The sequence below is a fragment of the Panthera onca genome, chromosome F1, assembly GCF_046562875.1.
Source record: "Panthera onca isolate mPanOnc1 chromosome F1, mPanOnc1 haplotype 2, whole genome shotgun sequence".
In the NCBI taxonomy this organism is placed as follows: Eukaryota; Metazoa; Chordata; class Mammalia; order Carnivora; family Felidae; genus Panthera; species Panthera onca.
This window is the reverse complement of record NC_138355.1, coordinates 67363045-67431935: the sequence shown is the minus strand read 5'-3', so window position 1 is coordinate 67431935 and position 68891 is coordinate 67363045. Positions and strand designations below refer to the sequence as shown.

At 57.7% G+C, this 68891-nt stretch overlaps 2 protein-coding genes across 2 annotated transcripts; both read right to left on the bottom strand.

Moving 5' to 3' along the window:
• Positions 1-14363: 14363 nt before the first annotated feature.
• VSIG8 (V-set and immunoglobulin domain containing 8) lies at positions 14364-18463 on the bottom strand. The gene is made up of 7 exons (XM_060643235.3): positions 18364-18463; positions 17955-18130; positions 17323-17524; positions 17005-17226; positions 16290-16415; positions 15820-16015; positions 14364-14946 (listed from the first exon to the last, which is right to left on the bottom strand). The coding sequence occupies exons 1-7, from the start codon at positions 18461-18463 to the stop codon at positions 14664-14666; spliced, it is 1305 nt and encodes a 434-aa protein (XP_060499218.3). The 3' UTR covers positions 14364-14663.
• Positions 18464-30862: 12399 nt separating this feature from the next.
• On the bottom strand, positions 30863-58990 carry CFAP45 (cilia and flagella associated protein 45). The gene is made up of 12 exons (XM_060644561.3): positions 58914-58990; positions 53160-53285; positions 50632-50768; positions 48063-48207; positions 47603-47773; positions 46053-46231; positions 43898-44027; positions 39636-39782; positions 36053-36166; positions 35274-35467; positions 31377-31601; positions 30863-31066 (listed from the first exon to the last, which is right to left on the bottom strand). The coding sequence occupies exons 1-12, from the start codon at positions 58914-58916 to the stop codon at positions 30988-30990; spliced, it is 1650 nt and encodes a 549-aa protein (XP_060500544.3). The 5' UTR covers positions 58917-58990; the 3' UTR covers positions 30863-30987.
• Between the last annotated feature and the right edge of the window lie 9901 nt (positions 58991-68891).

The window sequence follows — 68891 nt, the reverse complement described above, 5'->3', positions numbered from 1 at the left end:
GTGCCAGATTCCTCCCACGACAACCTTTATACCATTATTTCCGGTAGGCTCTGTTTTTTGCTCTTTGTTTTCATCCAACTTTCCTTGAGCAAGAGGCTTTGTACCTGTCCTTCCATGCAAAGCACAAAAGCAAGAGCTGCTAGGGTGGAGGGGTCCTGTGACACGATGCCAGAGAGAGTGGAGAGGGGGGCACGGCAGAAGAGAAGTGTGAGAGATACATGGTTTTTTGGCATCAGTGGGGATAGGAACGCCCAGTTCCTCATTTAAAAAAAGTTTCGCAGGGGCGCCTGGGTAGCCCAGTGGGTTTAGCGTCTGACTCTCGACTTTGGCTCAGGTCGTGATCTCACGGTTTGTGAGTTCGAGCCCTGCCTCTGGCTCTGCACTGACGCTGTGGAGCCTGCTTGGGATTCTCTCTCTCCCTTTCTCTCTGCCCTTCCCCTGCCTGTGCTCTGTCTGTCTCTCTCTCTCAAAAATAGATAGACATTAAACAAACTAAATAAAAACAAAAAAAAGGACGGCACAGAGCAACCATCTCAACCACCCCCAGATCCGGGAAAGTTTCGGTGGGTGCCTCCCCTCGGGCTGTGCCCTGGTCAGCGTCGGCCCCGTCTGCCGGGGGTGTGGGGGGGATGGCAGGCTGAGCACACAGGTAAGTAATAGAGATACTCCCTCTGCACAACTAGCCAGTTCTGGGAGCCACACTTCCAGGGAACCACTGGAAAACTTGGGTGTCAAGAAGAGAATGACCCAAATCGCGAAAAGTCTAGAAGCCTTATCATCCGAGAAATGACGAAAGAAACTGGTCATACTGAGCCTAGAACAGAAGACTCAGGGGGTCCCCAAGTGTTCGAAGGGCTCTCCCGTAGGCAGGTTGTACAGCCGAGGCCACAGGAACACGTCCCTGAGAGGCAGATGGTGACTCATACCAGTAATAGGACCTTCAAGCTGGAAGGAAACGTTGTGGTTTCTCAGTTCAGGTTTCTCATTTCTCAGGGGGAAAGCCAAGGCCCAAAGAGATGGTTACTCCTTGGAACAACATAATTGGTCAGTGACAGAGTCAGAGTTAGCTTCAGGTTATCGAATCGGCCCAGCCCCTCCCCTGCACCGCACTGCCAGGGAAAAGCTCCCTGCCAGATGGAGAGCCCAATATGAAGTGAGCTGTTTCGGTGACAGCAATGGCACAGAACCCATCGCAGAGCGATATTACAGATTAGAGCCTTTTCGTGTCAGGTGGGAAGTCGCGGCACATCAGGAATGACAAATATGCGCTCCCTCCACGCCGCCCTCCAGCACCGTGCCGGGTGTAATTACTTATGACACACTGGTCCCACTGAGTCCCCAGGCAGCCCAACGCTCAAGTGACTCGGGCCAATTAACAGAAGTTGGGAGCCAAGATGAAACCTATTAGCCATCCCTGCCCTACACAACCCATAAGAGCCTTCCCACATCACACGAGAATTGTAAGGTAAGGGAAGAATGAGGGGACAGCGAAATGAAGGAGGCCGATGAGACGATTCAGCTTGTGTGTCAGAAACACGCCAGCTTCCTGCAAACAAGATTTCTCCCAGCTTCCTTTCCTCCGCCCTTCTCTCGGCCTGTTGCCCAGGAATGTACCAGAAATGAACAGGGGGAGGCATCAGTGGGAAAGCCAGGAAAGCACAAAACGACACGAAATCAGCCAAATAAGTCAATAGGATACATTTGGCCGTTTAATAAATCATGCTCTTGGGGCGCCTGGGTGGCTCAGTCGGTTACGCATCCGACTTCAGCTCAGGTCACGATCTCAGGGTTTGTGGGTTCGAGGCCCGCGTCGGGCTCTGTGCTGACAGCACAGAGCCTGGAACCTGCTTCGGATTCTGTGTGTCCCTCTCTTTCTGCCCCTCCCCTGCTCATTCTCTCTCTCTCTCTCTCTCTCAGATAAATAAACATTAAAAAAATTTAATAAATAAGTAAATAGCCATGTTCTTTAGGATATCTAACAATATTGTGAAAACCTGGCATCAGAGTTCTTTGGAGGCAAAGAACAGAAACCAACTCTGGTTTTAACTAATGCAAAAGGAGGAATTTTCTAGAAAGCTGTAGGTAGCTCAGTGTCTTAGTTCAGGCTGCTCTAGAAGAATACCAGAGTCTAGGTGGCTTAGAAACAACAGAAATTTATTTCTCGTGGTTCTGGAGGCTGGGAAGTCCAAGATCAAGGTGCTGGCTGATTCAGTGTCCGGGGAGAGCCCGCCTCCTGGCTCACGGATGGATGGCCATCTCCCCACCATGTCCTCACATGGCAGAAGGGGAGAGAGAGCTCTCTGGGGTCCCTTCTATAAAGGCACTAATTCCATTCCCAGGGGCCCTGTCCTCAGGACCTGGTCTCTTCTGAAGGCCCTACCTCCAAATACTTTTACACTGGGAACTGGATTTCAGCATATGAATTTGGGGAGAGGGAACACAAATGTTCGGTCTACAGCACTGGGAGAGCCAAAGAAAACACTGAGGAACGGGGCCTCAGAAAGGACAAAGCCAGGTGGCCTCGGGGATACAGGCATTGGCACAGCGTCCTCGGGGCCGCCGTCGAATAAATCTGCTCTCTTTCTGTTCAGTATGAAGATTGAAATTCCCGGCAAACAAACTGGGCGCAGTCGGCCTAGCTGGGATCAGGGGTCCTCCCTGTGGGGAACAGAGAAGAGTCGCGGGACATCTTGTCCGAGGGGGTGTCGGTTTAACAAAATCAAGGGCAAGAAGAAGACTGAACTGGGATCAGTAGGAAAGGCAATGCGTCTATCGGTCCATCTGTAACACACCGACTGCTCACCTGCCGGTCTCCTCTTGCCCCAGCACCAGCCGGGAGGCAGAGGAGGCCGGATAGAGGCGTCGCAGTCCGATGCCAGCGAGTAAACCGTCATGCAGCCCCCAGCGTGTGCGCCAAGGCATCTCCTGGCTCCTGAGACGTCGGTCCCCAAGGAGGGCAGTCAGGTCCCCGAAGAAAGTGACGAAAGGGACAGAGACTCCGGCTGGGAGTGGAGCTTCCATCAGGAGGAACTACGGCACAGAGGTTTCCAGGGGCCGGTCTTCCCAGGGCAGCATCCCCGGTGGGTCGGCGGGTTGCCCTTAGGGTCCCCTCCAGGGGACAACAGCCAGGAGGAAATGGAGAGCTCTCTCGTATGACTCACCCGAGAGGGACCAGCTAGAGCCTCGGCCAACTCCGGGCAGCGGACCCTGCAGAGTTTGTTCTTCCGAGGGTTGTGTCCAGCAAGGACAGGTACAACAGGGTGTCTGCCTCTCCACTCCCTGTCCAGTTATTCCCGGAGGCCGCGAGCATAGATAGTGTCACCCTTCTGCCAAGGTGAGAGGGCCGCGGCCCCGGGTCTGTACCGCAGAGCCTGCTGTGAGTCTCCTGCACAGGCAAGGGTCCGTCCACCTGGAGCTCCCTCTTACCCTTCTAGAACAATCCAGAATCCTGGAATCCCTTGTCCACATGGGAACCTGGGCCTTGTACAAGCCCTTTCCTGCACTTGCCCTCCCAAAGATGGAACAAAGTGCCTGTATGGGCACCCCTACGCCTGAGGGCAGCTAAGAGGCAGCTTTGGGGGTCAGCTCGAAGCTCAGACACGGAGCCAGGGTGCCACGCAGGTGGGCAAGCCCTTCACAGTGTGGGACAGAGTTGTGGGCAAGAAGGGGAGGGGGGAGTCTTCTTTGGAGACTGAGCCCTGCTACAAAACCCCCAAAAGCCAAGATTTCGGAATCTGGATCTGGCCTTCCGGGTCATTTTGAAGGTGTACTTGTCAAAGTAGGAGGGCAGGACGTGTTTTACGTAACAAACTGTTAGCTTGGTTTAGCACTGCAACTGTTAAGGGCAATATGGACACTTCTCCCCCTGGATTTCTTTCTATCATGATTCCCACCCACCTCTTGAACCTGAGACCTCCCCCCATGGCGTCCCCCACCAGCTGTCACTGCAGCTCCAAAGGAACACGGGGAGTGGGTCTTGATCAGACCGGGACAACGGCCCCTGGTTTCCCGGAGGACTGAGCAGTCTGTCCCCAGCAGTCACCACGCAGCACATCTTGTAATGAGCGGGTAGCACCCTGGGAACACAGCCGTGAGCCAGACAGATGGGGCCCTGCACCCAGGAAGCTTGCAGTCTAGTCTAGAGACAGACAGACACTAAACAGATACACACAACCTCCAATTAAAACTGTGTTAAGCTCTTTGCAACTACGGGGATGGAACTGGAGGGTATCGTGCTAAGCGAAATTAGCCACTCAGAGAAAGACAAATATCCGAAGACTTCACTCATGTGTGGAATTTAAGAGACGAAACAGATGAACACAAGGGAAGGGAAGCAAAAATAATATAAAAACAGGGAGGGGGACAGAACAGAAGAGACTCTTAAATACGGAGAACAAACTGAGGGCTGATGGGGGGGTTGTAGGTGGAGGGATGAGCTAAATGGGTGGGTGGGGGGATGGGCTAAATGGGGGAGGGTCATCAAGGAGGACACGTGTTGGGATGAGCCTGGGGGTTATACTTGGGGATGAATCGCTGGAATCTACTCCTGAAATGAGTATCGCACTATATGCTGACTTGGATGCAAATTTAAAAATAAATAAAATTTTTTTAAAAAATGCGTTAAGCTCTATGGAGAAGAGCCAAAAATTGTGAGCAGGAGTAACGAGGGAGCCAAGTAGGGCCGGGGCAGGTTGACACAAAGGGTGACTCCGGGGACCAGCCCACGCTGAGACCCGCAGGGACGGCCAAGGGGGAAGGCCTGCCGTGCTGGGGAATGAGCCACCCGAAAGCCCTTCTGGAAAGATCCAGAAGGGTCTGCAGGAAGGTCCCTGTGGCCAGGCAGTGATGAGCAAGCTGCACTCTGGGAGGCAGGAATGGCAGAGGTCAGTTCACGCAGGGTCTGGTAGGACACGGGAAGATTTAATATTTAATTCTAATGCGAAAGGAGGCCACTGGAAAGTTTTACGAAGGGAAGGAAGGCAACCAGACTTGCATGTTTAAAAGCTCGCTCTGGGGCCTGGGGGGAACGGACGGAGCAGGAGAGCAGCAGGTGAGCTGTGGCAGTGACAGCAGCAAGATCGAGACCACGGGGACAGCGTGGCTGCGGGGAGGGGTCAGGGAAGACACCGGGGCGTCTGACCTTAGTAACCAGGAGGAAGGAGGTGCCATGTACCCAAACTGGACATGCAGACAGAATTTTCGGGGAAGGGGGCTTTAAAAGAAACAAAACAGGGGCGCCTGGGTGGCTCAGGTAGTTGAGCGTCTGACTTCAGCTCAGGCCAGGATCTCACACTCCGTGAGTTCGAGCCCCACGTCTGGCTCTGTGCTGACAGCTTGGAGCCTGGAGCCTGCTTGGGATTCTGGGTCTCCCTCTCTCTCTGCCCCTCCCCTGCTCATGTTGTCTCTCTCTCTCTGTCAAAAATAAAGAAACATTAAAAACAATTTTTTAAAGAAAATATTTGGGGGGCGCCTGGGTGGCGCAGTCGGTTAAGCGTCCGACTTCAGCCAGGTCACGATCTCACGGTCCATGAGTTCGAGCCCCGCGTCAGGCTCTGGGCTGATGGCTCAGAGCCTGGAGCCTGTTTCTGATTCTGTGTCTCCCTCTCTCTCTGCCCCTCCCCCGTTCATGCTATGTCTCTCTCTGTCCCAAAAATAAATAAAAAACGTTGAAAAAAAAAAAATTTAAAAAAATAAAAATAAAAAAAAAAGAAAATATTTGGAGGATGAACAGCGTGTTGAAATGAATCATATGAAAATGGCCATTTGTAGAAGTTAAAAAGAAAAAGGTCCCATATGGGTAATTTCATACAGTGCAAGCTAATGGTTTACATGCAGATGATTTGAGGAAGAAAAGCCACCACTTCTGCTCCGCTCCACTCCCCGCCCACCCCGCCCCGGGACAATGGTTCATGCCCGGAGCCGGGTAGGTGTTTCCATTCCAGATCCTTCTACGCGAACTTGAGGCTGGAGGGGCTGCAAGAGCCTCAGGCCAGAGGGCCCCCCCACCGCACCCTCACCGCACCACGGCGCTGCCCTTCCTGCCCTGGTCAGCTTCCCTGCCCGGCCTGAATCCCGCCAACCCAGCCCCGGAAAGCCTGGAACACTCGGCATCTGAGGCTAACAAGGGTGGGAGGTGCTGGAGCTGCATGGGTGGCCATGAAGGGCTGTCCTTGACCCCAGCACCCTCCGGACGCAACCCACCTCATGCCCACTGCTGCAGCATCCTGCGTCCCACCTGGGTTGTCCAGGTGGAGCCCCCGATGCCACTCAGGAGCGCGTTTCCAAGCAAAGGGACAATGTCATGGAGTGACGGTCAGACAGCACACTGTCCCACACAGGTAAGTCGCGCTAGCCAGGTCAAGGCCACGGGGTAGTGAGGACATCGAGAGGAGTGGCCTCAGGGTCAGGCCGGCTGGTGGAAGGAGAGTCTGGCGAGCCTTGGTGGACGGTAGGGAGGGGAGGGTCCAGCCTTCCAAAATGGAGGCCAGCGCCTGCCTGCATGGGGCTCTCAGCCGCAGAGCTGGAGCAGGGTTGAAGCAGAGAATATCTAGCTACCGAGTCACTCTGGGCTGGAAATGTCCCAGATTCTCCTGAAGGGGCAATGAGTTACCTAGGGGAGCGGAGGGCAGGGCAGGGCAGAGAGCCAGGGGCAGCATGAGTCAGGGCCTAGGGGTGGGGGTGTTCTCAGGCCAACAGAGGGGGGCACTGGCGGTCTGCTGTGGCCCATCCCTTGGAGCTGAGGCCATCTGGCCACCACGGACCGTGGTGAACATCCTACCCCTTCACACACGGCCTCCTGTGAGGTTGTCCAACCACCCAGTTTGAAGGACACACAAACATCCCATCACCAACCGGCATAGCCTCAATGCTGCCGTGAGATCGGGGCCTCCTTCCTGGTCCCTTACACCACCGAGAAGAGGAGTGCTCCTGTCCTGCCTGGGGCAGCGGGCAGGGGAGACAGAGAACAAGCTGGAGTCCCGGAAGGATGAGGCCTCATTGGACATTTTCAGCAGAAGAAGTGAGGGCCCTCAGCCTACAGGATGGAGGAGGGAACAGCACATTCCCATACACCCTATCCCTGTCTGGCGAGCATCTCAGGCAACACACACACACACACACACACACACACAATGTGGCCGCTCTGCCCTGCAAGGCCTTATGTTAGAAATGACGGCATGGGGCACCCGGGGGCTCAGTCGGTTGAGTGTCCGACTTCGGTTCAGGTCATGATCTTGTGGTCTGTGAGTTCGAGCCCCGCATCAGGCTCTGGGCTGGCAGCTCAGAGCCTGGAGCCTGCTTCGGATTCAGTGTCTCCCTCTCTCTCTGCCCCTCCCCTGCTCATGCTCTGTCTCTCTCTCTGTCCAAAATAAATTAACATTAAAAAAAAATTAAAAAAAAAAAAAAGAAATGACTGGGCAGTCAGCCACCTTCCATCACAGGGCCTGACACACTCACCCACTTTGTCCCTTTTTCCAGGCTCTTCCTGCACCTCCCAGGGAGAATACAGCCCTTTGTCCATCTTGTTCTCTGATCAAAGCTCTGAAACCAGCCCCGGCCACCCGGGGTCCCAGGACCCTTTCCTCCGGTGACCTCAGAGCGCCAAGTGTCCCAGCGTGGCAGGAAGCCGAATCAACCATCATGAGCATTATTCTTTCATTTTTCCGGATGAGGCTAAGGGTCTCCCTAGGGAGCCCGGGAGCGCCCAGAAGGTTTAGTAGCCCCTCCCACCACCGACACACAGGAAGTGCATGGCCAAAACGCACTCGTGAACAGCGCGGTCAGTGCAGGGTGTGGGGGGCGTGCAGGTGCAAAACAAGGCACTCTTCTTCAGACCGCCCCTCGCTGAGGAAGCCAGGAGTCTCAGGGTGGGAGATTCGATACCTGGCTGTCCCCCTTCCAGGCAGCGTAGTCCTGTGGTTGGGCTCAGACCACCTTTGGGGCCTCCAAGGGAGCTCACGGGCACCCGGGAGGAGACGGGCTGCTTCCCATGAACTTCCCACCCCCTCAGGGGCCCTGGGCCGGGGGTGAACTCTCCCTGCTGAAGCTTGCCTGTCTTCCCGCATCCTCGCCAACCCTTTGAAACGACATGTATTGAGCGCCTACTGCGTGCCTGGCGTTTTTGCGTCTTAGGTACGCGAGCGAATAAGACAAAGATCTCTGTCCCCGTCACGGGGTCGAGTGTCAATCAGCAATCACCACGACAAATACACTCCTGTCCTAGCATGTTTAGAAGGGGCTGCATTCTATGGGTTAAAGAAAAACGTAGAGGGGGTAGGACCATCAGAAGTGTGGGCAGAAGGGCACCATAACCTTAAATAAGACTCAGTGAGATACTTGAGCAGACTTGAAAGAGGTGAGGATTTAGCTGTTGGGAAGGCTGGAGGAAAGCCATTCTGGACAGAGAGACAGCCAGGGCTGATACTCTGTGGTGTTCAAGAAGCAAGAGTCAGCGTGGGTGGAGAGGAGAGGGCCAAAGGGAGAAGGGCCCTAGGGTATGTCCCTGTGGCACCATGACAGGTCTGGAGGATTAGTGTGAGGACCTTGACCTTGGTTCCAAGCAAAAGGGGAAGCCGTTTCGGTATTGGGAGCAGAAGAATGGTCTACGTATCACTCTGGCTTCTCCGCTGAGAATGACGTGTAGGTGGGCAAGGGGCGGGGGGAGCAGGAAGCAGGGACCCCAGCCAGGACGCTGTCGCTGTAACTCAGGCTGGGAGCCTTCTGGAAGGAGGAGAGGAGGCTCAGACTCTGGAGCTCCTCTGAAGGTAGAGCCAACTGGACTTCTGACAGGTTGGATGTGTTGCGGGGAGGGCAAAGTGGGGGACAGAGCTGCTATCGACAGTTGGGGAAGACGGTACCAGAAGAGACTCAGCAAAGGTCAGGGGCGTGCTGAGTCTGAGATGCCCATTCGACATCTGAGCAGGTAGGGAGCATGGGGTGTCGGAGTGAGGTCCGGCCCTGGTGCATAAGTCCGGGTGCTATCGGTGTATCGACTTTAATTTTTTTTTTTAAGTTTTTTTAATTTATGAGCTGGGGAGGGGCAGAGAGAGAGGGAGACACAGAATCCGAAGCAGGCTCCAGGCTCTGAGCTGTCAGCACAGAGCCCGACGTGGGGCTCAAACTCACGGACTGTGAGATCATGACCTGGGCCGGAGTCGGACGCTCAACCGACTGAGCCACCCAGGCGCCCCATCGGTATATTGACTTTAGAGGGCTAGGTGGAGAGCTTGGAAGGAAGTCATTGCCATCCCCACTCCTCTCCTTCTCCAACTGTGCGTTACATTCTTGGAAAGGCTTATGGGCACTGAAAGGAGGGAATCCAGCTTCCCCGCAGGAACCCCGTTACAAGAACAGCTTAGGCTCCTGACCAAGCAATTTTCTGATGGCGATAATCACGAACATGCATTTCCTCAAGTCCTTAATAAGCTACGAATGAGAAGCCCCCTCCCAGGGCCCCAGGGTGGTTCAGTCGGTTAAGCGTCAGATTCTAGATCTTGGCTCAGGTCCTGATCTCACGGTTTGTGGGTGTGAGCCCCACATCAGGCTTTGCGCTGACAGCGTGGAGCCTGCTTGGGATTCTCTCTCTCTCTGCCTCTCTCTCTGTCCCTACCCTGCACACTCATGCTCTCGCTCTCTCTCTCAAAGTAAAGAAATAAACTTTAAAAGAAGAAGCAGAGGAGGAAAGAAGGAGAAGGAGGAGAAGGAGAAGCCACTTGCCGCCACCCCATGCCATACAGGGAAGAGCTTCCTACCGAGCCTGGAAGTCAAAGGCATGGGGCACAGTGGCCTGTCCAGGAGAGTGCTGCCTGGTGGCCGTCCCCCTGTTCTGGAAGGTCTGGAACGCCAGTAGACTCTCCCCAGGTCCTACCTGACTTGCTCATCAGCGGATGAGCAATGTTCACCTTGAGGAGGGTCTGGGGGGATTTGTGGGGCTTTTTCCCTCACGTACCCCCAAGGGAATCACAGCCATTGGCTGTTGGTGGTACCCAAGCTGGGGGAGAAGCGTCCAGCGCTGTCTTTATCCGTCACACTAATCTTAGGGAAGATCAGCCCAGGGAGAGAGTCTGAGCTCTCAGAGGGAGTAGATACTGGGAAAGGACGTGATCCAGCCCTGCCCTCAGTGGAAGTGTGATGGAGATAGGAGGGTGGCAGGACACTCCAGGACAGCTCAAAGATAGCAGAGTAAACATCCTCTCCCCTCCTCTGGGAGCATGTAGAGCCTGGGGTAATAGAACCAGATATGGTCAGTCTGCCTCTGAAGACCTGACACAGGTTGAGAGAGACAGAGAGAGAGTTTGGGGGGAAGTAGGGAGAGAAGTGGGGGAAGGAGGGAAGGAGGGAGAGAGGGAGAGAAAGAGAGGAAAAGGGAAAGAGAGAGGGGGAGGGGAGAGGGCGAGGAGGGGGAGGGGAAGGGAGGGGGAAGGAGAGGGGGAGGGGAGGATGGGGGGAGGGGAGGGGAGGAAGTAAGAAGTGTGGCAGGCAGTGGGGCTCAGGCCAGGTGGGGGCTGGGGCTGGAGGCGGGATTACGACTTGGCTGAGCCGAGAGGCGCGTTCAGGCAGGTCGGACAGGGAGGGGCCTTGGGCTTCAAGTGGCGTCCAAGTGGGAGAGGGGGAGGGGCACAGACCAGAGGGTGTCCGCAGGGACCGACAGGCAGAGACAGGCAGGAAGTGGAACCTGTCCTGAGCCGAAGGAACTCAGCCCCAAGACTGAAGTGATTCTCCCAAAAATGTGTGAGAAACTCCTCTGCTGGGAGGGTGGCCCCTCAGCTTCGGGACAGCTGGGTGGGGACCCCTCAGCAGGGACTGCGCACCTGGGAGGGGCTGTCGAGGTCCCCGCTCCAGGGGTTGCCCCAGTGGGCACCGTGCCCAGAGGGCAGCAGACGCGGGCCTGAGTGCTAGTGGGTGGACAAGACAGGGCACAGGAGGGCACGCCCCGCCCGGTCCAGGGAGGTGGCCCTGAGGATCCTGGCAGCCGGTCCCCAGGCCTGACTCTGGGACCCTGCTGAGCTTGTGTTTCTGGTGCTTCCTGTTATTATTATTAGTAACCCTATTACTAATGAGGATTATTGTCAATATTAATACCCGCATGTGGATTCCGGAGCTCAGAGGCAAGGCCTGGCTCTCCTCCCACTTCCCTATTGGCTGCTTTCTGGGCTCCCTACCTCCTCCCCCACAGGGTAAGTCGCCTCCAGGTTCAATCCCAAGGCTTCATTCATTCCGTCCCCCTCCCCGCGTTGGGCCCGCCACTGACCCAGCCCCCACGCCCTCTGGCCCAGCAGAAGTCACATACCAAGGGCAGGCGGGGAGGCTGCAAAGCCCCAGCGGTGTGCCAGGCTCCGTAATAAGCACTCACACAAAACAGCCCTATGACTAGTCCATTTTACAGATGAAGAAGCTGAGGGCTGGGGGCTTATTAAATACCAGGAGTAAATGGGAGATCGCTGATCGCTCCAGAGGGGCCGGATGGGTGCAGAGCAGGGCTTTCCTGGGGGGGAGGGGGTTCCGGGGAGGGGGGGTTCCGGGGAGCGGGGGGTTCCCGGGGAAGCACAGGGACAAGGCCAAAGTTCGAACCAGTCCCCGGCCTCCAGACAGTGATTGTGTAACCCTCAAAACCCCTTGGCTTCCGGGGAGGCAGGAGAAACAAGGAACCCCTCCCCAGAGTCACCCGGGGTCTGCGTGTCTGGACCAATGGAAATGTCATCGGGCAGCAGGATGTGGCTAGTTGAACGGCAGCCCAGAGAAGAAGATTCACTGGGATTCCATGCCTCTGGGGTCTTGAGAATGGGGGCTTAAGAGAGGGTGACTGCAGCACGACTTCCTAAAACCTGCGGAGAGACTCAGGAGGAACTGGGTCAGGAGGGACTCGGCGTCTCGTGAAGAGACGTCATATTCATGGAAATTCCGTGGATGCCAAGCTAGGGATCTGGTGGTGACCAGGGACGCACAAGTTATCTAATGTTCCGGTGAGCAGAGGATCCGACCCCGGCAAGGCTGGGGAGGGACACCGAAGGCAGCGCTAGGAAGCAGAGCGGAGACAGCCGGCTTCGTGCTGCTGGTGTCTCCACGGAAAAGCACAGAACACCTGGGACCAGACTTGAGATTCCCTCTCCCGCGTTTGGGTGGCCCCCCTACAATGTACAAGCCCCCCACCCCCCCCCGCCCCGTTCAATGCGGCCATTGTTAAAAATTAACTTCCATAAATTTACAAATAAATTGCATCCAGACAACAGAGGTAGGTACTCAGAAAACGCCTCACTTCCGAATTATTTCACTGAAGTTCACTACTGCCTCCGTGGTGGGGGTCATTTACCTCCACGGCACCTGTCTCGTGGAACGAGCGTCCTGCATGCTGCTCCCACTTGACGCGGGGACAGCTGGAAATCAGCCGCACCGGGGACGCGCGCATCTCAGAAAGGCCAGATGTTACCAGTCAGGGCGTCCCTGCCCCCGTCCCTCCCTCCACTCCCAAAGCCACTGTTAAACATTCACCGCAAGTGTTTCCCCCCCACCCTCGGCACCCCAGCGGTGAGCCCACAGGTACCCACTGAGAGCCCGCCTCTAGGCACTTCCCGGCATGCACTGAGTCACCCTCTTGGAAGTTGTTTCCAGAACCTCTCTAAAATCTCTTACTGCTTTTTAATAAGCTTTCCTTGCCAGGGCCTCTCACTGTTCTCACCCTCCAATGAAGGCTGTCTGAGCACAGCTCCCTGGTTCCTGGAATGAAGAAGATGATGTCACTCAACACAACCCCCGCAGCCAGCTGTCCATCCCTCGCCACCTTGCAGGAGGCTGAGCTGGAGGCTCCTCGGACTGGGAGGGCCCTCACCAGTCATCCCGTTCAGTCCCCTGCCTTCGGGCCAGAGTGTGCCAGGCCCCGTCCCTGCCAAGGACCTAACTCTCTAGCTGCTACAGATGCTCGTGAATGTGTCCAAGCAAACAAGGGGATGAATTCGGTTCCTGCGGTTCTCTGTTCCCCTCACCATTCAATGCCCTTCTCCCCTGTAACCCTGCCCCCACCCCAAAGCATTTGTCCCTGGTTCCTTCGGTCCCACTGTCTCTCCTTTCTCTTCCCAAGCTCTAGCAAGGCAGAGCCTCCAACGCCAGCACCCTTTTGTGCATATCCCAGACAACCGGAAGGGCTTCCTAAGCGGCGTGTGACCACGCAGGGTTGCAGGGCTTCCTCGGTTCAGAGACTTGAAACCCAGGTGCTTTGAGGTGCACCCATACCCCACACTTCATGCGGTGGGTCGCAGGGTAGGAGCGGGGAGGGTTAGGAAGCCTCCAGGGGAAAAGAGGCAAACAGATGGAAATGCCTGGGGACAGGCAGGTGGTTAGGCAGAGGCAGGCAGAACTATGCTCTTCAGAAGACCCTCCAACCCCCTAGGCCAGACACACTTCTGCTTGTGACTGCTGCAGCCATTGTGGGGGTGGGGGGGAGGGGACAACCACCTGGTCCCCTAGAGGCAGCTGAGAACTGAACATGTGATGCTTAGGGCTCCCTGAGGGCAGAACTGGGACCCAGGGATAAAAGCTCTGGGAATAAAAATTGGGCCCCCGCAGTAGCAATATCTCTCGGACAGAGGTCAAATGGACCGCTTTGGGAGGTAGTAAGATGCCATTGGAGGTATTCAAGGGGCTGGGACATCCTTGGTCAGAAATGCCGGGGAAGGAATTCAGGTATCAGAGAACCGGCCTGAGGTCCTAGAGTCCAACATGCCTGGATCGACACCTTCGTTATTACCTTTGTGGCCTTGGTCAAGATAGCTACTTCCTCAAGCCTCTGTTTCTTCATCTGCCCAATGGGATAGTGCACGACTTCATGGGACTAAAGGGAGGATTGAAGAAGACAAAAAAAAGCGGGCAAGCGCCTGGCACCTAATGGGCACGCAATACACGCCCACCCCCTTTCCTTTAAAGCAGGCGTGGGGGGGTGGGGTGGGGGGAATCGCTACACGAGACGCCCTGCAAGGTCTACTAGCCCCAAAGTATGGCTCTGAAATCCTTCCTGGTGGGTGGCACGGAAGGAAGGCATACAGCCTGGAGAGAGAAGGAAGTCCGCAGGAGGTAGATGAGGGAGGAGGAAGAAGGCGCTGAGGGTGGCCGGGAACCTTTCAGGAGGTCAGCCCTGCCAGTCCCCCCGGTCTCCCCTCGCCTGCCTCAGGAATGAGAGGGGAAAGCAGGACTCCGGGCCTACCAGGAGGTTCCCCATCCGCAGGGTGACGGAGGGGGGTGGGCAGCCCCTCCCAGCCCAGCCCAGCCCGACCGTCGGAGGTGGGAGGGAGGGACCGGGGAGGAGGGGCAGCAGCCTCCCGCCCGCGCCCCCGGCCGCGCGCCAGCCCCTCCGTGGAACCACAGCCACCACAATCTCGGGTCTTAACAGTCGCTTTATTGTGCTAACACCGCCGCTCGGGAGCTCAGACCTGACACGCAACCATCCAGTCCGGCCCCGGGGCCCTCCGCCTCGCCTGGGGACGCCGGGCCCCCGGCCTCGACCGCGCTCGGCGCTGCCCCCTACCCACCCCCCCGCCGTCCCCCCCACCCCCCGCCACCGCGCGCGGGCCCCGGGGGAGGCGCCGTGGGTCCCGGAGGCCCGGAGGCCCGGGCGGGCGCGGCGGGCGCGGGGCGGAGCGCGTCCCCAGCTGCGGGCGGGGAGCCCCGCGGCGCGCTCACACCAGGAGCCCGTCGGTGCGCTCCCGCCGCCCCTCGGCGCAGTCGGCGGGCTCCGCGCTCTTGACCTTGACGTAGACCGGGGAGGGGCCCGCTTCGCAGGCGGCGGCGGCGGCGGAGGCGGCGCAGGGCGCCAGGGCCACGTCCTCGGGGCCGCCGCAGGGCGGGGGCGCGTACTTGCGGCGCAGGGAGCGGCTGACGGTCTGCGTCGGGTACCCCAGCAGGTGGGTGACGCTGCGGCCGCGCCCGCCGGCCTTGCACCCGGGCGCCTCGGCGTCCTCTCTGTGGAAACAACAGGCGGGCGGGTGAGCGGGCTCCTCCGGGCGCGGCGTGGGCACGGCCTGGCCGGAGCGGGGGGCCGCCGGCAGCCTCTCGGCCCCGCGCCGCCCTCCGCCGACGCCTCGCCTCTCCCTCGGCCTCCGCCTGCTCTCCTCTGCCTCCTCCTGGCCGGCGACCCCACGCCGCACACGGGGCCCGTCCGCGAGCGTCCGCCAGCCCCCGGCGGGCAGCCCCACGGGCGCCCCCCGGCCCCTTCCGACGTGCGCACCCGTCCCCGAGACGGGGAGGGAGGCTCGGAGGCCCGGGAGGAGCCGCCTTCCCTGTCCTTCGCTCTCCTTAGCTAACACCAGCCTCGCCCTCGCCTTCTCCTCTCCTCGCCTCTGCCCCTCGACCTCCTTCTCCACCTTTGCCTCCTTCCCCGGGGCTTTGCGGTCATTAGCACTCCTAGGCTTGTTCTATGTTTATTTCTAGTCGGTTTCGAATATACCTTATTAGCACTATCCTTACTATTGACTCTTCTTAAATAAGCATGTCCAGAGTTGTCACCGGCGTGAAACAGGGCAAACGGGGGGGGGGGGGGGGGGGGAATACGGTCCCTGCCCTCCAGGAGCTTACAGTCTAGACAAGGTGCACAGAGAGGTGCATAGACAGGAGGGAAACGGAGGGCAGGGGAGCAGAGGTGAAGACTGGCGCGGGACGGGGAGAGAGGAGCCACGGCGGGTGGCAGGTCGACATGCTGCGGTCCCCGGCACTCCTGGCGATGGCCGGCAGGGTGGGGGTGGGGGTCCCGGCCGGCCCGGTGGCAGGCAGGGGTGAGGAGGGGCAGGGCGCCGGTCCCCTGCCGCTCGGCAGCATGCAGCATGCATCAGGTTTTACCTGATCTCACTAGCCAAGTCGCCGCAGGCCCCTCCGCCGACCCCGCCGCCGTTGCTGTAGCCGAAGGCACCGCGGGAGCCGCCGGCCCCGCCCCCGCAGCAGCAGCAGACGAGCCCCCAGATGCCCACCAGCAGACAGCCCAGCATGAGCAGGGAGCCCAGCACTGCGCCTATGATCATGCCTATGCGCCGGGAGTCTGTGGAGACAAGTGAAGACAGTCAGGCTTCCTGCAGCCCGGCAGGTGCCCCCTAACCGGGAAGTGTGGGGCCGGCCCTCTGTGGGGAAGAGAGCGAGGGTCCCAGCGGGTGTCGGGGCCCCGGGACACCCAGTGAGGAAGGATGAGGAGATGCCTGTGTCCCCCGCGGCTTCCCAGCCCTGATGGAAATGGGAAGGCAGAGCAGACAGCCCAGGCTCCTCCAGTCCCGCCCTCCCCGCCCCAGGGCCCCCAGGGCCGCTGCCACTGCACCCACCTGAGACCTTCACCTCCACCACGCACACACTGTAGCCCACGTGGTTGGCCACCGTGCACTGATAGAGCCCGTCATCCTCCCGGGAGATGTCCTTCAGCACCAGGTCGCCGTTGTTCAGGCCTGAAACTGAAAAAGCACCACAGGGCTGTGGCAAGGGCCCGGGGGCCACCCCAGCCTAGACCACTGCCGGTGGGGAGGGAAGGAGAGAAGGCGGATGCACCCATGCACACGCGCACACACACACACACACACACACACACCGGCCCACCCCACTCTCCCGATGACTCACTCCCCCGGTGGTGCTGAAACGGAGAGACGAGGCAGCCCCTCTCCCAGCAACGGGACGGAGACACCATTAATTCACTCTGCCACCTTGGGCAAATCTCTCCCCTCTCTGGACCTTGGTGTCCTTCTTTGTACAGTGAGGACAAGGTGAGACCAGAGGAATTCTCCAGGTCCCTCCAGCTCTGAGAGTCTCTGTTTGGCAGTGAGTACTGTCCAGCCTCCCGGTGGGCCTCAGCCCTCTGAGTCCCCCCCCCTCCCATGGCCCCGGGAAGGCAGGTGCTATCGCTCCCTCTCCCTCTGTGAGGCGCCCAAGGCACAGAGGGGTGCAGCCAGCCGCCTGAGGCTCACAGCGGGTCAGTGCAGCAGCCAGGACCCAGGCCTGGCTCTGTCGGCGTGTCCCCCCAAGGTCCCGCTGTTCGCTCAGACCCACCTTGGTTCAGGGAGCTGTGGAAGGACTCCTGGTAGGAGAGCTCCGAGTGGAAGCTGTGCTGAGAGTGGTAGGAACCGGCGCGGTAGGGGTGGGTGTGCCCGCTGATCTTGGCCCACTTGTAGGAGAGAGGCGGGGTGCCTCCGTTGGCAAAGCACTTGAGCACCACGTCGTTGCCGTGGGTCATGTGGCCCTCAGACCAGCACAGGGGCACCGCGGGCCGCGCTGCGGGGAACCGGGCAGGTGTGAGCCGGGGCCCGGCCGAGGGGCTCTGGAGCCTGGGTGGGGGAGTGGGGGGCGCCCGGAGGAGTCCGGCCATACCTTGGACAGTGACGATGACCTTCCGGCTGGCCATGGTGGTCTTCTTCACCCGACACTCGTAGGTGGCCGTGTCAGACACCTGCAGGTTCATGAGGTTGATGGAGGCGTCATACTGGCTGGGGTCTGAGGCTGCAAAGCGGACCCTCTGCTGCAGGTGGGGAAGGTTGCCATGATTGATCCTCTTGTCCTGGTAACTAAGGAACTGGGAAGAAAGAGAGGACACGGAAGCGGTGAGCCAGGCACGGCCAAGGAGGGCCACGTGGCTCGGTGGCCTCGGGCATTTCACCGAACTTCTCCGCGACTCCGCTTTCTCTGCTGAAAGATGCTGACGATGATACCTGACCCATTAACCTCCCAGTGAATGTGTGAGAGCACATGAGATCAGGCGCTTTGCAAAGCGTCGGAAAGTGTCGGGTCAGGCTGGGACCGTCCCGAGGCCTCCCCTGCCCTCCGGAGCAGGTGGGAGAAGGCCAACTAATGGTGATTTGTGATTACAGAGCCCGCGGGCCTGTCGCCTCATCCCTGGAGAGGCCACTGGGGACGTTCAAGGTCTTCATTTCCTTCTCTGCCCTCCTTTTCCCCTCAGGCTGGCCTACAGGTAGGGCAAGGGGAACCCTAAGCCCAGCACTCACCACATTCTCCCGGTGTGAGGGGTCTGAATTGACCTGCATCCACTCGATGTCCAGCCCATTGGGACCATAGTCCTCAGGGTCCAGGATGTAGGGGCAGCCCAGCCTCACATTGTCACCTTCTGCCAGGTACAGGATCTCCTGGCCATCCCCGTTGATCCGCACAGCAGACAGCAGTGCTAAGGGAGAGGCAGGGCAGGTGGGGGGAGGGGGGGAGAGAAGACCAGGGGGCGGGGGCAGTCAGCTTCTGCCCCTCTCTCTGCCATCCTGCATGGAACTGCCTGGGGAGGAGTGGCTGCTGTGTGTGTGTGCGCGCCTGTGCGTGTGTGTGTGTGTGTGTGTGTGCGTGTAAGCACGCGAAACGACCAGAGTTGAACGCTCCGATGGAAAATCCTGGCTCATTAAAAGATGCCTTTTTCTGGGCCAAGAGAGTGTTCCCGCGTGGAGACCGGAGGGTGGAAGCCATGGCCGCTGGGGTCCCTTTCCAGCCCCAGGAGTCGAAGACGTGACATGATTGCGGGTGTCTCTGCGTATGACACCTGCGTGTCTGTGGCTGTACCCTTGGGTGTGACCACGTGTGACTGGCTGTGTCAGGGCGCTGAGTGATCGCTCGTGCCTGTGCGCGATGGCAGGCAGCTGGGACCGGGAGCCTGGCTGCGTGGGTCTGGCGCTGCTCGTGGCCTGGGCCTGGGAATACGGCCACATGCATCCGTAGGACAGTCTGAGCCTTGTGTGATGACACATGGCATTCTGGATTTTGTGTCCGTCCCCCTGTGCCATCGAATGGCTCAGGCACAGCCGCCCACACATGCTGGCTCCAGTTGGGGCCCCTCCCACTGCTCACAGCCCTGGTTCCACTGAGTCAGCCCCACTAAGAAGCCAAGATCTGGAAGCTCAGGACCCAGCTCCTTGCCCTCCCTCCCCTGGAGCCCCAGGCAAACACTAGCCCCAACCGGTTGGACCCAGAGAGGAATACAGAGTGTGGGGAGTGGGGGGGGGGGCGCCCCGACCTTGGCAGGCAGGACAGGCAGGCTCCACCCCCCAGGCTCCTGCAGCCCTCCCTGCCCAGGCCCCTGGCCCGGCCTGGCTCACGCTCCGGCCCACCAGACAGCCAGCAAATCCCAGGAGTCCCAGCCCTGGTCTCGGCAACTCCGCTCTGCCCTTCTCCGGATCTCATCTCTCGGGGCCCGCGTCTCTGTTAGAGTGTCTCACACCTACGGTTTCACACGGTCACCGCCCCACATCGCCACACTTAACAGACCTTCAAAACGCAGACACATCTCTATGCGGGTCCCACTTTGCTACCCACACAGACACGCGTCTGCACGCACAGTGCGCCTTCATCCGGAAGGCACGCATCCCTGCCCACGGCGCCCTCCCCGTGCGCATCCGCTCAACACTACACGTCCCCGCAGAAGCTTGGTTCACTTCCAGAGGGCCAGCAGGGGCCTTTTTAACACCCCCAGACACCTCAGGCATCCCCCGCCCCCAACCCTGGCGGGGCCAGCAGCCCTAACCCCGCGGGCTCCAGGGTGACCCAGAGCAGGCGGGCCGGCCACGGGGCACTAGCGGATCGTGGGGACACCTCCTCCAGCCCCGGGCCAAGGGAGATGTGATCGGCTCTCCCGAGATAAGGATCCTGGCACTGACTGCCAGCTCCTGGGGCGCCAGGAGGCACACCAGGGATGAGCCAGAGCCCAGAGAGCTGAGGCTCCACCCTGGGAAGGGCTGCCGGGAGGGCTGTCCCCATACCCAGGGGGCTGGCCCAGCAGCCCAGCAGGAGGGTAGATCTGTAGGGGAGGGGGCTGGGGAAGGAGGGGACAGGCTGAATGAGAGCGCCTCCACCCTGCACTAGGCAGTGTCTTCCCTTGTCCCGGGCCAGGGAGCCTCACCCTAGCCTTTCAGTCTCTCCAGAAGCCTCTCGACCTCCACCCTGTCCGCGGGGCTCCAGCCTTTCCACACCCCTCACTCCTCGCTGTCTCACCTTGGTCCCTCTTGCTCCTGCACTGAGGAAGTCTTGCAGGGAGCATGAGACAAGAGAGGGAAGAGAGCCAAGGAGAGAGAGCTGGACAGGAGTCCCTGGAGAGAAGGAGGGAGGAAGGGGGCCAAGGCGACGCAGTGAGCCCCCTCCCGTCCCCCAGCCAAAGCACCAGGGACTGTGCGCCCCCTGTGGGCGTCCTTGGTGCGTTTCCCAGCTGCCTGCACAGCTCCTAACCCTCCCTCTGGAGGTGACAGAGCAGAGAGAGGGTGTTGGAGCATAGACACACGGAGTGCCGGTCTGTCCTGCCACACCCACGCCCCACACCACACACATGGACGTGTCCCGGCTCCCCAGACCACAGGTGGAGCTTCGTGAGGGGACCCTGCTGTCACCCTGCCAGTAATGCAGTCTCTCTCTCTCTCTCTGTCTCTCTCTCTCTCTCTGTCTCTCTCTCACACACACACACACACATGTGTGTGTGCATGAAGGCTGAAAATGCTCCCCGAGTTCCTCCCACAAACGCGCTCCTGCGAACCCAGACCCCAGGAGGGTCTCAGCCATTTCCAGCCATGCCCACACACAGGGGCTCCTGCTGGGACTTGCCCCAACAGGGGCAGGGGGCCACAGCGTCAACCTCTGAGCCCTGCCCTCGAGGTGTGCCCCCTCGGGGTGAGGGGGCTCTGGGAGGCGCCATCCCCACCGCCCCCCCCATCTCATCCTGGGGGGTGGCGCTACCCTGGAGCTCTCAGAGCACAGTCCGTCTCCTAGGGGGCGCTGTCTCCTCTCAAAGCAACTCCCTGCCCTTGGCTCTAGCCTGGGGGTGGGAGCGGGTCCTCCCAGGGGGAACAGCACACAGAGAGGAAAAGGGGCCTTTCCGGGGAGAGCCTCCCCGGCGACACCAGCCTCGCCGTGCGCCTGACACCCTGCCCCACCCCCAGATCCCCAGGCAAGCTCTCCAGGCAAGCCCTGCTCTCCGTGCACAGCGTGTGCGTGCACGTCCGAGCCCCACACGGCTCACAGGCACCGCGAAGATCCATCAAGGCCTGTGCCCCAAACCCTCGGGCACAGGGCCGTCTTGGCCATATCCACAGCCAGCTGGCAGCGGGGCCTCGGACCACCTCTGAGGCGCCGCTGCGGGCCCATTGTGGTCCCTTTCCCTGCCCTCCTGGCATCGCGTGGGTGTCCTTGCCGGATGCCCAGCCCCATACCTGGGCTCAGGCACACGAGCAGAAGGTGGAACGCTCCTCGGACTGCCATGTCTCTAGGCTTGGTGTTTCCTCCGCTTGGGCTGGGTGTCCCTGGGGCCAGCGGTGGTGGGTATGTGGGGACAGGTGGAGGGAGGGGGAGCGGAGGGCCCAGACACTGCCCGGGGTGGCAGTAAGGTGCAGTGAGTGCCGGGGCCACAGCCGGAGTTATTTCTATAGGAGGGAGGGGGCCTGGTCCCCGCCTTGGGGAGGAGCCCCGGGAGCCTTAATTATCGGGGTGACAGAGCGGCCTACCCAGGTATTACCCAGCCCTCACCCAAGCTCTTCCCTCTCCCGAGAGTGGCAAAGGGAGGCCGGCGGGACTTGTAATTAGGCACCTGTTAAGCTTCCACTTCCTCCTGGCCCCATGCTCGGGGTAACAACAGTCGCCTGGTTCTACAGCGTCCACAGAGCTCCCCTCACCACTCATTTGCTGCCTCCTTCCCCCGGGGAGACAGGGAAGCGGAAGGAGAGCCAGGCCTGGGGAGGAAAGGTGGCCAGGCTGGGAAGGGTTAACCCGGGGCCCAGGGACACAGGGGTCTGACCCAGCCTTTCCTGCAAGCTCATCTGTGACCCTGGGGGAACCCCCCCCCACCCCGGCCCTGGTTGAGGTCTGTGGGAAGGGGCAGCAGGAAAGGGGACTCGGGCTGGAAGGAAGGCCCAGGCAGATGAAAGAGCCCAGGAACGTCCAGCCGGCCTTCCCCTGAGGCCTCTGACCCTTCAAAGGGAGTCGGGTCTCCCCAGGGCTGAAAGAGGGAGGCGTGCATGGGCACAGGGGCTTCCCCTGGCTGCCCCTAGGGAGCTGTGGCGCCCACCCCTACCTGAGGTGAGGCCAGCCCCGAGCGCAGGGGGTTCCTGGGCGCGGGGGTGTTGGGGGCCACCGGAAAGACCAGGAAGGGGGCGTGCGTGCATCACGTCTCCGCCTGTGCACACCTTTCAGGGGTCACTTGGTGGCCTTGCTTCCAGGCACAGGAGGGGAGACTAGGCCCCTCGAGACCTGGACTGCTCACTGGGGTGACCTGGGAAGGTTGGAGCTGGGTGGGTAGGGGAGGAGGCAGAGCGAGAAGGCGGAAGACCAGCCCCCGGCTCGTTGGCCTAGGGGGTCCCAGGACCGCCCACCCGCGATGGTGGGGGTCAGGTCCTGCGCGGTCCCATTCAGCAGCTCAGCTCCCTCAGCGGGGCCGTCGCTGACAGGGGCCACAGGGAGGGCAGGGGTGAAGAGCCTTGGGGAGAGTTACGGGCCGCGGCCAGCTCAACGAGGAAGCGCGAGGAGTCCACGCGCCTCTGTGTTCCAAATGCCTCCACCACCCCCCTCAGCAATGACAGGGTGCTCTAGGGCCCGCCAGAGGTACCAACGAATATCTGTATTTCCTTGTTTATTTTGAGGTTTATGAGATTGCCCTGCACCCTCGGGAGAGCAAGGATCATTATCCCCCCTTTACAGATGGGGGGGAGGGATTCAGCCCACCTGCTGCTGCTGAGCCTGGCAAAGTGGGGGGACGCCCAGGCATCCTGACCCTCAACCCAGAGCGGTCCAAGGAAAGGGCTCGGTGGTCGTGTGGGTTAGTAAATGTACCCACGGGGTAGAAGCTTGGAAGGCCAGTGATGGGGGATGGGGGGGCGGAGAACCGGGGGGGCCAGGAAGAAGGGGGACTGCACGGCAAAGAGGAAAGCTGTGGCTCCATCAGGGTCAAGTGTAGGGCTGGTGGATTGGGTCCTGGCTGTTGGTTCATATCAGAGCCGGGGCGAAGGCTGGGTCGGGCGGTTGGGATCACCAATGAGCTCGAGGTCACCCTTGAGGAACTAGGGCTAGATTAGGCTAGAGTGACAGCGAGAGCTGAGGCTAGGCTGTGTGACCGGGGTCCGTGTCAGGATAAGGCGCGAGCGAGGGGTTCATTCACAGCCACGTGTGGTAATGCGGCTACGGCCAAACTGGAGGCTGGGCCGAGGCCGACTTAGGGTTGGGGTTCCAGTAGGTTGAGGCTGGGGTTTGTGGTTTCTGCGTTCGGGATTTGAGCTAGGGTGGGCTGTGGTTAGGGTCGGGACGTGCGTTAAGCGGGCCGCACGATTCATGGGGATGAGAAATGAAGTTTGACTTGAGACGCGGGAAGACTTCAGTCCCCATCTGCTAAAGGGCAGAGTGGCCAGCCTATCTATCCCTTGGCTCTGGGACAACACCAGCAGCGTCGTACCAACACGGATCAGTGTGTGAATTGAGGGTTCGGGAGGGGGTTCCAAATAGGCGTGAGCCCACCAGAAGCAACCTAGCCCCCTAACAAACGATCCCCCCCCCCCCGAGTCCTGCTCCACAGCCTAAGCCCGCCAGCAGTCAAGCTCCCCCAGCGACAGCTGGGGACCTGGTGCAGGAAGCTACCAGCAGGGAGTAGGGCTTGGGCTCCAAAGTGATCCAGAAGACAGGGCCCACCAGAGGCACTTTTACTGGGTCGGAGTGGGGGGTCCCAGGGGACGCGTGCTGGGGGAAACTGAGGACCTAGATACTCCTAGAAGAACAGCCACTTTTGAGGGCTCCACACCGGGGGCCCTCAGAGCCTCAAAAGGCAAGTCACATTGTTGTTCTCCTTTGACCCACTAAGGGCTAATTGCCACCTCCTTGCAGTTTGGGGCCCATAAATGAAGCTGACGGCCTTCCTGCCTTGTGCCCTGAGCCCTGCAGGGTTTGGAGGCTGGTGACGAGTGAGTGCACTGAGTGTCAGCTTGGTTTTCACAGCAGAGGCCCAGCCCCCTGGCTCTGAGACCAGCCCCAGCCCGTGTCTCTCTCTGGGCTCATCCTCAACAGAAGAAGAGAGGCCACTCCCAGGAGCCCCCCCACCCCCACCCCAACTCCTCCTCTCCCTTTCCCTCACCCAGTCTCCACCCCAAACATCCATCTTCCCACCCACTTTCTTTTCAGGTCTCAGAGAGGCCTGGACAGATCCAGGGGACTGTTGGGGTCTGTCTGTGCCCCGGGGAGAAAGAAGACGGTCGAGAGAGTCCGTGCTCAGCAAAGGGGCACAGAAACACATGTGGCATCCAAATGGCCCGTCAGAGGCTCCGAGGGGGAGAGAGGAGGCAGAGGGCCCAGGCTGCCATTTGTGGTCCAGCGAACCCTAGACGGGCCCCCCTTGCTTTTCCCTAAGAAATGCACAGTTCATTCAGCACAGGAGACGGGGCCTCCTTTGCGCACACCCGCCAGTTGGGGCTGTATTTGCTTCTCTCTTTTTTTTAATTTATTTGTTCCATCTTTTTTAATGTTTATTTATTTTCGAGAGAGAAAGAGAGGCAGAGCGTGAGCAGGGGAGGGGCAGAGAGAGGAGGAGATACAGAATCCCAAGCGGGCTCCAGGCTCCGAGCTGTCAGCACAGAGCTCAACGCAGGGCTCGAACTCACAAACTGCGAGATGGTGACCTGAGCCAAAGTCAGACGCTTAACCGACTGAGCCACCCAGGTGCCCCTTCTTCTCTTTTTTTTAATGTTTATTTATTTTGAGAGAAAGAGAGACAGTGAGCATGAGTGGGGGAGGGGAAGCGAGAGAGGGAGAGAGAGAATCCCAAGCAGGCTCTGCAACCATCAGCACAGAGTCGGATGCGGGGCTTGATCCCACGAACCGTGAGATCAGGACCTGAGCCAAAACCAAGAGTCAGATGCTTCACCAACTGAGCCCCCCAGGCGCCCTGATTATATTTGCTTCTGTCCTAAGACAGAAACAGAATCTCAAGACACAGGCTTAGAAAGGAGTGAACAGAGACACGGAGGAGGGAAGAGGCAGATCCAGGACCCAGAGAGGCCCAGAGGCTGCTTCTGAGATGAGGCGCAGCCCAGCCCCACGACGTCTTGGGGAAGGACAGGCAGAGGCCCCGGCCGGCCTCCCCTTCCTCCAAAGCCTTGCACAGCAATTTCACACAACCGCTGTGGGCCCGGACCTCCTGCCCTGCCCCCAGGTCCCCAGGCTCAAGCTGGAGCTCCCATCTCCCCAGGTCTGCAACCTGCCCCCTGCTAAGCTACACACACACACACACACACACATGCACAATCAGCAGGCCCTGACCCCTCTCCCAGGCCCCCGTGTAGACCCAGGCTCACCCCTACAACACCCAGGAAGTGGACAGCAGACCCCAAGAGTGAGCGTGCCAAGAAAACCCCCAGAGGAGACGGCCTGGACGACCATGGACGGACTGAGAGAGGGCATGACACGAGTCTGAGAGAGGGCAGACAGGTGCCCACGGGTGGTCACACAGAGGCAGGAAGCCCCTGCGGCTGATCCCTTTCGACAGCTCTCAGCAAGGGCTCGCGGTGGGAAGGCAGCCGGACCAGGCCACGGTGGGACCAGAAGAGTGGGGGGACGGGGTGGGGAGGCCCAGGTGACATGGGGAGACACTGCCGAGCTCAGACTAGGAACGGTTGGTCGGTGACAGAGAGAAGGCTGAGATCCATGGGTGGGCTCAGTTTCGGGAACTGGGCCAGGGCTCGGGGACCGAGGTCAGTGCTGCAGGGTCAGGGGTGGTGGGCAAGAGCTCCTGACCCCTGCGCCTCCCCGAGCCCCTGCTCAGGCCTCCCGAGGCTCCACGATTCCTGCCGGTCCTCCCAGGAGGAGGGGGGCTCCTGGGGGGGCCCAGATGTACCCAAATCCCTCCCATCAAGCGATGGCCCAGACTCACGGGAGCAAGCAGCACAGAGGGGTCCCCAGCCCCTAGCGGAGTGGCCTGCCCACTACTGTGTCAGCACGGCAAGGCAGGGGGTGGGAGTGGGGGGTTGAAGGTTAGGACCCGACATGCTGTCAACGGAACCGCCTGGAAAGAGTCTTTGAATTCCCGATGACAAACCGAAGAATTAAGAGACTCTGATGATAAGATGGGGCGCCTGGGTGGCTCCGTCGGTTGGGCGTCCGACTTCGGCTCAGGTCGTGATCTCACCGTCTGTGAGTTCGAGCCCCGCGTCGGGCTCTGTGCTGGCAGCTCGGAGCCTGGATCCTGCTGCGGATTCGGTGTCTCCCCCTCTCTCTGCCCCTCCCCCGCTCACGCTCTGTCCCTCTCTGTCTCTCAAAAATAAATAAAATGTTTTAAAAAAAATTTTTTTAAAAGAGACTCTGACGGTAAGAACTATGTCCACCTCAAGGAGGTCAACCGTATCCACCGGGCCTCTCATCCACTGGCAAGCGGGCTGGGCCCTGAGGAGGCCGCGATTAGCACAACTGGGTCTGGTGGGGACGGCAGCGAGGAAGGGGGTGCCAGCTTGCTCCCAGGGTCACGAGCTGTGGTGATGTGCGGCAAGCCCCCTCACCTGCTGGAAGTGACCTCTGAACAGCTCTGGGGGTGACCCGTGACGGGCCCGGGGCACCTCAAGCGGCCGGGGGAGCATTTCAGTCCCTGGGAAAGAAACCAGGGGTCGGTCCAGCAGGACGCAACTCAGAAGAGCAGAGCCAGGAGAGTCCGCTGATGGTTACTTTTGCCCCGAAGGGAAGAGCCTTGATGGCCAGATCTCTGGGGACCTTCTCCCCATTCCCGCAGAACATTCACCGGGGTTGGAGCCAGGCCTTCAGGATGGCCACAGAACTCAGACCGGTCGTCCGGGACCGCGTGCACATCTGTGTGCAGAGAGACCTTGGGATGGGTTCATTCATGCGTCCGGTGGGACTTCGGACTTTGAACTTATAGAAATAAAATTGCCTTTTGATTCTGCCGTGTGGATTCCCCCCAACACACACGGCGGACGGGTACTGTGGTCCCCCTGGGTGCCGGGGGGCCGCCCCTGGCCCGCCTGGCCTGCCTGGCACTTTCCAGGGAGGTTGTGGGGAAGCTGGCAGGGGCCGAGCAGGGCCGGGTGCCTGTCTGCCTCAGCCTTCCCCGCTAAGCCCGCCTGGCCCGCCCTCACTCTCCTCTCCCTGTTTGTTTCCGTTGCTGGGAGAGGGGAAGGCGGTGCCCGAGGGGTGGGGTTCAGGGGCAGCCGGGCCAGGGCTGGCTGGGACCATGGAAGTATTAACCGTCAGGAGAGCTAACTGCCCGGCCCAAGGGATAAAGGTTCCCTGCTCTCCCCCGCCCTCTCCTTCCAACAGCCCACCCCACCCCACAAAATGCTCCGAAGAGTCCTGTGTTTCCAGAATTTCGAATGCTTGCCCACATGGCTGCATGAGGTACCTGAAGGGGTGTGGTGTAAAAAGAGCCCGGACTTGTTTCGTGTGGTCCCGGCAGCCAGGCGGATGCAGAAAATGACACTCGGACCATCGGGGCTGACCTGAGACCGTTTGGGTTGCCTTTTGAGGTAATGAGCATCCTGTCTCTCAAGGTGTGCAAGCCCGAACTGTCCAATCGTTTGGTGAGAGGTTGCAAAAGGGATTCAAGCGCGAGAGGGTCTCTGCGGCCCCTTCCAGATTTGAGACTCTGATTTGGTGCTCACCCCACTAGCCCCGGAACCGTCTCTCCCCAGGGGCCATGCAGAAAAGCTCCTTAGCTCTGGGCACTTTCTCCCGCTCTCCGCTCCCACCCCCTGCCTTGACTCCTCTTTCCAGGAGTCTCCTGAGAAAGCCACCGAAAATCTCAACCCTATTCCTGTCCCAGCCTCAAAGTCGTCAAAAGGGCATTGGGGTGATGGGCACGCCTTGCCAAAGAGTGCATGCAGAGCACAAGGAAAATGCAGAACCGGCACCAGGACCGAGAGTGTCCCAGCAGGGAGGAAGCTTAGAGGGAAGGTCTGGCTGTGTAAAGCCAGGCAGATCAAGAACGACCTAGCCTCTCCTGGGACTCGACCTAGCCTCTCCTGGGACTCGAGATTTCTGTGATGTTGGAAATGAGCTTCTTCCGAGTAACCTTGGGTGATTTGCTGGAATACGTCCCAGAGTATGGGAGGGGGAGGAGAGGGGGAGAGGTCACCCTCTGGTCTGGAGTATTACCTGCCAGGCTCCCCCTCTGCAGGGGGAGCGGGCAGGATGGATAAGAGGGGGAAACAGTGAGGAACTTTGTGGCCTCCACACCTCGACTCCTTGTCTGAGACTCCAGCGTCTCCCCTCCACTGTCACCGAGGCGGCTGTCACCCTTTCTCACCCCAAAAGCCCTGTCTGGCTTTGAACTCTCTGAGCCCCTTTCATCCGAGCCGAATCAAAGTGCTTTTACTGAGACCAATTAATGTCTGGCGGTGACCCGAGTCACAGACGGGAATGCTGAGGCTTTGGGGGTGCCGAGGACATCCCAGCACCCCACTGAGTCAGGGACAGCCGGGCTTGGCCACCAGGGAAGGCTGCTGAGTCATGCAGCCGCCTCTCCGGCAGGTGCGGGGGGCTTGAGCCCGCCTCCCAGCCCCAGCAGAGGGTGACACAGAGGGCAGGTAGGGGTGCGGGGCCAGCCCAGAGCCGGGGGACATGTGCCCGCGCGACGGCCGCCTGCAGAGCTGATCCAGGGCTCTAAGGTGGAGCCCCACCCCTGGATTTGCCAGACTACACCCGCCCGGCCTGACCCTGCAAGGACCCGAAGACCCAAGGGGCAGAGGACAGGCAGTTGGGAAGATGCTCGGGAACCCAGACGATAGAGTCAGGAGCTGGAGCTTTGCTTTTCTCTTCTTTCTTTTTTGTTTTGTTTTGTTTTTTTGCATTTACGTCAACGAAGACGCACCAAACAACACTTCCCGATCTCCCAGCCCTGCTTCCGCACACGCTTCTGCCTCAGAGCAGAGGGCGGAATGCTAGAGCCTTCCCTGGGAGAAAGCACGCCCCCCCCCCCAAAGGCCCGATGTCTAGCTGGTTGTTCCTGAGCTGTGGGCCCCCCGCCCCCAAGTCCGAGGCAAGCCGTCAGGAATGCCCCACTTCTAGGAGCCGACTCGGGCCAGCCCTGACGCCTGCGGGAGCCTGTGCAGGGTGTCGAGGAATCCCAAGAGTAGCAACCAAGCCCGTCTTCCACATCACGGGCCGATTCCTGGATTCCTGGAGGGGAACGACTCCCAGACCGTCTGCACCCGCCCAGAGGTGGCCGTGTGCCCCCATCCCCGAAGCCAGGCCTTCATTCAGACCTGCCACCACCCCCCCACCCCCCCCCCCCCCCCCGCCGCGGGTCTAGGCCACGGCAAGATGGTCTCATTCTTAGGCCGCGGGAGCTGCCAGGCCCCGCACACCCGCGGTTTCACGAGCAGCAGTTGTGGTGAAATGCAGGCCATGCTTTAAGCCTGTGAACTCTGCCCGCTTCTCCGCACGGGGCCTCACAGGTCAGCAACGGGCCTGGAACACCCTTTCTTCCCGATCCGCACTCCGACAGGGCCCTTGCCTCCTTGGCCCTCAGATGGGTGACTCAGGAAGGGATCTGGGCAAACTCCAGGCACCCGAGGCCCTTTCTGGCTTTCCTGGCAAGAGGTTGCCCCGGCACGGGTAAGGGCTCACTGCCTGGTCCCCGCAGGTAGTAACCGCAGTTGAGGAGCCTGAGGAGCTAAACCACCACAGAAGGCGCCAGAATCCTCAGCGGCGTGCCCGTGAGGTCAGGGGGTGTCTCCCGTCCTGGGAGAGTACCACATCTTTCCAAGATGGGGGGGGTGCACTCAGGGCCACTGAGCAGGAAGGAGGGAGCCCCCCGCCCCAGCAGCTAGCCTGGGCAGGGTGGGGCAGGCAGAGACGGTGCCTGGGGAGGCTTCCCTGACGAAGACGAGGCACAGGGAGAAGCTTGCCTGCCCACTCTCCCTGGGCCCTATGAAAAGAGCACTCTTGCCCGAGGCCCTTATAACCTGGCGTTGCAAACACCCAGGACGCGCCCGGCACTGCCCTCTGCGTCCTCTCGTGCAGGGCCCATGGAGGGAAGCAAGCCTGGGCTGTGGATTCGAGGCCTAGAGCACCGAGGGGGCGGGCTGGAGCCTTCCCCACCCCCCTGGCATACAGAACGGGAAACGGCTCCACCCCTGGGCCACAGTTCTGCAGCCCACAAGGAGCCTGGTGAGCGGGGTCCTTCCAGAAAAGGCTGAGACTATTCTAGAGGCACAAGACATTTGGCGTGGAGCAGCCGAGGGAGGAGCAGGAGCAGACTGGCCAAGCGAGAAGCTTCCGGGAGGGTGGACCCAGGTCCGCTGCACCGGGTGCCTGGGGGGTACCCAGCCGAGGCAGGCGCTCAAGAAGCCTTTGAATGCGTGAATGAATCAGAGTGTTTGGGGGAAACGGAAGGCAAGCTGACTAACAGAGGCGACAGTGGCCTTGGGGAGCCCCAGCTGCCAGAGTTAGGAGAGAGCAGGTGATGGGGCAGCCGGGTCTGGGCAAGGCGCAGGACTCTGGGTGGGCCTGGGGGTCGACGGGTGTCCGTGTTGAGGCACTGCCTGGAGTGGAGAGGGCAGAGCAGGAGGGTGCAAACGCCACCCCCACCCCCCACCCCCCACCCCCGCCACAGGAGGTGGGGTCTGAGTCACAGGTGGGGGCCCAGCCTGGGTCCCTCCTGCCCCAGCCCCTCCCTGAGAGACAGCTCCAACCGCTGGCACTGAAATACCTCTAAACCAGATGTGGGACAGGGGCAGAGCAAGGCTGTGCTGAAGGAGGACACGAAGGCCACATCCCGGGGCCCCAAAAAGGCCAGAGGACACAGGGCGAAGGGCCCGAGAGGCTGGGAGGGACCACCTGCAGAGGGCACCTTCCGGTCCCCTGCCCCAGGCCCTCGCGCCGCCCTCGCCCTGGCTCCCGTTCAGTACCCTGCAGCAGACACAGCCCCCCGCCCCCAAGAAAGCTGAGCCGTTCCTTAAAGAAGTGGGATAAATTTAATCTGTACCTCTAAAATGTCTAGGCTAGTGGCAGTCATGGACGCCCAGAGACTGGGCAGAGCCTGTCCCCTTGCAGGCGTCCCCGGGGACACAGAGGCCCCCCTCAGTTCACAGAGGCTGCTGGCAGGATGTTGGCTCTGCGCTCGGCTTCCACACAGTATTTCTCAGGGAGGCCCGTGGCTCTGCAGGGGGCAGGGGGCGGGACAGGCGTGCGTGGGCCGTGGGACCAGACAGAAGCAGCAGGAAGCAGGCCCCGGTGGGGGTTCCAGGACCTGGGGGTCCGCGCCCCCCATCCCGGCTCCTACAATCCGTCCCCCAGACACGTTCCCGTCAGGGCTCCGGCCCCTGCCACGGATCCAGGAGGCCCCGGGCCCGGAACCTTCTGCGGCAGCCCCCCCCCCCCCCCTCCGGAGTCAGGACTCGCCCCGACTCCCGCACACCCCGTCCTTGGGAGAGGGGGGCACGGGGCGGGGCGCAGGGATCCGGGCGCACCTCAGCTCCTGGATCTTCTTCTTCTTGAGGTCATCGATGCGCTCGCGCCGCTTCTGGGCCTCCTCCTGGAGACGCCGGCCCTCCTCAAAGGTGGCGACGCGGTCCTGCACCTGCTTCTGCTGGTTCTCGCGCACTTGGCGCCGGAGCTCGTCCGCGTGCCGCAGGCGCCCCGCGGCCTTTTGCTCCGCCTCCAGCCGCTCCTTCTCGATCTGCTCTCTCTGAGCCCTGGAGGAGGGACACCGGTGCACCCCGGGAGCCTTCGGGAAGGGCTCCTCCGGTGGACATGCTTCAGAGACCGCAGCCCCGAACACTGCGGCCCTTTTCCGGGGCTCAGAGACCAGAGCTGCCCCCAGGCATGCGGCCCCCTCCTCAGCCAGGCCCGGCACCGCGGGCGGGCTCCGAAGGGCCCCGTGCGCGCTCTGGTTCTCCTCCATCACTGTTTTGAATTTTTTTTAATTTTTTTTAATGTTTATTTATTTTCGAGAGAGAGGGAGACAGACAAAGTGTGAGCAGGGGAGAAGCAGAGAGAGGGAGACACAGAATCCGAAGCAGGCTCCGGGCTCTGAGCTGTCGGCACAGAGCCCGACGCCGGGCGGAACCCACAAACCATGAGACCTGAGCCGAAATCGGACGCTTAACCGACTGAGCCACCCAGGCGCCCACTGTTTTGAAATTCTTAATACTTTTTGAACGAGAGATCCCGCATTCTTATATTTCACCAGGAGCTGACCTGTGCTCAGGGTTTCACCCACTGGAAGCTACTGTTCCAGCTCTTTCTGTCGTACAATGCAGAACTCGTCTCTGGCTTGTTCTAAGATAGTCTCTGTCTCTCTCCCTCCCTCCCTCCCTCCCTCCCTTCCTTCCCACAAACAATAACAATGACATTAACAAAACTGCAACGGGGATGCTTAGAAGTGACAAGGTCTGACACCTGTCGTGCAGGCTCTCGTATTTGCGGGAAGAAGGCGGGAGCTGGCCAAATTCCCCACAGGGGCCTCTTCACGAGGGGACTTTTACGGGCCCTGATTTCCCTGGCCAAGCAGCCAAGCAGCCTGTGTGGGCCAGACAGGCTCCGGAAAACTCAAAGGCACTGTGTTCACATCCCAGGGGGAGCGCGGTGCTAGGCCACCCTGAGCTATCATCTTAGTTCTTTCTTCTTTATTTTTATTAAATTGTTTTTTTAATGTTTATTTATTGAGAGACAGACAGACAGAGCATGAGCAGGGGAAGGGCAGAGAGAGAGAGAGAGAGAGAGAGAGAGAGGGAGACACAGAATCCGAAGCAGACTCCAGGCTCTGAGCCGTCAGCACAGAGCCCGACGTGGGGCTCGAACTCACGAACCTCGAGATCATGACCTGAGCTGAAGTCAGACACTTAACCAACGGAGCCACCCAGATGCCTCTTGACAGAATCAAAAACCAAAACAACATGTAAAATCATCTCAGGCAGGGATTCCTTACCTGCCCCCCTGCCCTGAGGGTACTCGTGTCCCCGACAAAGCTTCCAAAAGCACAAGTCACCTACTCATCTCCCCAGACCCACAACACACAGCATCGTCCCAACTCTGGGCACGTCCCTTACACCGGCGGGCACCTCCCAAACCCTGCACCTGCCACGGAGCCTCCCAGGCTGTCAGGAGACACGCGCTGGCTTCCTCACCCCTCTGTGTTTAGACTCCAAACCTCCACTGCTCAGACACATCTGTGACAGCAGGAAGCCTTGCCTCTTTGCCTCGCCCTTATTTTCCTAGACGGAGAATGGTTTTCTGTTGTTTTACATCCTGCGAGACAGGGTGGAAATGGGAAGCTGCATGTGTCACTGGAGATCCCCTGGGCTGGCAGGCAGTGGGAAATCTGAGTGGGGAAGAGCCTGGTCACTTCACGGGGTTAGGGCAGTGACCTTGGAGCCTGGGCCTCACCCCCGACCAGTTACATCAGAATCTGTGGAGGTGGAGCCCGGGGCCACAGTACTTGGTGAAAGCTCCAAGGCAATTCTCAGCACCACGGGGGAGGGTAGGTCAGCTCTCCCTGCCTAGTCGGTGAGCTGAGAGTCAAAGGCATCCCTCTGTCCGGAAGCAGGAAGCCCATGTAGAGGCCATCCACAAGGTCATGCTTTGAAGTAGGAAAAGTTGGATTGCTGGCTCCGGGCAGGGACATTCCTAGCACTGGAAGACACCTGGCCTGGTGGTCACGTGGCCCTGGAGACACCAGGTCTAGATGCTAACCCAGAACAGCAGGTGAGACCGAACATCTCCGAGAGGTTGGTCTCGCTTTAATAACTGGCTGGTGCATATGCTTCAGGCAAACAAAGCAAAGAAGGGACAAATGGGTCAGGGGCAGAAGGAGGACCTTAATTTCTTTCCATTAATATTTATTAGTGCCTGCTAAAGGCATGTGGCAGTGAGGGCAGGCATCTGAAAGGTAGTTTGGAGCCCAGGGGCAGAATCTTCGGGGCCATTAAGGAAGCTGCCTTCCTCGGCAGGCTTCGGAGACCACGGCATGACCCTTGAGGGCAGGCAAAGGCCACCGCGGCTGGGGGAGCAGGCGGGGGGGCCCCAGGGTCCAATAAAAGACCAGGACCCTGGCCCTGGCAAGGACAGAGATTCCTACAGATCTGCGCTGCCTCTGGCGGGGGGCCCTGGGGTCTGGCATGCAACTAATGGGGTCAATACCAAGGAGGACCTCTGGCACATAGACCAGGTAGACCAGAAGGCCGGGCCGCACCTCTCAGTCTCTACTCACCGGAGCACGATTTCTGTAATCTCGTATCCACACCCCCATCGCAATTCGGTTTGTTTCTTTGAAAGCTGCTGCTATCACAGAGTCCGAACCAGAGCAAGAAAGGAGTCACTCCTGGTGAGCCCAGAACACTTAGCCCAGGGGGTGGGGTCTGGTGGCGGCAGGTGACCCCGACTGATGCCAGAGCAGCCGTGACGGCTGGCGGCTCTGGGGGTGAACGACGGGCAGGGAGAGCGACAGTTGTGAACACTTCACTTCCACTTACAGGTGGGAATTATCGCGGAGACAAAAGACAACGAAAATAAAAGGATGACGAGCTGGCAGGAAAGACAGATGGATACAGGGGAGGTCAACCCAAGTAGGAGTTGCTCACATCCTTCCCACAGCGATGGCCAACGACAGTGTTTTGTTCACCTCCAATATGTCCCACGGCGGAGCCTTGAGTTTACGTGTTTGATACTGTTTATCAAATGAGTGGCAAAGACACCCCCGCCCCCCAGAGCTCTTCTCCAGTGACTCACAAGCTTGGTGTCCGAAGCTCTCTCTGTTCCTCGTAATCTCCTCCACCACCTGCTGCATCCTGACCCCTAGCCAGCGGGGGTACGTCGAGGCAGGGGAGGGCAGAGGGACCAGATGTATACTTTTACCTACGCCTTTAATCCTCCGGGATAAACAATCCAAACAACACCCAATTCTTTAGACACCTCCGGGTGCTGGTTTCCAAATCCCTAATCAGAAAATTCTTGGCTCCTGGGGCTCCTGGGTGGCTCAGCCGGTGGAGTGTCCAACTCTGGCTCAGGTCATGATCTTCACGGCTCGTGAGTTCGAGCCCCACGTCGGGCTCTATGCTGACGGCTCGGAGCCTGCTTCGGATTCTGGGTCTCCCTCTCTCTCTGCCCCTCCCCCTCTCAAGCTCTGTCTCTCTCTCAAAAATAAATAAACATTAAAAGTTCAAAAAAAAACAAAAACAAAAACCTCTTGGCTCCCCATTCTTGTCTTTGAAACATTTCAACTACCCATCCATTCAGAATGGCTCCACCGTCCCGGGCAAGAGGAGAGCACCTCTGTCTGTGCACCTGCCAGCAGGGTCCTCCCCCCAGTGCGGGCCATCCCTGCCACAGGCCAAGGAAAGGAAGCCGGGGTGCCCAGCCCCACCTACCGAAGAATCCTCTCGAAATCGTCCCGGTCCCGTTGCACCTGAACGGCCAGAGCGTGCTCCTTGAAAGCCACCTGTTCTAGCCGGCTCTGGCGCAGTTTGGCCTCTGTCTCCATCTTCTTCTGGGCGTTTTCCTTTTCCTTCCTGCGCCACTCCCTGTCCGCAGCCTCCTGGTTGCGCTTGGCCCGCAAGGCGTCCTGGGAAAGGAGAGGGTGGGGAGACCAGCGAGGGTGCAAACCGACCCCGAGACCCAGCGGGCACCTCAGGAAGACACCGGCTGCAGACTCCGACACGGCCTGCTTTGAGGCGTGGCGTGGATTTCTCTGGCAACAAGGTCATTGCAGGGAAGAGTACATGGAATCTCGTAGAACTTTCTGGTCCGCAGATACCCCGAGGGGTCACCTTGCCCTCCCTCGCCGCCACCCATCCCAATTCTTTCCTCCCCAGACCTCGAACACCTCCAGGCGGTCCTGCGATTGCCTCTCGTTTTAAAAACTGCTAATAATCGGGGCGGGCCTGGGTGGCTCTGTCGGTTAAGCGTCTGACTTCGGCTCCAGTCATGCTCTTGCGGTTCGCGGGTTCAAGCCCCGCATCGGGCTCCTGCTTCAGATTCTGTGTCTCCCTCTCTCTCTGCTCCTCCCCGCCCTCATCAGACCGTTCAAGTCTAGGTAACCTGCATCCCCTCTTCCGCACCTCTGCCCTCCAGGGTGGTTTCGCAGGCTGTCAAAGGGGGTAGTTAAGGGAGTGGCGGAGGCACAGGGGAGCCGAGACTGAGCGGGTACCTGCTGTGCCTGGTGATCCTGCGCCCTCTCCTGCATGGCCCTCAGCCGGGTGATCTCCTTCTCCTTCTCCCTCCGGATTCTCTCCTGCTCAGCCTCAAACTCTGCTTCTCGCGCCTGCCAGGAAGAAAAGGTCTCGTAGAGCAGCCCCCACCGCTGCAGCCTTGCAGAGACACGAAGCCCCCGCAACGGTCTGTCCGGGGTCTCCACTCCCTGACTGCTTTTCGGGTTGGACAAAACAAAGCTAGCAACGCACGCAGGCATCCCAAGCCCAGCCTTCACGCTCCATCCGCTGCGTCGCAGACCGTGTCCGAGGAGCAAGGCCAGTGGGCCGTCTCTCCAAGTACCAACTGCGACATCCTGTGTGTCGTGTAAAACGCAGCAGGTGGGGGTCCTTAGTCCCTGGGCACACGGCCAGCCACACTTCGGGCAGTCCTGCGGTGGCCAGCAGATACCCAAGGAGCGAACCATCAGAGTTGGCGCCCTTTGCCACTTCTCGGAAAGAACAGACATATCCCTACAATCTTCCCAAGCCCGGCTTCCCGACTAGCATTCTTGGGTAGTCATAAGACTAATGGCTTGGGTCGGGCGGAAACGTGATCCTCCCATAAAGAATGTTCCGTAGCCATCATTCTACCTGCCCAGGCTTCTGTGAAGCCCGGTGAGTTGCCCGCTTGTGAGTTGTGCACGGGGGGCTGTGTGTCAAGCTGGCCTCGGTTTCACCTCGCCCCAGATGGCAGGGCAGGGAACTCTGGAGACTTCCACAACCAGTCTCTGCCTTTAGCCCTAGAGGGGCAGCCCCGGCTGCAAGAACAGAGGCCCCTGTGAGGTGAGTCTTGTGACATGGGCTGTGGGCGTGCCCAAGCGCCCGACCGCTATGCCGGTCGCCAGCCTATCCCAGCTCTGCCCCCCTGTGTCCCTTCCACGTGTGAAGACCAGCCCTACTCTTCTCCTGCTCAGAAATCTCTGGTGACTTCCCCACCAGCCCAGGCCTCCAGCTCTGCTCAAGGTCCAAGGGGTCCCCAACAACCGCTCTCAGCTCCCCGTCACCTCACCACCTCATCTCTTGTCATGACGGCCACGGGCTCTGCAAACTGTCCACCAGCTCCCACACATGACCGGCTTATTACCACTACATCCACCCATTCGGGGAACCGGTGGCTGAGCTCCGCACAAAGTGCACGGCATTCCAGGTACGTTCGACCCGGTCTGCTGTTGGACACACAGCAAAGCATTCGGGGTATTTTGCATCAGTCAGTGACAAGGCTTACAAGGTGCTGTAATGGTTCAGTGAGACAACACCTGTAAAGCACTTCGCACAGAGCCCGTGCACAGACTGAGCTCCCGACGTACGGCAGCTCCGTGATCACTGTGATGCCCCAACCATCCCTGCCCCCAACCATCCCCGTCCACAACCATCCCCGTCCCCAACCATCCCTGCCCCAACCATCCCTGCCCCAACCATCCCCGTCCCCAACCATCCCTCACCCCAATCATCCCTATCCCCAACCATCCCTCACCCCAACCATCCCTGACCCCAACCATCCCTGCCCCCAATCATCCCTGCCCCCAATCATCCCTTGCCCCAACCATCCCTTGCCCCAACCATCCCTTGCCCCAACCATCCCTTGCCCCAACCATCCCTTGCCCCAACCATCCCTTGCCCCAACCATCCCTTACCCCAACCATCCCCGTCCCAACCATCCCCGACCCCAACCATCCCCGTCCCCAACCATCCCCGTCCCCAACCATCCCCGCCCCCAACCATCCCCGCCCCCAGCCATCCCCGCCCCCAGCCATCCCCGCCCCCAGCCATCCCCGTCCCCAGCCATCCCCGCCCCCAGCCATCCCCGTCCCCAGCCATCCCCGCCCCCAGCCATCCCCGTCCCCAACCATCCCCGTCCCCAACCATCCCCGACCCCAATCATCCCCGACCCCAACCATCCCTCACCCCAATCATCCCTGCCCCCAGCCATCCCTGCCCCCAGCCATCCCTTCCCCAAGCATCCCCGACCCCAACCATCCCCGCCCCCAACCATCCCCGCCCCCAACCATCCCCGCCCCCAACCATCCCCGCCCCCAACCATCCCCGACCCCAACCATCCCCGACCCCAACCATCCCCGACCCCAACCATCCCCGACCCCAACCATCCCTGCCCCCAACCATCCCTGCCCCCAACCACCCCTGTCCCCAACCATCCCTGTCCCCAACAATCCCTCACCCCAACCATCCCTGACCCCAATCATCCCTGCCCCAACCATCCCTGTCCCCAACCATCCCTGTCCCCAACCATCCCTGCCCCAACCATCCCTGTCCCCAACCATCCCTGTCCCCAACCATCCCTGTCCCCAACCATCCCTGCCCCCAACCATCCCTGTCCCCAACTATCCCTGACCCCAACCATCTCTGTCCCCAACCATCCCTCACCCCAACCATCCCCGTCCCCAACCATCTCTGCCCCCAACCTCTGTTCCTGCTGTTGCCTGCATCTCCTGGCATCTGATAAGCAAGCCAAAGCCAAACAATAAATAAATTAAAAAGCTTTGTTGAGCTTCATTTTCTGTGGCTTGCATTTGGAGCATACAGGTATATCCGATCCGCCATTTTCAGAACACGCCCGCGATGTCCCCCTGCCTGCCATCCCTGCTACAGGGAAGTAGGGCACGTTCTCTGTCACCACAGAGCCTCGGAACTAGCAGGAGGGGCACACACATGCAGCACTGAATGCCTTTCCTGCCACCTTCAGTCCTTCCTTCTCGTTTTACCTAACTCCACATTCGCTCCGTCTAAGCCAGGCTTAGAAGCTGTTTTCCACTCTCCACTCCTCACTGACCCTGGTCCCTCCGGTTCTCAGCCCGGCTCCTGAGTGAGCGCACATGGCGTGAGCGGCCTCTCCTGGATCCCCTGCTCTGCGCCACACCTGTGCTCGCGGCTTCCACAGCCACTGCGGGAGAGGGCTCTATTTTCTAACACCCAGGACGGGATGCCCAATGTAGGAATTTTCACAAGAAAGTTATGGGGCAGGTGACCCATGATTACTGGGGATATAATTATGCAGAGGCCACCAGGAATCCACAAAAACTTCACTTTCCCCGAGAGTTTTCATTTTGTTCCCTGCTTGTACCTGACCCTCATCCAACTTCTAATCAAAGGTGTTAACAAGGATATAACACCCTAAATTGGGTGTCCCTCGAGCCTACTCTCCGTTAATGAATAAGTGAACCGGCCAACATGAAGAGGAAAAGGAGCCAGGTCCTTGAATGAAGGACATCCATTTTGAAAGGGAGGCATGGCTGCCTGCGGTGAGTCCCCTTAGATCTCAGGCCGGCCTCTCCGTGTCGTAGATGTTTTGTTCGTGGCCACGAGCCCCGGGCCTCGGAAACCTACTATCTTCAGGGGCGCCTGGGTGGCTCAGTCCGTGGAGCGTCCAGCTTCGGCTCAGGTCACGATCTCGCGGTTCATGAGTTCGAGCCCCACGTCGGGCTCTGTGCTGACAGCACGGAGCCTGCTTCGGATGCTCTGCCCACCCCACCCCGCCCCACCCCTTCCCTGCTTGCGCCCAGAGGAAGAAAGAAAGAAACCTACCATCTTCTTCTTGGTGAACTCCATCACCATCTGGTCCGCCAGCTTCTCCTGAGCGAGCAGCTCTGCTTTCTGTTTCTGGTTTTCGTCGTTAATGCGCTTAATCTCGGCTTGCATCTTCAATTTTTCCTGGTGCCTTCGTTCCATGTCCTGAAGGAAGGAAGCCTCCAAGTGGAAGGGGGCAAGACCAGGAGACACTGGCACGTGGGGGCAGAGAGAGGCAGGGGGACGCGCGCCGTCTGTGGTCTAGCCAGACCCCTGGTCAAGGGGCCCTCCAGCGTCGCTGGTGACCCCTCGCAGCCCCTCTTTGCCGTCTGTACCCTCTTGGCTTGGTGGCGGTCCTGACACTCTTGATTTCTATACACTCTCAGGGAAGCAGAGGCTCTTAAAACTCTACCCGGCGGCTCCCATGTGTCCTGCGAAGTCCTACCCGCTGTTCCCGGGCTTTTCCCCTGCCTTCAATTTCCTTCTCTTAGGCAACCCCTAGCTTTTGGTCTCGACTCAATGGCGATGACCGAAATAATAAAGCGTTGCCCTCATTGAGTATGTTCTACCCGTTGGGCACTTTATGCAGCCTAGCTCTGAAACCTAAATGCACCCCAAGACCCCGAAGGGTAAAGCTTGTTATGTCTCTCCTGCAGATGAAGACACTGAGGCCCTGAATTTAAGTGACTTGTCCGGGGCCATCCAGCTAACAAACGCCAGTTCCAGAATTTTGGAACCTGGTCTTTCTAAATTAAAGTTCCAGTCTTCCCTGGAAGATTCTCTGTCAGTTCTCTCTGCACCTCTGAATCCCCTCTGCACTCAAGACGGTGCCACAGCTCAGGCACTGCCTTGTGGGTCCCCATTCATTCTTGTGGGTTTATTCTGTCCCAGCCAGGGGACGGCAACCACGTCACGTTTCCTGTCTTCCCTGGCAACATGCGCGGCCCAGTGAGAGGAAAACAGCAAATACTCAATAAACTAGAACAGGGATAAAGGAGAACCAAAGTGAATGGCATGTGAGCAAAAGAAAAAAAAAAAAAGGTAGACACAGAGAAATATGATGAATGAATGATGGCGGTCAAGGCACCTGACCCTGAGGGACAAGATCCCTTCTAAGGAAGGAGCCTGAACTTGCAAAGCCCCTGATGATCTGACGGAGCACATTCTCAGGGCCCCACGCGGAGTCTTGTGCACAAGATGGAATGTTGGAATCTGGCCCACCTATACTCTCCCAGGAATCTCCATCTCTTTGCGTTCAATTCTTCTACCCATCAACTCCCGCTGCACACTATTTCCAGTTCCTTCCATCTGTCAAAGGCCAGGCCCCACCCAAGACTTCCAGCTCTTCCCCAGCCGCGCTTCTGACCTGACTCATCTGAGGCAACTCTGTGGGCTCTTCCCAAGCTTGACTCACAGCCGAGTTCAGGGCTCCCAGGAAGCTTCACGCACCAGACCAACACAGCACTGACTGTCCCCCCCACCTCCCCCCCCAGGCCTGTGATGCATGAGTCATGGCCGTCAGCGCTCCCTCACTCTCGCCGTGCCTACCTCTTCACTCACCCCACTTTTCCCCACCTGGCCCAGCGACTCTCCACTCCTTTCCCCCTTCTCCCTTTCTTCCTTTCCTTTCTATCTGCTTCCCACCAGAGCTCGGGCTGCCACTGGTACCCATGCACTATTTAATCCCTTGACCAGCTCAACTAGAAAACCCACTGACTTCCCATCCACAATGCATACAACCATGCATTGACTCACGTCTTTGCCTATTTATTTACTTTTCAGTTTGTTGTTTTTGTTGGTTCACTAGACTTCCAAGAAACTGAAGGACTTTCACTGTCTCTGATCTCTGAAGCCATTGCAAAGCAACCCCAGGAACCCCCCCCCCCGCCCTGCTCTTCTCCCTCTTGCTAGCAAGGTGGGGAGCACTGCCCTGCACCACCCAGAGATCATAAGGCAGGTCTGAGCTGGGAGACACACGTTCCTATCTTAAATTTTTTTTAATGTCTATTTATTTATTTTTGAGAGTGTGAGAGAGAGAGAGAGAGAGCACGTGCAGGGGACGAGCAGACAGGGAGACCCAGAACCCGAATCGGGCTCCAGGCTCTGAGCCGTCAGCACAGAGCCTGACGCGGGGCTCGAACTCACGAATCAGGAGATCATGACCTGAGCCGAAGCAGGACGCTCAACCGACAGAGCCACCCAGGCGCCCCAACACATTCCTACCTTCAAGTTGCCTAAGAACACTTCCTGGAAGCTCGGAAAGTGCCTCTTCGAAGGACAGTACCAGCACGACGAGACACATCGGGCGACGGTGTTGACTCACAGACACCTGGAACTTTCTCAGGGAGTCCCCCAATTCCCCCTCCGACAATCTAGCCAGATCTCCCGGTCTTCCTTTCGCACCCCTTCCCTGCATGCTGAAGCCCCGTCTCCTCTTCCGGGCTCTTTCCCTTGCTCCCTGAGCCAGGAGCTCGGCCAGGCCTCTCTGGCTTCTCGGCCCAGCTGGGCCCCCTTCTCAAGCAGCTCACAAGGCTGCCTGCCCTCCTGCCCCGGGTCTTCCTGACTCTCTCGGTGCTCCTCCCCTCACTCCCCACACAGGCCCTCACACTGTGAGGCACTCTGAGAAGCCTCCATAACCATGAGGCTGCCCCCCAAGACCCCTCAGGGACCCCCATCCCTCACCGCCATCACATCACGGGGTGGGTGTGGGGGGGGGGGACGACAACCAGCCATCTTAACGTGGGGAACGAGGAGAAAAAGGAAAGAATGCACACTCCACAAGTTAAATGACACCCTGAGGACATAACCCGACAGGCCGGAAAGGGGGACGCTCCTCAAGTCTAGCTAGCTTGGGCGCTCCAAAATACCGGTACCATAGCAATGAAGGCAGGAAGGAACCAGAGTTCTTCCAGGTGAAAGCTGACAAAGGAGGCCTAAGTGAATGCAAGGTGGGGGCCTTGATTGGATCCTGGTTGGAGCGGCAGAAGACAACTCAAGGCACCTTCAGGGAGCCACTGGGGGACTGAATGTGGATTCGGTATTAAACGATATCAGAGAATCATTGGATTCCGCTTTTCGACGAGGGGCTGTGAGTGTCGTAGCGTCCACTGGACAGAGAACGTCTCTGCGCTTCCGAGACGAGGGCTGCAGCATTTAGTAGCAAAGAGCCGAGACACCTGCAGCTCACCGCCGAATAGCGTAACAGGGACAGAACGCGTATGTGCTCCGAAAAGAGACAAGCGAGCAAGGCAGACTGGCAACCGGAAAGTCTCGAAGTCTCGGCCCAGCGCTGATGGGTGTGACACAATTCTTCCAGTTTGCCTGTGTGTATAAAAATGTTCGCAGGCAAGGGGCGCCTGGGTGGCTCAGTCGGCTGAGCGACCGCCTTCGGCTCAGGTCATGATCTCACGGTCCGTGAGTTCGAGCCCCGCGTCGGGCTCTGCGCCGACAGCTCGGAGCCTGGAGCCCGCTTCGGATTCCGTGTCTCCCTCTCTCTCTGCCCCTCCCTCTCTCATGCTCTGTCTCTGTCTGTCTCAGAAATAAATAAACATTAAAAAAATTTTTTTGATTTTTTTTTTTTAAATGTTCACAGGCCAAAAAAACGGAGTGGGGAGGGGAGAACAAATAAATGTGCCAAATGCTCGCCAGCGAGGGGCCTCTGCCTAATCCCAGCAGACCAGACCCGCAAACAGGAGAGGATTGAAGTCTCGGCAGTTCGGGTGGGTAGTTCGGACGGGTATGTCATCGTTTCTTCTGCGATGGACGTGCCCGCGGGTTTTATTTAGATGAACGGGTTGGGGGAGGGGGGGCGGCAGGGGGAAGGATTGGCTCTTGCACACAATTAATCACACTGGGGTGCCCTGCGCTTTGAATGAGGGAACCGCAGGGAGCCTGGGCCGTGGACCCCGCGGTCCACCTGCCCGGCGCATCGTGTCCCCGGATAACGGCAAGAGGGCTAGAAAACATCCCTAGGGGCTTGCGTGTGCGAGGCAGACAGCTATGTATTTCCCTTTCTGTGTCCACTCACGCAGACGCGTTGGTGTCGGACCCCGCGACCCGGGGAGGGGGGCGGGATGCCACGTGTCCAAATCCCTGCCCACCCCCGCCCCCCAGCGCGGCGCCACGGCCAAACGCGTGTCCATTACGGCCGCGACGAGCTAAGGGCGGCGATGTGAGATGCGCGGGTGCCTCACAGAAAAGCAGTGCACGCCCCAGTCCCCCGGATCTCGAGCGCCTTGGCGCCGGAGCCGCTGGGAGCGGCGCTCGGTCGGGCGCGTTACCCGCAGATCTTCCTCCTGGAGCTGCTGCATGGACGCCAGCACCTGCTCCTTCTCCTGCTCCCGCTGCTCCGCCAGCAGCGACCTCTCCTCCCGGTTCTTTTCCATCTGCTGCACGATGTGCCGTCTGCCCCTAGGAGCGAACGGCAGCGCGGGGGCTCAGAAACCCGGGGCCCGTGCTTCTCTGCTCCAGCCTCCACCCACACAGCCCCCACGAAGGGAGGTGGCAGTCACAGGGACACCTCGACGAGCGCCCCGTAAAACATCTCCGTGCTTCCTGAGACCAGACTGTCCTGAGGGGGCCGGTTCCCTCCCTTCCAAGCCCCCTTTCTTCTAAAATAATTTTTTAACGTTGATTTATTTTTGAGAGAGACAGACACAGAGACAGAGCGCGGGCAGGGGAGGGGCAGAGAGAGAGGGAGACACAGAATCCGAAGCAGGCTCCGGGCTCCCGGCTGTCAGCACAGAGCCCGACGCGGGGCTCGAACCCACGAACCTTGAGATCGCGATCTGAGCCGAAGTCAGATGCTTGACTGACCGAGCCCCCCCAGGCGCCCCAAGCTGCCTTTCCTGAGATTCCCCTTCTTTGTTTGTTTGCCCACGTGTGCACCCCACATTGCAACGCACCTTCTCCCTTTCAGTGTGTCAAGGGCTTCTGAAATCCTTTCGTCACCCCCCCCAAGCCCTCCAGAGCAATCGTGGGGCACCGGCCCCCCCATGCTCACTTCAGTTAGAAAGCCCACGGTCTCCTTCCTGTGCTGCCTCTTGCTGCATCCTGTCTTGTCCCCCAGCCACCTCCCCCGCCCACTTCGCTAGCCGTCCGTCTGTCTTATGCCCCGGCCCTCACCGCCGGTGGACAGGGCTGGGTGTGAGCAAGCCTCTCGGCTCAGCGATGCCCTGGCTTAGCTCCACAGTAAAAAAGCAGAGAACCCAGAGTCTGCAATCAGCGTGGCCGGTGACTCCCTGTGTGTCGTTGGGGTGACAATAAACCCAGAGGCGTCCAGACCCCATGACGGATGAGTAAAGGCAGGGACAATGAGGGAGGACACAGGCCAGGGTGAGCATGGGGAGGAAGGACTACGAGACTCCCATCCAGGTGGAGCCCTTGAATGGCTTCCTGACTCCAGATGAAATAAACGGGAGGAATGAGTAAAAGAGTTGCAGGGAGGCAGGGCTGGGGCTCAATATAAGGACCAGCTCAGATCATTAGAGCGGCCTAATGAGGCAGGCAGAGATTTTTTTCCTTAATTAGAGCCGTTTGTGCAGAAGATTAAGAACTACTGAGCTAATAAATAAATGTTTATAGGGAGCCTACTGTAGTCTGCCAGGGACCTACGAGAAGAACAGGGATGGATGGTTCCAGAGGACTGAATCAGACAGAGACAGACACCGGCCAGTCAGTGTGGTTCAAGGACTGTTTATGGAAATATTTCTTGCCTTCCATGGTGGGTGTTCTATCTAGATCTGGGACACCATGATTCTATGATTTACCTCCTCTGGGGCTTGTCCTTTCCTGCAAAGGGAAGGGGACTGAATTTATTCATTCTAACAGGCGTTAACCACCGGCCAAACTCTCTGCGAGGCCCGGGAGCTACGGAAGTGAGTTAAGACGGGGACGCCGTCCTCGGGGAGCACGCAGTCTGGCGCGGGCCGGGGAGCCGCGGTGCGAGAAGCATAACACAGTGTGTGGGAGACCACACCGCGGTGTGGCCGGGCCCCAGAAGGGAGCCACCGAGCCTGCCTGGGGAAGGGAGAGGGGTTTCCGGGGGAGGTGACGGCAAAAGTGTCACCCACGGAAAGAAGAGAAAGCGTTTTCCAGGGGCAAAAGGGGGAAAGAAGAGGCTTCGAAGCAGGAGGAAGGACAGAAGCGTGAACTGTGACAAGCCCAGGGGTGCTGGGGGAAGGGGGTGGGGGGGACGCGCAGAGGGGACGGCAGGAAAAGGCGGGAAACGAGGCTGAAGGGGGGCCAGGTTGTGAAGCAACCACCTTAGGAATCAGCCTTGAGAAGCTCTGCGGTTCTCGGAATCCCTTCCTCAGGCTCTGAGATGCTCACCGATGGTGATAGTGACCATTTCTCTTCGCCGCCCTTGGCAAGGCTACCCGCACCCAAAGAGCCACGGAAGCGCCAGGGAGGGAGGCCCCAAAACCACGGCTTTACCGGATTCTTTCCTCCCTCCGCTTCCTGTCCAGCTCCTCCTGCCTTTGAATGGCCTTCTGCCGTTCCACCTCCATCATGTGATCCAAACGCCTCTCCTCCGCGTCCAGCTCTCTTTGAATCAGCTGCTTCTCCAGGATCTGGGCATCCCGGATGGCATGGCACTTGGCATTGAGGATGATCTGGAGGCGGGGAGACGACAGTGGCCCTGGGTCAAGGCACGCGGGTCGGGCGGGATGCGCCAGGGGGTGTGGAAGGTGGGGGCGAGAAACGGGTACCGCTGGGTATGCTGGACACGCGCACAGCCTCGCGCAAGCCCGGGAGAGCGAGAGCATCCTGTGCTCGCCCTCGCCTCGGCGGAGCTCCACGCCGACATGTGCCAGGCCCCTGGTCTGTGCGAGGAGAGGCCACGGTAGCGCCTTGCAGGGTATCGGGCCTTCGTGTTCGGGGGGTCATGGCGCTTCGAGAACATAAGGAAAGCTGTGGACCCTGTCCTCCTTAAGATCCACTCACACACACGCACGTTACATTTCCATGAAACTTCAGAGGTTCGAGGTTCCCCCTTGGGGACCCATGAACCCCCACATTCAGACCCTCTGTCCTCCTTCTCAGGGAACCTAAGACACTCTTGCAGAGACCGAGCCGCTAGAGTTTTAAGGTGGAAGAGCCCCACATGACACGTCAGGGGACGGCCATCCGTGAGAATGAGCGAGAGAAAGTTCTGGAAAATAAAAGGAGGTGTGAGGAGAAGGTGTAGACGAGGGGGTTGGGGGTCGGTGGTGTGCATTTGCTTGGGACCCACGTGCAACTGAGAAACAAAAGTCCAAACGAGCCTCGGGTCTTCACGCTCTGGGCTAAAGGAGGCACTTTGGTGTCTTGAGAAGAAACCCGCTGCGGGGGGGGGGGGGGGGGGGAGGGGGCAGGGCGCGCGGCCAAAACGGAGCCAGCAGGACAGACGCGGAAGTCGCATCCTCACCTTCATGTGCCCACCACACTTGGGAGAGCCTCTGCTGTGGGTTAGCCCGTTCACCCCCGCCAATCACCCTGCTAAGAGGTTTCACCGCTCTCGCTCTACAAATGAAGGGAGAGAGGGCCGCCTGGGGGGGGCTGGGCCGTGGAGCGTCCAACTTCAGCTCGGGTCACCATCTCATGCTTCGTGGGTTCGAGCCCCGCGTCGGGCTCTGTGCAGACGGCTCGGAGCCCGGAGCCTGCTTCCGATTCTGTGTCTACTCCTCTCTCTGCCCCTCCCCCGCTCATGCTGTCTCTCTCTCAAAAATAAACATTAAAAAAAAAACAAAACAAAACACAAACAGATGAAGGAAGTGAGGCCCAGGGTGGGTATGTGACTTGCTGGAGGTCGCACAGCTAGCCTGTGGCAAGGCCGGTCCCCCCTCCGACCGCAGCAACACGCCCCCTCCATCAGCCCCTCACCGGTCACCCCTGCTTTCCCCACGTCCAGCTGGGGCGGAGCCTGTCCGGGCGGGGGTTGGGGCGTAAGAGGAGGGAGGGGGTGGCAGTGGGTCCTGGGGGTGCGGGAGGAGCGAGGCCCCCACCTTGCTCATGCCCCTGAGCTCCTCCTCCTGCTCGGCCTGCAGCTGGCTGGCTCTCTGCAGCAGGTCCTGGGCCCTCTCCCTGGCCTCCTCCTCCAGGTCGCTGAGCTTCCTGTTGGTTCTCCACACCATCTCCTTGTGCTTCATGATCTTCTTACGTGTGGCCACTGCGTCCTACGGGACGCGGTCTGGATCAGTGGGGGGGATTGCCCTGGGCGCTGGCCCCGCCACCACGGGTGACCCAGTGTGACCCCGGGATGGCTTCACCCCGTCATGCCCTCGGAACCCAGAAGTCTCTCCGCCTGGCTTCCTGCTCGCCCCGCCCCCGCCCCCCAGCAGCGTCCACACCTGGCGTGCGCTCTAGGGTCTCCAGGAAGCACACGTGGGCGCCTCCTGCCAAGGCCCCCTGACCAGAGCTCCCCGCTCCCGTCGGCAGAGATCGGGGCTCGGGGAGGGCAGCTACCATGACGGCCTCCTTCTCCTTCTGGAAGGCCTGCTCCCTGGCCTCCAGCTCTTCTCTGCTCAGGACGTGGGACGCCCATCTGATGCGCTCAAAGTCCTCAGGGCTCATGATGAGGGACTCCCCGGAGGGATCCTTGGCGGGAACACTGACGCAGGGGATGAGCAGTCAGTGGGGAGGAGGGGGAAGCTCTCAGCACCGCTCCGCCCTCCCCTCCTCCCTCACCACTGCCAGGGTCCCCCCATGCCGGCCCGATGGGCCCCCTGGGGAGAAGGGGTCCCAGGCGAGGGACGGGCCAAACAGAGACGTTTTAAGGACTTTTGCTAAGAGGTCTGGTGCCTACGTTGCCCTGTCTGTGCAGCCGCGAGCCCCTGCGCCATGTGCACAGACGCGCATCCCCGCACCGGGCTGGGAGCTGACCTCCTGGGAGCCCATGCGTGCGGCTCCCGCTGCCCGTGCTGTGGCCCCGCGGGTGCAGCCTGTGTGCTGGGCCGCACGCTCCTCCAGGACTCAGACGCTGCTGACCGCACGCCCGGCGGCCCAGGCCACGGCACAGAGCTGGGCCCAGAGGCAGAGCTCAAAACGACGCTGGCGACCTGAACTCCAAAAATAGCTTATTCCTCGAGGACGACTTAAAAAGGGCGAGGGGACGCCGGACAAGGTCGAAACGGATGCTGTGAGAAACCTAGGCATCCCTGTCCATCCGGCCCAGAGAGAAGCTTTGAACCCTAAATATTAATTAAAATCTCTGATCAACAACAGTTGGAGGCATGTCTGTGGCCCTCTCCTCCTAGCCGCCCAGCACATTCAACAAACCAATAGTTAATTATAATGATTACAAACAAATGACATACATAGAGGATGCAGGCGGGAGCAGCAGGGGCCAGGACTAAAGCTGCTTCTGGGTGAGGCCATTTAACAGGGACACGGCAGCGCGACGCAACCGGTCTGAGGCAGGAAGTGAACCTCATCCCAAAAAACTTGTGTGCGCACGCGTGCGTGTGTATGTGTGTGAGCACGCGTGTGAGTATAAGTGTGTGCGTGCCTGTGTATGTGTGTCTGCGTATGCAAGTGTGTGAGTGCATGCGTGTATGTGCATGTGTGAGTACGTGACTATATGTGTACATGTGTGTGAGCAAGTGTGAGTGTATGTGTGCAAGTGTGCATGTATGTGAGCGTGCTCACGTGTGTGTACTGTGCGTGCACGTGTGTGCATGCATATGTGAGAGTACGTGTGTGAGTATATGTGAGTGTTCACGTGTGTGTGAATATGTGCATGTGTGTGCATGTGTGAGCATGTGTGTGTGGGTGTGTGCACACGCACGTGTGCATTGTGTAGGTATATGTGACCATGTGTACGCAAGTGTGTGCGTGTGTATATGTGTGCACGTGTTGTGTGTGTGTGCGTGCAGGCCTGTGTGCACGTGTGTGCACATGTGTGCATGTGGCAGGCACGTGTGTGTGCGTGCGTGTGTGTTGCAGGTGTGGGTGTGTTTGTGCACGTGTGTGTTGGGGAGGGCCCAGGAGGAGACCCGAATGGTGTATATGTGTGCAGGTATTGTGTGTGCATGCGTGCGTGCGTGCAGGCGTGTGTGTATGTATGTGCATGTGTGTGCACGTGTGTGCATGTGGCAGGTGCGCGTGTGTGCGTGTGCGGGTGTGTGTGTGTGTGCGTGCGCACGTGCCCATGTGTGTGGTGGGGAGGGTCCGGGAGGAGGCCCGAATGAGTGATGGATCTGGGACGTGGCCTGGGACCTGAAGGACCAGAAACGGTCGCATCTGAGACGGCATCCCGGCCAGCAGGACTAGACGCCTCCAGGGAGGAACGCTGCCTTGGGCCCCACCGGTAGCTGCAGCTCTGCTGACCATAAAGGGCCATCTGACGCCAGGGGCTGAGCCGACCGTGCTCGCCGAGCCGTGTCGCAGCCGGGCTTCCCCAGCTCCCGACGCGGGCGGCGCAGCCGGGAGCTCCAGTTCTCCGAGGTGCGGCCAGAGTTGGGAGAACGGTCCCGAGGGTGCAGCCGGGCCCCTGAGCGAAAGCTCGGTTCACACTGCCGAGGGGGAGGCCTAACCCCAGGGCGCCCGCCAAGGAGGCGGCTCTAGGCAGGAAGCCGGGCGGGCGTGCGGGGCGATCCCAGAGGAACTTGGGGATTCCCCTTGGGAATTTCCTCTTCTGGCCTCAGAGCCCGGGAAGAAGCCAGGGGCCTGAGCAGCATCTGGGCAGTTCCCCCTTACTTCAGATTCTTGGTGCAGCCAGAGCACTAGGGGGGCTCAGCCGGGACCCACCGAGCATGGCCCCTCTGCCACCAGGCCCGTCAGCAGCCAGAGGAAAGGGAAAAGGAAGATGCTGGGGGTCAAGGGTAAAGGCAAGAAGAGATACAAAAAGAAGAGAAACAAGAGAGGCCGAAATGCCGAGGAAGGAGAGCTAGGAGGCAAACAGGGGAGACGAGTAGGAAAGAAAGGGGGGCCGGACCAACTTCATGAGCCCAGGGAGCCCCCTCTCCCCGCACGGGTCTTCGGCAGAAGGGCAGGCTGGGACATGAAGGCCGGGCACCGCGCCCTGGGCACTCACATGAGTTTCCGGACCATGTCCCGGGTGACGACCTGGATGGTCTCCGGCTTGTGGTCCAAGCTCAGGGCAGCGAGAGTCTTCCGAATGGCGTGCTTATCTCGGAGCAGCACGGTAGGACTGTTGTCCTGGGTCAGAGGCTATGGGGTCAGGAAGGACAGCTTAGAAGCTGCTCAGCCCACACCTGCCAGTCAATCCTAACTTCTTCAAGGGTAGCCTTCCCCTCTTTCTTCCACCCCAGCCGGTGGCAGAGAAGGCTGGCCGGCACCCGGTCCTGTGGGGACCGCCGAGAGTTGCTGGGGCACTGAGAAAGCAGTGTGGTGTTCTGCACTTGAACCTGGCTGCATGTGTTCTGCACCGACCAGCTTCTCTGAGAACAAGCCCCCCCAACCCTCCGTGTCTCGTGCAGACACTCCTGGGTCGATGGGGAGGGGAGTGCCTAGTATGTGTCCATTCCCAACCCCAAACCATCAGGAACGAAAAGCTGGGGTCTCCGGGGTCCTCTGCCTCCATGAAATATTTAAGAAGAGAGAATGGTCCCTCTCGGACGCACGGTGGGTTCGAGATAACACACTTTGATACAGATTCATCCAGTCTATGATATTTGGGAGTGTTTAATCTTTCCTTATGATTAATTTACTTGGACTCCCCCCACCCCCCGAAAAAAAAATCATATGGAGGGAGTTAGAAACGGCTAAAGGGCCTGGTAGAGACCTGCTCTTACAACTAATGTGGTGAGAAAGTCAGGGAGTCAGAATTAGCAAGAATACATATTAAATGTATGATTTTTTTCCCAAAATGTTCCAACCGTGAACGAGTCTGATAATAAGAATGCGAAACCACTGGGGCACCTGGCTGCCTCCGTCAGTTAAGCGTCTGACTCTTGAAAATAAAAAAATAAAATAAAATAAAATAGAATAGAATAGAATAAAATAAAAATAGAATAGAATAGAATAGAATAAAAATAAAATAGAATGGAATAGAATAGAGTAGAGTAGAGTAGAGTAGAGTAGAGTAGAGTAGAATAGAATAAAATAAAATAAAATAAAATAAAATAAAATAAAATAAAATAAAATAAAATAAAATAAAACAAAATAAAATAGGGGCACCTGGGTGGGTGACTCAGTCGGTTAAGCGTCTGACTTTAGCTCAAGTCATGATCTCACGGTTTGTGGGTTCGAGCCCCGTGTGGGGCTCTGTGCTGACAGCTCGGAGCCTGGAGCCTACTTCTGATTCTGTGTCTCCCCCTCTTTCTGCCCCTCCCCTGCTCACACTCTGTGTCTGTCTGTCTCTCAATAACAAATAAGCGTTAAAAACAATTTTTTTAGTAAAGTAAAATAAAATAAAAGCACTTATTTCAGGAAAATTTTGAGCACAGGAGAGAATTTCACTTGTCCCAAATGCAGTAACTGTGATCCCAAGTGGAGGCAGGGGGATGGTCTCAGTGGAGGCCCTCCGGGTCCTGAGCTCACTTTGCAGGGACGTCCCCGGGGTGCTGCTGCCCCCTGCTGCCCATCTGCCGCCAAGAGGGCGCAACTCAGGCGCGCCACGGGCCGCGTCTGCCCCCTACTGCCGGCTCAGAGACTTCTGACTCCCCCCGCAAGAGGCCAAAGAAATGGGCCAGGAACGGGCATTTTTCCCACTGCCCCTCCCGCTAGCCAGCTGGACGACTCCTGGAGAAGGCGGCCCTTTCCAAACCTATCTTCGCTGCAACTAGGAAACCCCCCAAGGGCCCCAAACAAAAGCTGCCTGCAAGTGACAGTGAGCTCCTCTGATTTTCCCTTGTCCGCAGGAACCTGCTGCAGGTGGGGGTCTCCTAATGGAGAGAGATGGCCGCCTTGAACCCTCTGGAAAGCCCTTTGCGGTTCACGGTGAGAATAGCAAGCGCAGACCCTCCCCACCCCACCGCTCCCCCCACCTGCCCGCCGCCCAGGTGTTCACAGCTGGTCTTTTCTCGGTCTCTCCGTCTCTCTCTCCTGGCCTCCCTTCTTCCTTCTTACCTGTTGCACGTCCCCAGTACCAAGAATATCTCAAGCCGCTCTAGCTAGCTCTCCCTCTCGGCACCTTCTCTCCTTCGCTTCGTGTGGGCGACATCAGCACACGAAGACCTGCTCGGGGGTTTCCCAAAGCTCAGTAACCCTGCTGGCTGAGCCCCCGGGGTGGGGGTGGGGGCTGGGTTCCTCCCTGACGCTGTTCTCGGATGGAGGGGAAACACCTTACTCCCTCCCCATCTGCAAACTCGACCTTGACCCTCAGACGTCTCCATCCTGGGGCACCGACTGGGCGGCCATCTGCTCTCCGCAACAGAACCCCCTCGACGTTACGCCAGATTTTACACGCCGGGCGGACGTGAGGCTGGCAGGGGTGGGGGAAGCCACGTGCCCCTGTCCCCAGGGGCTGCTCGGGTCTTCCTCGGGGGGGCCGCCTGGGAGAGGGCTGGCTTGCCCAGCACCGGCTGCGCCCTGAGCACCGCCAGTCCTGGTCACTGCCTCCCCCGGCCGGCCACCTGGAAGGGGCTGGGCGAGGGTTACCTTGACACCTCCGAAGAGGCTCTCGTCCACCTCGGAGCTCACGGCTTTGGTCCGATAGCGAGTTTTATTCCTCGACCTGTTGGAAGTGGTGGAAGAGGAACTCGGGATGCCGGCGGCACTCAGCGGCTGCAGGGAGAGGCAGAAAGTGGGGCTCGTCAGCACCCAGCGCCATCTGCACCCTGGGCGAGGTAAACCCTCTGGCAGCCCGTAGTGGGGAGAAGCAGGTGGAAAACCACTGAGGGAAAGCAGCCGGGAAACCCTGAAACGTAGGAGACACCCCACAGAAGCGGGGGATCCTCTGGGTAGGCGCCGGGTGAGAAGGCCCGAAGGAGGCCAGGTCCCCGTGTGGCACCGAAGCAGGGAGGAGGAACATGGGGATGGCAGGAGGAGGACATCATTGTCGTCCCGGTCCCAGTTGCCCACAAGGACACTCTCTCGTGAGGCTACTTGGGCTGCCTCCCCAGAAACGCAGCGTCCTCTCCACCGCCCAGCCCCTCAGCCTGAGCTCGGAGCCCCCTTGGCAACTAACACGGCTCTCTGCCCTCCTCCATGTCTCCACCAGCTCACGAGCTTCCGGGGGGGACCAGAGGACACCGAGGATGGAAAGGCACCCGGCCCGCGGCTTGGCGCGCGGTGGGTGCCCCGTAAACTCCAGTGGACGAAAGGCTCCTCTACAATCAGGCAAACTGCTTGATGGTGTCCACACTGTGGCTTTCACTCCACTCCTGGGACCCCAAAAGCGTGCACCAGTCTGCATTTAACCACCCGGTACCTCCCACCATCTGGAGAAGTCCTCATCTAATGAGTTGTGAGAGCTACGGCCCATCTCTTCCAACTATAGACGCTAAAAACACCAGATGCACATGAGCCTTCTGAGCCTGGGCAGAGGGCCTCGGCTTCACCGATCGGATCCCCTGAGCCGGAGAACGGAGGGGAGCTGGCGGCCCAGAGAGGTGCTGGCGAAGGCGGCAGCAGCAGCCGCACCCAGCGCCTGGGGCCCTGCTGATAAGGACGCCCGCAGCAGCACCCACCAAGCTGCCCGTGAGTCAAGGGTCCTTGCCAGGCCGGGTCCGGGTTGTGATTTTGGCCCCGGTTCCCTCTGCAGCATCTCCCTTTGTTGCCGTTTTCCAAGCATACTTTCCCAGCCGGGAGCTCTCCCAAATCCCCTCAGTGTATGCCCTTGTACTCAAAGTAGAGTTCTGGCCCTTGGCCTGCAACCAACGAGACTGGCTAAGACACCCTCCGCGCCCAAGGCTCAGCGAGGCTTCAGCTCTGCCCAGAGGGAAGTCTGTCCCCAGGAGGCAGTTTCTGTGAGAACTGGGGGGCGACTCCAGGCTTCATCTAAAGCTGATCCAAATCCCCCTTTGAAGGAGCCACACGGTCCCACAGTTCTCTAAGCTGAGCTGTCTCGGGGGCACGAGCTACCCACTTTGGGTCTCCCGAGCCTGGGAATCGGCAGCCGTCCAGGGAAACGGACTCTGTCGCTCAAGGTCATCAGACCCTGGGCAGTGTGTTCTAAAAGCTCTCTCCGACCGGCCCTGACCAACCAGACAGCCCTGGGCACCTGTTCCACCTGGATCAGGCTTTCACACCAAATCGGGAGATTATTCTCTAGCTGAGCACACCGCCTGGCTTCCAGTGGGAGCCTCCCTTTACAGCCTCAGGCAGCCCCGGGACGGCAGAGCAGGCAAGCTTGGATTTATTAAAAGGCAAATATAGCAGGCCCCGAGGATGCCTAATAACAGTCTGAAGGGTTATTATATGGTAAGTGGTGAGCAATGGCTCCCCTTTCCACCAAAAATAGAATAAGAAGAAATGAATAGAAGCTACAAAAGGGAGGAGGAGGGAACGCATTGGGAGACCTGGAAAAGGTGGAAGGCGTTGGATCAGCAGGGAAGGCGAGAGCTCTGGGTATAATTAAGGGGAACGGTGTGGGGCCTGGCACACAGTAGACCCTTAGGATGCATTTGATGAAGAATGAATGAATAAAACCCGGCCAGGTGACCTCCACGAGGCCCAGAACACGCCTGGCTCCGGGTCACTGCACCGCTCCGCGTTTTCCGAATCACCGTGGAAACGAATGTATGTGAGAGGGCTTGGAATACAGATGGAAAGTATGATTATTGTTTTGCATTTGTTTTCCCGGTCCTTTTCAAGGGCTCCTGCAGGTTTTTTTCTTCGCTCAGGTGTCCACGGGACTACAGGTTCCTCCAGGGCTGAGATCCAATCCCCTCTTTCCTGCGCCCTTGGGACCCGGGTCCAGAGGAAGTCACTCAAGAGATGCGAGAGCCTGCCTGAGCCTAGAAGGCAGATGAGAGGAAGGAAAAGAGATGACCACAGGAAAGTGGCCCCTGGGCAGGGCAGAGGGAAGCACTGAGCTCTCTAGGGTTGGGTGGCTGAGAAACCTCACGGGGGAAATGCTGACTTTGAAGCCACAAGCCACGCACCATGGTCAGCACAGCCAGTTTCGCCAAGAGTAACAAGGACTAGGGAGGTCACCGTGTAAAAGCACTAGGAAAAATGAAGAACCAAGCAGAAACGGAAAGTTAGATCCCTCTAGGCCAGAGACGGTAGCCAAAAGGTTCTTTCAGGAAGTGAAGGGCTGGCTTTATTTCTTGCATGACCAAATAAATATCCCCAAGAAGCTGAGCGGAGCCCACGGGGGGGGGGGGGGGGGGGAGGCGGCTTCCGAAGGAAGGGAAGGAAGAGAGACCGTTAAAACTGGCTATAGCTGGGGAGGCAAGAGCGACTGGGAGGATCGGGGACCGATAAAAATGCCAGCCCCGCGTTGATATTTTCATCTTGCTGACCTAGCTCACTCTCCCTCTCTCTCTTCAAATACCATCCCACCCCAGGACCACAGGAATTTGGCCTCTGCTAGGAATCTGGGGAGAGACTCTGATGCAGAAAGATTAGCTGGTCAGTCGGATGGCTTTCACTTTGTCATCGATACAGGACAATCTCCATAATACATCAACTTTTGCAGAAAGCAGGTTATAAGAAACGTGCAAGTTATTCCTGCGGAAATGTGTGTTTGGAGGGTACACGCCCAGAATGCGTATCCCCAGAAATGTTGGACAGAAATTTGGGGTGACCATTAGTATCTTAAGACGGTTCTTGTAGTGGATAGTTTTCTGCCGTGGAGCAGGTAACTATTTTTGTAGGTAACACACTGTATTTATTTGAGAACAAAACAGGGCCGTGGGCCTGATGCCCTGACTCTGAACACAGAAAAGTGACGCCCTTAAAAACTTCGGATCTGGTACGTTCAGCTCAAATCCAGCAAGACAGCTGAAGCAAGGATGACGCGGACGGCTGTGGACTTTCTCTGTCCTGTTACACCTGTCAGCTGAACAAAGACCTTTCACGCCCTCTCCTGGACGTGCTCTCCACCCCGGGTTCCAGTCCCTCTTTTCATACAGGTTCGCACCACAGGCCGGCAAATGCAGGCTTCCAGCTCTTGGCCCGATTCTATTTCCCCTTCTGTGGCCTTTGGTGGCCAAGAAGGTGGGGATGTCCACGCACCAGGCACCTGCCTTTTGCTGAGTGATCCACTCAGGCCACCTCTTTCGCCAGCCGGGACACAAGGTTGGCCATCTGTGCGATGCCATCCGAAGGTGGCATCCTGGTCAGTACTGAGGTCCCAACCCTCCTTCTGAAGGGTGTTGCTGTTTATTGTTTTTGCAAGACTCCTGGAAATCTGCCTAAGTGTGACCCCTGCCTTCCTGCGGCCATCAGCACCCCTCCCAACCTCCCCACTCCTCCAAACACTCTCCGAAGCTAGTGAGCAGCACCATACACGCGCGCGAGCACACACACACACACACACAAGGCCTGCCGAAAGAGCAGAGATCACTCACTTGACCCACTACTTCTCAAAGGTGCCCACATGCCCAGTCCTGTCCAAGGGATTTCAGCAGGCCAACCCCGACCCTGAGTGGCCCTTAGGTGAGGAATCCCTCATCTGAATCCTCTAAAGATGACAATTCTGGGGGCACCTGGGGGGCTCAGTCGGTTAAGCATCCAACTCTTGATTTCGGTTCAGGTCATGATCTCCTGGTTCCTGAGTCCCAGACCTGAATCAGGCTCTGTGTTGACAGTGCGGAGTCTGCTTGGGATTCTCTGTCTCCCTCTCTCTCTCTCCCTCTCTCTCAAAAATAAATACATAAACATTAAAAAGTTTTTTGGGGGGTGCCTGGGTGGCTCAGTCTGTTGGGTGTCTGACTTCGGCTCAGGTCATGATCTCACGGTCCGTGAGTTCGAGCCCCGCGTTGGGCTCTGTGCTGACGGCTCAGAGCCTGGAGCCTGCTTTGGATTCTGTCTCCCTCTCTCTCTACCCCTCCTCCGTTCATGCTCTGTCTCTCTCTGTCTCAAAAATAAAAAAAACATTAAAAAAAATTTGAGACCACAAGTCTAGTTTAAGTGCAATTCCCTGATTAATTTGCACTTGAAATATGAAAATTTTAAAACAGGAGAAAAAGGAACTAACATTCACTGTATGCCCTTAGATGCCAGGCGTGATGATAGGCCATCACAGACAGACCCACACCCTGTGTTCACAAGCGCTGAGGACAGCTTGGAATAAGTATGCCTGATAAAAGGGATAAATGAGGGGCGCCTGGGTGGCTCTGTCGGTTGAGCGTCTGACTTTGGCTCAGGTCGTGGTCTCGCAGTTCGTGGGTTCGAGCCCGGTGTTGGCCTCTGTGCTGACAGCTCGGGGTCTGGAGCCTGCTTCGGATTCTGTGTCTCCCTCTCTCTCTGCCCCTCCCCTGCTCATGCTCTGTCTCTCTCTGTCTCTCAAAAATAGATAAATATTAAAAAAAGAAAAGAAAAGAAAAAAGTGATAAATGAAAGGGGATCCCCCACTACAATACCCCAGGGAATCCTCAGATATGGGGAGCTGCTCTTTGTTGGAGACTTGTTTGTTTTATAATTAACAAACCTCTTCTGAAATTCCTACTTGGGGACGCTGCATTTGAACCACTGAGCCCTAGAAAAGCAGGGTGACCTATGGGCATGAAACGTGTCTATGGTACACCCAGGGCAGCTGGTGTGCCCCAGAAATTCTAAAGTTATTTCCCACACCCAACCAAGGCTCCATCGCCTGTCCTCTGTCCCTCGCCCTTATCCCTCAGGGACCAACACAGTCCTCACCGAAACCCAGACACCCCTTCTCAGCTCCTCCCAGGCCTGGTGCACCTGTCAACGTTCAGGACTCTGTGATCCTTCCCACCTTCAGGACTCCATGATCCTTCCCACCCCGGGGAACCCCCAGGCCTGCCACAGCAGACCCAGTCCCTCTCCAGAGCTTTTCAAACCTTTCATTCACAAATGTTTGTCGAGTACCTGCTGACCTAGGTGACTTGTGCATTGTCACTCTGCTAATCGGTGGCCGAACAGGTGCTATCACCCGTCACGTGGCCTCCTCACCAGTGGTTTTCCCACATCACGGTCCACAGGCCCCAGCCAGTGGGGGCCCTAGCCTGAGGGACAGGGACGAGAACATCCCTTTCTCCGCAGCTCCCCGGCTCAGCACCACCCCACGCTTTCAATCCCCAGCGACCCCACCCATCATTCCTCCTTTGGAGACCCCTCAGGACTTCTCTTATTTCTTCTAGCCTCGCTCCTGGGCCTTCCTGACCCCAGACCTCGACACCACTTCTGCGCTCTCCAGCCCCCCGCCCTCCCCGTTCGGAACCTCAACCCAGTTCAGGACACCTGAGGCCCCCCTCCTTGGTTCTCCCGGGACCTCACCATCTCAGCCGCAGGCTCTGGCTGCGCGCCTCCGCCGCCTCCAAAGCCCACACCGCCACCAGAGCGCTGGATGTTGATGCGTTACCATAGCAACAAGAGCGCGCGGGCTCCGGCCCCGCCCCCGGCCCTGGCCCCGCCCCTCGGCTCCCGCGGACGCACCCGGCGTCGGGCGCGGTCTGGGGACCCGAACCCCTGCCCCGAGTGGGAACCGTGACCCGCAAAGACTGAGCCGCGCGGGCGCCCCCGGCTCTCCTCTCCGGCTCTGGCTGGACCGTAGGGTCGGAACCCGAACCCTCAGGGGCCTGGCATAGGCCCAGGACGTCTAGCAAACGGCCCTCCTGCAAGAGCCAGGCCCCGGGACACCCCCTGGGTTACCATGGTTACCGTTGCGCCGGTGCCCCGGAGGTGCCCGCCAACCGTGGATCAGAAGAAACAAGTTTCACAACAGGAGAGAGTCTGGTTAGACCACAGAAGACTTCCCGCCCTGAGGATGTGTGTGTCATTTCAGGAGCAGTTCCTTGAAGTGTGGGGCCTCTGACCTCCAGCTCGGAGACCGGCGAGTTTATTCAGAAAAGAAAAACGCATGCCCTGTCGACTGTCTGAATGGAAATCTACGGAACCGGCTTTGGGAAACCTGCCTTTTAACCGCTTCCCAGTTTGTACATGGACTGTTCTAGAAGTGTTTTTTAGAAGTTTGATGATTTTCCCAGTCTGGTTTGGCCTCTTATACCTCCCCAACCTGCAGGGACGAAACTGAACTGACCCGGGCAGTCTGTGTGCCCCAAGCCTCACAAAGCCTCTGCACCGTCCAAGTACGTTTTCTCCTCCAGGCCCGGTGAGCAGAACGGGGGCCGAAGCGCCATGATGACTCTGTGACCCTGTGAGCCGCTCTCCCCCTCGCCAACCTCTCCCCGGTCCCTGGCAGCCTGCCGGTCCGAAGCTCACTGCCACTTGACTTCTGTGCTGCAAAGCCACAGGGTGCATTCGACACTCTCTGGGCTGAAGGGTTGTCTGCAGGGGCACCAGCGCTGTTCACAGCCCCCCGGGGAACGCGGGAAGGGAGCTGGGGTCACCTCTAGTTGTTCTTAAAAGGACCTACTCCAGCAGGCTCCACATTCTTTCTCTGGAGTTCCCAGCCTTGTCTCCTTTGGGATCCTCAGAAGAACAAGGGGGGGTGGGGGGAGGCGGTGGCCACAGCCTTGGAGGTGGGATCAGGGTGGGGGTGATCCAAGCTAGCATACCCCGCAGGCCCGAAAGGGGGAGCACGACCCTGCCCGCAGTCAAGTGGGGGAAGGACTTTTCCAGGCACCTCTCCTCTCCCAGCCTCTTCCCAGCAGCCCCAGGAGGAGCCATGACGAAGTCAGCAGCCTGCTGACTACTGGCTGATGCTTCCCGTAAGTCCACCGAACCCTCATCCCTGGGGGGTAATTATCCGCATCGCCAAAGAGGAGACTGAGGCCAAGAGAGATCACTGTCCAAACTCACAAGTGTGTTCTCTTCTCAACCCAGGCCGCCTCTCTGAAGGAAAGGTGTCAAGTCAAGGCAGGAAGGACAGGGTGACAGTAGAGTGTCAGGGAATCCCCTGCCAGGCTTTCTCTGAATATACCCCAAAGCTCTCAGTGCCTAAGTTTCAGGACTTGCCTGAGCAGGAGCCCTTGCAAGACTCACATCAGGGCTCACAGCTATGTGTCTGCTTGGCCGTGTGTTTTGTAGATTTTTGGATTTCTGTGAAACCTGTGTGTGTGGTTCTCCATCAGCTGCGATAGTGAGGTTGTTGCCTACTGTCCTGCTGGCGGAATGGGTGCCTGGAACATTCCCTCTGCCGGCCTGCCACGCCACCTCACCTCACGCCAGGACCCGGAAAGTGCCAGCCATATTCTCGGTGGGAATAGGTGCTGTGGCACCCAACACCAAAAGTACGTGTAAAGCGGAAGAAAAACAAGGGTTGACACTGTTTAAAAAGCCAGAAGCCAGTGTGTGAAAAACTTCCAATACCTCCCATCGTGTGATATTGTAAGTAGAGATGCTGTTCTTCTCACTGCCTGGCCAAAACGGAAGTTCTCTCCGGCCAGGAAGAGACCCAGTAATGCAGCAAATATAATTATGAACACATCGTACGCCTCACCAGAGAGAAAGCTGCCTCCAGAGGACCTAAACTTGTCGGCTACTTCTGTTTTTCCAACAGTGATAGGGGTTTTCCTTTTTACATTCTTCTCTGAGATAATCTCAAACACATAAGCCCACTTGAACTTTTCTGAGTAGAAGGAAACAGTCTTTCCATTTAAAAACGTTTCAGGCCTTGTGTATTAGTTTTCTACTCCTGCTCTAGCAAACCACCACAAATTTCCTGGCTTAAGACAGCACAAGTATATTATCTTACCGTTGAGGAGTTCTCACTGGCCTAAAACTAAGGTGTCAGCAGAATTGCGTTCCTTACTTACCAAGGCTCTAGAGTGAATCCTTAATCCAGTTTCTGAAGTCCGCCATATTCCTTGGCTCATGGCCCGCTTCCTCCATCTTTAAAGCCAGTAGCCTTTCGTCTCTGAGCACTCTACATGAGTCACGTTTCCTTCTACTGGGAAAGTGTCTCTGATTTTAAGGACTCCTGTGATTAGATTAGGTTGAGCTCACCAGGATAACCCAAAAGAATCTTCGCATCTCAGGATCCTTAACGGAGCCATATCTGCAAAGTCGTCTTACCGTGTAAGGTAAATATTTAGACGTTTTTGGAATTGAGAGATGTTTGGAGGAGGGGAGGTGCCTACCACACCTTGCCAGGTAACAGTGACCTTTTAAGGATCTGAAACATTTCTTGGGAGACAAACACAAAATACAAAATGCAAAAAAAAAAAAAAATTATTCAAAAAGTTGTTACAACTTGAACATGCTTTTTTTTTAATATGAAATGTATTGTCAGATTGGTTTCCATACAACACCCAGTGCTCATCCCAACAGGTGCCCTCCTCAATGCCCATCACCCACCCTCCCCTCCCTCCCACCCCCCATCAACCCTCAGTTTATCGTGCCTTTCTGAACTGCATCTTGGAAAGTCTGTTTGAAGATTTAATATAATACAAGTGAGATTTAACAGATATGGGCAGATGTCAAGAGTACATCCTCTTCAGGACGCCTGGCAGGCACAGTGGGAACAGCCTGTGACTCTTGATCTCAGGGTCGTGAGTTTGAGCCCCACACTGGGCACAGAGCTTAATTTTTTTTTTTTTTTAATTTTTTAAAGAGAGTACATTCTCTTTCATCAACTTTAAATGTATGTGTTGAAGAACAGAAAATTTACTTTAAAATTAATGAGCTTGAGGCTCCTGGGTGGCTCAGTTGGTTGAGCATCCGACTTCGGCTCAGGTCATGATCTCACAGTCTGTGAGTTCGAGCCCCGCGTCGGGCTCTGTGCTGACAGCTCAGAGAGTGGAGCCTGCTTCGGATTCTGGGTCTCCCTCTTTCTCTGCCCCTCCCCTGCTCCTGCTCTGTCTCTCTCTGTCAAAAATAAATAAACATTAAAATTAATTAACGAGTTTATTCTGTACAGAAAAGGAAACGATCAGCAAAATGAAAAGGCAGCCTATTGAATGAGAGAAAATATTTACCAATCACGTAGCTGATAAGGGATTAATATCCAAAAGACACAAAGAACTACAACGTAATTGCAAAAAAAAAAAAATCCAATTAAAAAACAGGCAGAGGCTCTGAGTAGACATTTTTCCACAGAAGACATACACATGGCCAACAGGTACATTAAAAGGGGCTCAACGTCAGTAATCATCAGGGAAATCCAAATCAAAACCACAATGAGATATCACCTCACACCTGTCAGACGGGTCATTATCAAAAAGACAAGAAGTAACAAATGTTGGCAAGGATGCAGAAAAAAGGAAACTCTCGCGTGCTGTTGGTGGGAATGCAAATTGGTGCAGCCACAGTGCAAACGAGTACGGACGTTCTTCAAAACCTTAAAAATAGAAATACCATATCATCCAGCAATCACTTCTGGGTATTTACCCAAAGGAAACAAAAACACTTAACTCAAAAAGATATATGCCCTTCTATGTTCATTGCACCATTATTGACAATAGCCAAGACATAAAAACAACCTAAGCGTCCACTGATGAATAGATGAATACAAAAAATGTGGTACATAGGGGGCGCCTGGGTGGCTCGGTCAGTTAAGCGTCCGACTTTGGCTCAGCTCATGATCTGGTGGTTTGTGAGTTCAGGGCTCACCCATTGGGCTCTGTGCTAACAACACGGAGCCTGGAGTCTGCTTCAGATTCTGTGTCTCCCTCTCTCTCTGCCCCGTCTCTCTCTCTCTCTCTCTCTCTCTCTCTCTCTCTCTCTCTCTCTCAAAAATAAATAAACATTAAACATTTCTTAACAAAATAAAATAAAATAAAATAAAAATAAACAATAAAATTCTCTCTCAAAAAAAAGAAAAAGGAAAAAATGTGGTATATATAGACAACAGAATGCTAGTCAACAATAAAAAAAAAAGAGTGAAATCTTGCCATTTGTGATAATATGGATGCACCTTCAGGGTATTATGCTAAGTGAAATAAGTCAGACGGGGAAAGACAAATGATATGATCTCACTGTTGGGGGAGGCCATCAAAGACCTGACCTCGGTTGACCCATGAGCTGGACCCGGGCAATCCGAGGCTCCTTAGCCCCTCCTCTGTCCTTGGTTTATGGTTCCGCCTGGCTTTCCCCCTCCCAGAGGCTGCTCCAAGGACACAGCCTTGAGATAATGATGCGGCCCTGAGAGCATCTGGCCAGTATATGTGACCGAACCCCGTTAAGCCTTCTATATAAACTATTACGATTTGGGGGAAGCAGGGCAGGATCTACCAGTCTGGCTCCCATCCTCGTACGTAAGTTCCCTCACTAGTCAACCTGCCGCCTTCCAACCTGCAGTGCTCATTTCTTTCTTTGGTCTCTCTCTGTCCTCCACATACAGGGCCAGTTTGAGATTCCATCCAGGAAGCTCCTGAGAGGGTTGCAGAATAACACTCACTTCTGTGTAGAATCGAAAACAACAACAAAGAAACAAAACCCAACTCAGAGATACAGAGAACAGATGTGCGGGGATCTGTGTGGCTAGACGTGGGGAGTCAGGGCTGGGGGAGTTGAGTGAAGATGGTCAAAAGGCACTAGTCCAATTATAAGACAAATAAGTCATGGGGTGTAATTATAACATGATGGCTATAGTTAATAATACTCTATTGTCTATTTGGAAGATGCTAAGAGAGGCGATCTTAAAATCTCTCATGATAAGAAAGGTAACGGATGTTAACTAGATGTACAGCCGTGATCGGTTCTCAATATATACAAATACTGCATCATTATGTTGCCCACCTGGAAATGATACGATGTTATGTGTCAATCATATGCCAACAAAAGTACTTAATAGGTTTATGAAACAAAAGTGGTAAAAATGAGCCATGAAATCAGGACAAATTATTTTGAAATTGAGAAGTAAATTGGAGCAAAAGTTCTATCAAAAAAGGCAATTCAATAAGAGAAATAGACAGAGTTTGAATAAACAGGCACTTGGATTGTTTAATAATCCAACTAACAAGAAGAAAATCATAGGAACACACTGGGAATATCTTACATTTCTTACTGGTTTGACAAAATATTGCCGTTGATAGAGCTTGCAAATTCGACAATTATAAAAATTGCTATTTCGCCCACAGCAAACTGTGACATGAAAGAAACATCCTAATCTATTAATAATAATAAAAGTGTCGATCAACCCCTATCAGAGGAAAGAATGAGTTATCACTGTATTCTTTCTGTGTAAAATAATATTATAAAATCCCTGTCATTTGGAGAGACAAAGAATAAATAGCCAGATGGGGCCCCTGGGTGGCTGAGTCAGTTAGGCATCTGACTTCCGTTCAGGTCGTGATCTCACAGTTCATGGGTTGGAGCCCGGCATCGGGCTCTGTGCTGACAGTTCAGAGCCTGGAGCCTGCTTCCGATTCTGTGTCTCCCTCTCTCTCTCTCTGCTCCTCCCCCACTCATGCTCTGTCTCTCTCTGTCTCTCAAAAATAAATGTTTAAAAAAATTAAAAAAAAAAAAAAACAGGGACACCTGGGTGGCTCAGTTGGTTACGCGTCCAACTTCGGCGCAGGTCATGATCTCACGGTTCATGGGTTCGAGCCCTGCATCAGGCTCTGTGCTGATGGCTCAGAGCTGGAGCCTGCTTCGGATTCTGTGTCTCCCTCTCTCTCTCTCTGCCCCTCCCTGGCTCACACTCTGTCTCTCTCCCTCTCTCTCAAAAATAAATAAACATTAAAAAAAGATTTTTTTTAAGAAGCCAGAAAAGGTAAGGGCGACAGCTATTTTAGAGCTGAATTCAGGGAATTCACGCAGATTTTACGTGACTCTTTCAGATGTTACAATGTTTACAGTATTTGCCAGATTTGAAAACACTTCTAACTTGTCATGATTTGTTATTCTAAATAAATGTTTACTCCTGTAATTGATTTTGTCTTAATAATTTTGCCTTGTCTCTCTTCAATGGGGCTTCCAAAACTCTACAAGCCTGGGGCCTCACAATGCCGGTTCCACCCCGATAAGTAGGGAGGCGACTTTCCCCTTCTCAGCAAAACTTGGCTGCAAAGTGCAGCCATTTCCGGTGGGGTCGGGGTGGGGTGCCCTTGCTCTCCCCTCCCAGCCTCAGCCAGCTCTGCCCACTCCTCCCTGCCTTCCTCTCCCACCTTCTCCCCTGCGCCCCGCCCTGTCCTGGCCGTACTCCCTGTTATGCGTCTGGGTCACCCGCCTCCTTTGGGTCCCATCCCCATGCTCCCCTTTGCTCCCATCCTCTACTCCGCCCCTTTGTGGCCCGACTGACGCCAGGCCACCCCGGGCCAGAGCAATCAAGGCTTAAAAGGGCTAAGAGCCTGAGGAAGAGGGCAGGTCCCCACCCCCGGCCCCACTCCCAGGCTCCGTGACCCTTCCTAGCCAGTCGCCACTCCCAAAGGAGCCTCAGAGTAAACCCTGCGTGTGGTCCCAGACCCGGGCTGCGCTGGGTCCCCCGCAGATCCTTCTCATCCCCCTGGGCCTTGAAACCATCCTGGGGCTTCACCTGACCCCACCCTGCCAGCCTCCAGAGGTGCTCCCACCCGGGCTGAGGCCACAGGGATCAGAATTTTGACTCTGCTGGATAAGCACATGTCAATGGGAGGAGCCTGGGAGATGAGAGCCATCAAGAGAGTCATCAAGTCACAGTTAAAATGAAAAGTCTGGCCTGTCGCTTGAGCTGGTCTCCCGTCCGGGAGCCAGGAGAAGGGACAATGGTTCCCTGCTTCTGTCTCTCTTCCTCTTTCTCTCTCTGTGTCTCTCTGTCCTTGAAATGCATCTCAGAGGATCCCTGTAGCCCAGGGATCAGTGAGGCTTCTCAGAGTGGCTTGGGGGCAACAGGGCCACATACAGAGAACGGCCAAGAGACTCCCACGCCTCCTGTGGGAGAACATAGTTCTTCGTTCGCTAATGTTGTCTCTGAACTCCTTTGATACGTACGTCTTGGGACTTCTTCAAAATGGGGGCCCCACCTCCTTCCTCTAGACCTGCCCCGCCGCCCCAGCTTCTGCAGCCTCCACCCCTCTTCAAACCCAACTTCTGCTCCCCGTTGGAGCAGCGACCATCTGTCTGAGGAGGGAATTCTGCAATGCTCACTCAGTTCTCAGTTTAGCACAATTTCTTCCAGGCTGCCTCACAGCCAAGAAAAGTCCCTCCAAGGGGCAGCTCCGAAGAAGCTCTCCTGTGATCTGTGCTCCCTGGGCGGCACAGCGAAGAAGGAAAGCGGGACTCATTTTGGAGCCAGACCAGCAGGGTTAGGACCCTGGCCCGGCCACTGGCAGCCGAGAGACCTTGGGCCACCTGCCTAACCACCTGGGCCTTTGTTTCCTCTTGTGTGATGTTCGGAAATAGCCCCAAAGAGGGCTCAGAAATCCATTTGCACGGGGCCTGGTGGTTTTTCGTCCCTTCTTCTCCTTCCCCCAGAGCAGGGGGCTAAGCAGGAAGGGGGGAGGGCAGATATCTTCATCCTCTGTAGTATAAATACAGTCAGGCATCCGACTGTAAATCCTCTAAGTTGCAAGGGTGCCTGAAAGCCTATCTCACTGCCCCCTTCTTCCTGGAGCCCTTGAACTCTCGAACCGGCCGTCAATTCTTCCCAAAGTAAAGTAGAGCCGAACACATAAATAAACGCTTGAAGGCATGAGTTGTTTCACTCAAAGTATTTGCTGCCTCCCCTCTTTCTTCAAAACTCGCTCTCCCATCCTTAAATACCGTGGGGCCTCCCTGCTGCAGCCAGAGAGCCCAGGCGTGGGGCCGGGAGTGGGGAGAGGGTTTGAGGACCCCGGGGAAAGATGTTGAGCACCAGGAAAAGAGCAGAGGGGAGAGGGAAGGTTAGGAGAGTGTGCGGGGCGGGGCGGGGGGGGGGGGGGGGGTTGCTGGAGGCCCTGAGTCCAGAGGGAAGAAGGAGGGAAGGAGGGGAGAGGACACCGGCCAGGAGGCAATACCACCCTTGGGGCTGGGGGGGATGGTGGGGAGTGGGGCGCTGAACCTCCAGGGGACTGACAGAGACTTCTGGCCGCACATCGCACCCTCTACCTGGCCAGGGTCCCCCTGGGCGGACAGCCCCCGGGCCAAGGAGAAGGACATTGAGCAATCTGCAGCCTCCACCCCTCTTCAGAACCACATCCCCACGCTCCTCCCTGCCCCAGGACCTGGGGCCAGCATTTCCCCGGTGCCCTGAGTACGCCTCCACACGCCTGGCACCGGGTTCCTCTCCTACGTGACCAGCACAGACCCTGGACTGGGTGGCGGATGTTGAGATAAGGCCAAGGAGGGAAAGCCGCCAAAGTCAGGAAGTTACACAGCCTGTTTCCCCTGGCAACTCAGCCACAGTCGCCAAACAGTGCAGGGTGGGGGGTAGGGCCAACTCCCATCCAAGGCCTCGAGCCAGGGCCCTCCCAGACCTCCGTCTTCTGGTTGGAGAAACTTCTCTCTGCATCCCCTACGACAGGGCTGCCTAAGAATCATGGGGGGAGCCAGGGTAAAAAGCAAATTCAAGAGGCGCCTGGGTGGCTCAGTCAGTTCAGCCTCCGACTCTTGACCTCAGTTCAGGTCGTGACCTCACGGTCCTTGGGCCCGAGCCCCGCGTCCGGCTCTGTACAGAGCATGGAGCTTGCTTGAGGTTCTCTCTCTCTCTCCCTCTCTCTCTCTGCCCCTCCCTCTCTCTCTCTCAAAATAAATAAATAACCTTAAGAAAGTAAAAGACAATGCAAATTCAAGACACCACCCGCATCAACTCCACCAGATATTCCCAGTCTAGTAGTTCTAAAAGGACAAACTGGGCTCTGCATTTCGAGCCGGCACCCTGGGTGACTCCAATCTTGGCCGTCTAAGGACAGATGTCACTGAGAGAGCAGAAGAGGTCTGAGCAAGCTGGGATTCCTTGTGGCAGGCCTGCGGGAGGCACAGGACGGGGAGCAGCGTCGCCCAGCCCTCTGTGTCTGCTTGAGTCAGCCCCAGCCCCAGGGATGGGTACGCACTTTGGGTATTTTCAGTGTCCACCGAGCGACCAGGAGTCCAGAGATCTGGGTTCTAGGACATGCAGAAGCAATTCAAAACCATGAACTTCCCCTGAGCCACCCTCTGGGCCGGGTCGTACGGGGCCAAGAACCATGAGGCGTTCAAAGATGCAGAAAGTGTGCAAGCACCCGGGGACCTTGAGCATGTCGCTCACGGTGTCTGGGTTTGTTTTTCTCTTTTTTCCAAAGGGGATAAAAATACTAAAGCCCCGGCGGCGGCTGGGTGGTTCAATTGGTTAAGTGTCTGACTTCGGCTCAGGTCATGATCTCACAGTTTGTGGGTTCGAGCCCACATGAGTTCGTGAGTTCGAGCCCCACGTCGGGCTCTGTGCTGACAGCTCGGAGCCTGGAGCCTGCTTCGGAG

Bases quoted from the DNA above. Each gene is read 5' to 3' on its own strand.
- CFAP45 (XM_060644561.3), bottom strand. The intron at 50,769-53,159 runs GTAACCCTCGCC...CTGACCCCATAG, and splicing joins GCCTCTTCGGAGGTGTCAAG to CCTCTGACCCAGGACAACAG. The intron at 44,028-46,052 runs GTAAAGCCGTGG...GTTCGCTCCTAG, and splicing joins CGGAGGGAGGAAAGAATCCG to GGGCAGACGGCACATCGTGC.
- VSIG8 (XM_060643235.3), bottom strand. From the start codon at position 18,463: ATGTCACGTCTTCGACTCCTGGGGCTGGAAAGGGACCCCAGCGGCCAT. The intron at 18,131-18,363 runs GCATCTTTTAAT...CCTCTCCCTTAG, and splicing joins CTCTCTTGGCCCAGAAAAAG to CACTGCTGTCTGCTGTGCGG. The intron at 14,947-15,819 runs GTAAAACCTGAT...TTGTTTCCACAG, and splicing joins GACTTGGCTAGTGAGATCAG to AGAGGACGCCGAGGCGCCCG.